General features: G+C 39.5%; 1 protein-coding gene across 2 annotated transcripts; it reads left to right on the top strand.

Moving 5' to 3' along the window:
- Positions 1 to 36486: 36486 nt before the first annotated feature.
- LOC121341492 (toll interacting protein) lies at positions 36487 to 61694 on the top strand. 2 transcript variants are annotated; one of them, XM_041415016.1, is made up of 7 exons: positions 36487 to 36736; positions 43432 to 43581; positions 45519 to 45701; positions 46751 to 46903; positions 48811 to 48901; positions 52620 to 52640; positions 58226 to 61694. In XM_041415016.1, the coding sequence occupies exons 1-7, from the start codon at positions 36704 to 36706 to the stop codon at positions 58438 to 58440; spliced, it is 846 nt and encodes a 281-aa protein (XP_041270950.1). In that variant the 5' UTR covers positions 36487 to 36703; the 3' UTR covers positions 58441 to 61694. The 2 variants fall into 2 exon arrangements, with proteins under 2 accessions (XP_041270950.1, XP_041270951.1); XM_041415017.1 differs by lacking the exon at positions 52620 to 52640 and having other exon boundaries at positions 36581 to 36736.
- Positions 61695 to 62064: the final 370 nt, after the last annotated feature.

Below are 62064 nucleotides of genomic sequence, written 5' to 3'. Positions count from 1 at the left end.
CCCCCCGCCCCAAAAAACAAAAACCAAAAACCTCCAATATCATTTTGGTCTTGTTTAGTTATGTTATTTTGACTCCATTGGAATATTCTTCTGCATAGCCTATTGCAACAATTTCAACCTTTTGTCCTAAACTCTTTTTGAAAAAATGCTTGGACATTTCTTGGATACTGAATAATCAAATGTTTTGGGTTTTGGGGTTTTTTTAAAAATTTTATTTATTTGTTCATATGGAGCCAAATCTCATTTATCTGTACCCCTTTGATCTGAAACTCAGTCCTTTGAATCTAGGTTATGTCCCCCTGGTGTGAATTACTTATACAATAACTCCCTCAATTATTTGAAGCCCTGTTTATCCAAATGTTTTGATGTTCCAAAAGTATTTTGAAAAAACAGGACTCTGCTGTCATTGGATATATCAGATATCTTTGGGGATGCATATGGGATGATTTCCCCTGACCTTATTCTGTATAATCTTGTGCTTAAATGAACAAGCAGTGTAAACTTAAGTGTATAGCTGGCATATTGGCATAATCTTCGGTTTTTGTACTCTTTTCTCCATTATTTTTCGTTTGTTATTCTCATTTAAGGACTTAATTTCTCTCAGGAAGGACTCAACACTGATCCCAGCAAAAATTTTTGCTCAAGTATGCAGTGAACAAAAATGAAATTATTTTGAATTTTGCTGTTTTATCATACTTCTGGGGAAAAAAAAAAAAAAAAAAAAAAAAAAAAAAAAAAAAAAAAAAAGCAGAGCAAAGGATTGGCTGTTTTTTTTGGGTTTTTTTGGTTTTTTTGTTTTTTTTTTTTTTGTTTTTTACCCACTCCCATTGACACTAGCTTCTGTCTAAGGAAAGTCTTTATGATCATTTGGTTTTTTAGATGCTTGTCATTGCCTTTCTTCTTATTCCCATAAAAACCTTCAGGGTCAAGATGGATCATGAGATGATGAAAAAAGCTACAGGAAAAAACAAGTCCATGAGGAAGTTTTGTTTTAATGTTTTTCCCTTGTTCAGTTGAATATATGTGTGAAGTTAGTACTGAAAAAAAGGAAGTGTAAGGCTTCCAAGAAAAGTCACCAATAAAGTTATGTAATTAGCATGGAATAATAAATCAATAGTCTTCTTGTGATAAGAAGAATTTAAGCTAGGAGTTTGTCTCCAACTAGAATAACCTAGTAGCTAATGGTTATGATAAGGACATAATAAAGAGGACAAAAATATTCAGCATTTGCAATGTCAGGATCCATTATCACATCCTGAATTGTGTGTTCTATCCACATATGTATGGACACATGATACCCCTTTGATAAGGGTGTAGGGATTTAGATATTTTGAGAATTAACCTCATTGTATAGATGTTTCATAAGAAACTCACCCAGGTGTTTGAGGGACATTTAGTCATCAATAATGCTGACAAATTGATAATATTTTTATTGAGGATAATTATATCAATTCGCAACATCTCCAAACAGATGTTAACAGTCTAAAATTGAAAATTTTTGTCCTTTGCATTAGGTATCTACTGCCTTTGTAAGAAGCCAAGGAAGACTGCAAGAAATGAAAGGACTGGATTTCATTAAGTGGGTGGTGTTTTGAATTCTTAGAACACACTCAGAGTTCAGACACTTTTCTTACTGTAGCAAGTGTTGGGGAACTTAATTAGTTAACATCAGTTGCTGGAAGGCAGTGCTTCCACACAGACTCCCACTGTGGCAGCTCCTAAAAACTGGTCTATATTGCTCAGCAAAACTATACCATGACAGTAGTTAGGCAGACTCTGGAGATTTTGCTGTTGTTGCCATTATTACTCTTGTTAATAATAATTTAGCTAGTATTATTAAGATTCTTGGTGTTCTACATATTCTAGTACATAATTTTTAATACTCACCCAGACAAAATGAACTGCTAGCTTATTATCTACATATCATCATTGTTTCAAGCAGAATTAAGGTAAAGGCTTGTAAAATGTTTAATAACCAAATAGATAACTGCTTTCACAGTATCATTTCCTCTGGACCGTGGACTCTCTTTATTCCTTTGGAAATATTACTGTCATTTTCTCAAGCCTGATGCTGTCATTACCTGTGCCTCACAGAATTTTTAAACTATTAAGAAACAAAAAGCTATTTCCAGCTTAATACAGCAATGTGAAAACCTCTGTATGAAGTGGTTTTTATTAATACACTGAGCTTTGTGTTTCCTAATAATATGAATATGCAGGCACATTCACATTCACTAAGTGGAGCTGTGACCAGGTCTTGACAGAAATCAAACTTGAAAGCAATCAGACACTTTAGCATGGGGATGGGTCTGTGGTAACTGACCTGTCTTGTGGTACAAGAGACCAAAAGAATGTCTGTCTCCAGTTGTCAGAGCAAGTCTCCACCTACCCTAATACTGTACCTCCAGTGGTGCCTGTGAGTACAAACGTAAGGAAGAAAAAGTCCAAGGCAAGTGTATGTGATTCTTGCCTGCAGTACTCTCTCAGGATCCAATTGTTTTCAGCTCAGGGACTTTCTGAACCAGATGTTGTTTCTGTGTGTGCCTCAACAGATTTTTTTTTCCCCCTGTGAGCTTGTTTTTGTCTTCCCTTAAAATCCTGACACCATGACAGATGGCCAGATATCTCTTCAGATTATGAGCATGCTTCTCAGAAGAGAGTGAATCCTTGAGACAAGTAACGTCCATTGATCAATGCTCAAGACCCCAAAAAGGAAATAAAGAAAATTATGTGTGAGACACAATTCTTGAAATCCTGCAGCTGTAGGGAGCAATTCCAGCTGCTCAAGAAGCCCAGAAATAGTAGAGCTGAGAGTTCAGAGCAGTTGGTGTTTAAGATGTAGAAAACAGGTATGTGAAAACAGAAACACAATTTCTGCCTGTGCTTCTGGAATTCTTAGAACAATTCCATCCATTCAGTTTTTGCCACAAAATGCGTGTGCACCCTGATCAGTGACTGATGATCTTTATGGTGATATCATACAGAAGTGACTGTAAAGTACATATTAGCTGCTATCATGGATGTTTTATGGGCACTTTAACAACGTGCACTGAAGTTGTAGGATGTCAAATACACTGAACAAAGCAAATTCTGTAGATTTTACCACACGTGGTTCGGTGAAATATTCAGTCAACATCCTAGAATATTCCTATATTTCTCTGCTGTGTTATCAAGTAGGTTAAAAAGTATTGATCAGGATGAACAAGGAAAAATATGAATTGTCTAGACCACAGAGTCAGTCTGCCCAGTAGCTGGCAGCCAGGTCACAAATCTCACAGTTCCTGGCACCTGCTCACCCAAGCCAGTGAGTCTGACCCCCCCACTCCCCACTTCCTCCCTTTGTGCTCTTTTTGGTAGAGATTCGGGGGTGCTCTCACACCTGGGGCTGGCCCCTGGAGACGCCCTCACCCCACTTGCTCCCAGATCACTTCCCTACTCACCATCTGGTTTGGCTTGATCAGTGCAAGGGATCACACCCACTCACACACCCACACTTGATCAGTCACTGCCCCACAGACACACAGGCCCTCCAGCCTGGGCTCTGCCTCCAGCTCCTGGGTTCACACCCCCATGCACATGTGTGCACAGACACCCCCCACCCAGCAAAGAATTAGAACATAATTCAGTAAGAACACAGGTCAGACTGCACTGATCAGGCACAGAGCATAACCAGACAGGTATTATGACTAGCCAAGTGTGGTAACTCACCTTATTACTTGCTTACCCCTCTATTTTCTGACTCCTGTCCCTCCCCAAGTCACCTAACCTATCCCCTTTCCCCACATTTGGCTCCACCCATAAACATCCCATAATTAGTCCTCTTCAATATGGAACTGCTTTTCCCTTACATCCCATAACATGTCCCACTCCTCAGCAGTGACCCTTAGGTCTGAAAGCTGACTGGAGAGTGCTTGGTTTGTGCTCCTGCCTCCCTTGTGCCCCTGTGCTCATCCAGATGTGCTGATGGCCCCTGGCCTGGGTGTAGGGCAGCAGGGTCTTATTCAGGCACCTCACTCCTCTTATTGGCTCTCTGATCTCCTCCATGGGATTTTGTTACATGAAATTTTGTATGTTATGCTGTTGGATAACTTGTCTCCTAACTACATGAGGCACTTGGTTTCTTGGTTGCAATAGCCTGCCATTCCTTCTGCAGGGAGAATTACAGGCATGACCCTCAGACAGGAATGGTCATCTGGATTTCTGCTGTGTCCCTTGGAAGATAAGGCATACCTGGCATTTGACACACAGTGGGAAATAACAAAGTTCACAGATTTAGCCCCCACTGGGAATTTAAGAAGAGGACATCCTGCCCTAAGTTCTCAAAAATGCTGGAAGGAAAACTTATAGACAGGCCAGCAATGATGGGAATGGCGAAACGGTAAAAGATCCCTCACTCCATAAAAATACACTATCCCAGCTTATTTGGTAAAAGATGAGCAAAGAGATTGATGAGGTGAAAAAGGAGGACTTTGTTCTTTGCATTCACATCAGTCTCACAGAAAACAAAAGGCATTACTTGAAAACAATCAAAAAGAGTGCCAAGATAAGCAGTAGGCAAATAGAACAATGGAGCCAGGAACCTGAGGCCACTATGCACCAGTGAACAGAACTGATCCATTCATCAAATTGCTACATATAACAGTGGCAAGTGCAAAAGATAAGCTTTTAAGGAAGATAGATCACATGAGGTTGTTGCTAACTTAGGACAGGAGTTGGAATGAAGGCTGCAAGGCAGGTGTAGGTTAGCAACAGCCAACATTCCTGACAGCACAACCAAGGATAAAGCACTAGGAAGGGTTTTATCTGATGAAAGAAAGTGAAGAAGGGAAGAACAATTTAAGGGGTCAAAGAATATTGTTCATCAAAAGAAAAGGAACTACAGGATTTTTTCCTGTGCCAGTTGCACAGGCAAGAAGGCAGAGGCTGTTCTGAAGATTTGCATTATGAGGTCTCAGAATTGCTGAAAATGGTTGCTTTTACTGGGCAAAATTCTGATTTTATATCACAAAGTAAAATCAACATAATTTCCCTTAAAATGTATTTCTTAACTGCACCAATAATTTGTTCATGGAAAAAAAATGCCTCAAAACCAAACCAAACCAAAACAAAAAACCAATAAACCAACCAGTGGCAAACCCCCCCCCCCCCCCACCAAACAACACCAAAACCAACAAAAAACCCCCAACAAAAGTAACAAAAGTCATATACTGAAATAGTAATACGGCCCTGATTTTCTTCAGAGCCTTTCACGTGGGCCAAAACACATGCAGACTGGAAGGACTGGGTACTGTATGCAACAGTTATTAGATATTAGAAAATGTTAGTAGATACTAGAACAATATTTAGACAATTGTGCTGTGCTAAAGCTGCTGAAAGTGCAATTCCTATTCATCAAAAACTGAACAAAACAGCTCCATAGTCCATGAGGTATTTGACAGGGCAGTCCAGAACATAGAGGCTGAAGCACTTTCCCTGCCTCCCCAAAGAGCAGAGAATTGTAGGAGCGTATTTCAGACTCTCTGAAGACTCCATTTTAATGACTCTTCCTTTTAAAGAAAAAGTAAAGGCTATTCTGAAGTTTCCACAGAACCATTCAAGCGCCAGAAGGTCACAGTTCCTAACTCCATAGGTGATGCAGCTTTTCAGAGAAAATGCCTGTCTGTTGGGAAAGCCTCTAGCAAAATAAAACAATATGCAGATGAAAGTTACGAGGATGGCCGAAAGGTGAGCAGCAAAGAGCTTTTTAAATCCCCTCCTGCTGGCAATGGAAAAAGTTGAAACAAATTCCAGCATTGTAGTGATGAAATTATTCAGCTGGAACAGGGAGAAAGTGTTACAAACTGGTTGAATAAACAAACTTTGGAAAATAGGGTGCTGTCCTGCTGTTTGGGTTTTGCTTTTGATTGACTGCATGGACTGGGGAAATCACTCTGACTGCGAGCTGCCAGACCAGCTCATGCCAGAGTTTATGTATCACAGATATTTGCCACATCACTGGCAGAGACATAGTTACAAAAAAGGGCAAATTCTCAACCTCCTAAACATAGGTCTTAGTAAGATTAACTAAAAGCGGGCAGTCCAAAGTTGACGTGTCTAAGATCCCATTATTGCCCTGAGCTTCCTTTTCTTTGTCTCAATTCTCTTTAGAAAATATTTCCACCTCATCTGCTTTTAGGATCACTTGGTGATCCTTGAGGAGGATTCTTGAAATATCAGAGATTCTTTAAAAAGTTGTATCAGAAATGAATTCTTTGCACATTAGTGTTTTTTTTCCACCTGCCTAGAAATGAGAAAAACAAATACTCCAACAACAGGATTGAAGGATTGTCTTTTTTGGATGTGTGAATGAATGTTTGCACTGACCTTTTCACCAGTTATGCTGAAAAGCTAGGACACAACTTCTCTGAGGAATGGTCTGTGAACCCCTTGGGAGCAGCACACATTAGCATGAGTAACTCCTTCAGTTTTTCCCTACCAAGGCAAAAGTTATTCCCTGAGAAAAGCAGTGAATCAGATCACCTGCTCTTGTTTTTCGCTGTGGTTTGTAGGTCACATACACTTAAGGATAGATTGTGGCCTCTAGGCATGGGGTTGCCTGAATACAGTACAGCACCTTCTATAAGAGGAGAGTCACAGAAGGCTTTTCTTTTTTCCTCTGCCTCTTCCACCATGATATTTTTCCATCTTTCCTCTATGTCATCCTGTTTTTGAGTGTCCAGAGTTTAAGGAAATGCTAAGAAAATGTCCTCAGTAGATATCACATTGTTTCTTTGAGGGCCTTACAAGAGCAAAATTCCAAATGCCATCTTTACTCTTTATACTCCTAAATGTAAGAAAATGTCGATCTAGTGATTCATTATTAAAATGTCAGATAAAAGCCTATGGAATTTCCACAGTTTGTCATCATCTGGGCAACTATTCTTTTTTTTTCCTTGGAATGGCAAAACAGTAAAATTCAAAATGAAAAATTATATTGTGGAGAAATCCTGAAATATTACTTGCTGGATCTACAATGTTTGTTATAGCAAGGTAGAGGGCTTCTCTCATTACAGGAATTGCATGACACATGTTGATAAAGGAAAAAAGAATTTTGTCTTCAATGTATGCCCTCATGGGCTTATGCACATGGATCCCATTAATGCTGATGATGATTACATGGATGCACTGATGAGCCAGTAGACCTCTGGCCAAGTTAAAAGTGTTAAAAAAGTGTTAAAAGTCTGCAGGAAAAGAGTAACAAAACAATAATGTCTGTATAATGTCTTTTCCCCCAATTTTCCATAAGATATTTTTAAATACTCAGCAGTAGTTTTGTGCTTTTTTACTGATGTGAATTTTCAAACCTTGAGTTATTTCATTAGAAAATACCACCAGTATTTAAAATGTCAGACTCAAACTGCATTTCCCAGTGTGAATGCTGAATACCAGTGCCTGAAGGAAAGTTTTATGGCATCGATTAACTACAACCGTTTGTAGAACTGACAAAGAGCTGTGTAAAAGGTTTATTCTGACTTTTAGATGTGAGTATTGTGCATCATTTTTATAACATGCAAGCCAACAATGATGTACTTTGTTCCTGCAGGTCAGAACAACTTCGCCCCAAGAGATAAATCACAGAAACTGACATTAGCAATCCCAGAACTTGCAAGGCAGAAGACAAGAGAAGCCATGGAAGAGACACTTCATTGTGTTTTCAATTGATCTCACTTGCTATTAAGAAAAACAAAATATACCTAAAATGAAGAACACACAACTCACATGGAAAAAATACTTGTGAAACAGGCCTGACCTGGAATAATAGAAGTAGGCAAAATACGTGTAATGGATTTAGATGGGAACAGTGACATGTTTCTCTGAGAAGTCCAAAGAACAGACCCTGAGCAAGTATAAGTAGAATGTTAAAAAATGTACCAAGTACCAAACATGAGTGGTAGTGAAATCAAAACCTAGCCTTAATGCTGTTTCCATTCTGGTAGACAATTTTACAAGAGAGAACACATTTTTTCGAAGGGGAATATGCTGCACATATGTTGTTCATGTCAGCATTTACGGATTATTAGATTTCATGTTGCAATTTCATGTAGCAGTCCAAACCCGGGTAAAACCTGTCTCTTACGAAGTGCTTGTCATACATAAGAATGTGACAATTTCTCTCCCAGAGATGACTCTCCCCAGGTAACCAAGACAGACATATGGTACAGAGAGATAAAATAATTTACTCAGCATCATTTGAGAGGTCTACAATTAAAGAGGGTTAAAAACAGTTAACAGAAACAGATTTTGGAATCCCAATTCAACAGCCACTATACAGCTTTTTTTTGTCTCTATTTCTTGCCAAAAGCCATGGAATCTTTGGACACTCAAAAGTAAAAAAACCCCAAACCCTCAACCGAAATTCTTTATTCTAATGTTTAGCTACTTAAGATATGTCATGAGATCTGATTATTGCTGATGTGAAATCAAACTGTCTCAAAGGAGACAAGCAGAAAGACTTTGCTTGAAAGACAGAGTCATGAAGAGTTGAAAACCAAAAGGGTCAAGATACGTCCCACTATAGCAAAAATTGTGCTATCGGTGACACAAGTGGAAGACGCTTGTTACTCCTGGGTGTCCTGGACAGAGCTCAAAGTGGAATAACAGCAATAGGGACATGCAGAGTAACACAAATGAGAATAAGATATATAAAGACAGGAGAACATTTAGGTTTATGGACAAATTGTACTGAATCCTACTGTTTGAGAGGTCCTTCTGCAAAATATACTTGTTTATAAGTGGCAGACTTCTGGCTAGTTTTTTTCACAGTAAGTCAGCTCTGTGTCAGCCTAAGTCAGATGTTTGAGTACTAAGATCAGTCTAAAAACTTTCAACCTCACCTGTAATGATTTGGATAATTACAAGTCAAAACTGTCTTGCCCTGTCAGGCAGAAGTCATGCTGGTAGTTCTGCCAGCATTAGTGACACTGCAATGCATTTAAGCTATTCCCAGCAACCCATACAACTGTGGCAGATAATGTAGCATGTAACCTTTGTGTTCTCTATTGTCCAAGGCAAAACAAATATGCACATGACTGGTTTCAAACATGGGATCTCATAGGTGGCTCTCCTAGCTGGCCAATAATGCTAGATCTGAGCTCTTGGCAGGAGTGAACGATTGTCTGTACAGTGACAGCTGTATGGAGGGCACAACGCACTTCCACTGGTGAGGTCTGTCACCTCCTTCCCGTACACGAGTTTCCCTTCTTGTCGTGGGCACCTTTTCCAGCCTCCCATTCAGGAGGCACCGAGTGCAAATGTGCATCAGTTGCCCTCTCGTGGGCAACGCGGCAAAGTTAAAATCCCTCCACTGAGAACCCCCTGGGGCAGGGCATCCTCGTGTCAGGGGGCAGGCAGGTGTCACAGCTAATACTGCCGAGATCCATCCTAAAAATGCATTCCTGTAAACATAGGAATAGATCCATTACACTCATGTGGGTTCCCCTAACTGGAAGGGGTGGGTTGGGTGCTATAGAGCTACAGGTAATAAGAGCTCTAATGCTAAACCAGGTCACAGATGATGTACTTTGCTTACATCCGTGGCTCCTCGGAGAATGGAGCACCTGTGAATGGCATTTTCAAAATTCTTCTTGGTCTTCACTGTTGGCTGCTTAGGTGTTTGCACAGCAGATCCCTATGGAAGTAGCTAATGATAAATCACTGTCAATCACTTTTCAGCATAGGCAGCAGTCATTTTCTACTATCAGGTCTAATTCCTGTAAGTATTAATATAATATATAGCATGTCATGAATACTGTAAGGGTTTGGAAATAGAAAAAGAGAAGTTCAGAACTTCAGCTAGTGTAAATTACTATCAGTACCATGGACCTCATGGATTGCAAAATTTGAAGTGAAATCTTATTAAGCTTTCTGCATCTTTTCCCTCAAAGAAATTCCCCTCTCCAATGAACTTTTGGTTTTCTATTTAAACAAAGCTGCCAGTAAATTGACACACTCTTTTTTTTTTTTTTTTTTTTTTAAATTTTGAAATATTTAAATAACACATTTAAGCCTCCTTTGAACATGAATTGGTTAATCATGTGAAAACACAGTACAAAAGACTTGAACAGAGCTTTCTTGACTGGACTAATGCCAAAGCTATAAACCAATATCTTGGTGCTGAAAGCTATAAACAGCTACGTGAGTGGCTTAGGATTGCACCTTAAGAACAATTTGTATGCATTCTTCTGCATAATTGTACATCTGGTGGCAATAGAAAACATGGTGCATAAATAGGCACAGGCAGGGTTACATGAAATAAATTCAGGTAATCACTGTCCTTTTCTGTGTTGAAGGTTTTGTGGTTCTCTCTAAGACCCAGACTATGCTAGTTATTGTACTAACACAGCTTTCTAGGGCAGACAAGGAGTCAAAAGCCACTTACAAATTGGCTTTCCTACTTTGGGGAGGAATGGATAAAGACCATGTGACAGAATATCACCTGTGGGCTCTCTTACTTCCCTTCAACTTCTATTATATGCAAGTACCAAGACTTTAGCTTTCTCTGTCACTGTCACCACGGAGACCATGGCTCTCTCAGCTGTACGATGCAGCCTTGCACCCACCTTTGTGAAACCGAGGGGGAAGTATCCCTTTCAGCCTGTCCAAGACATGTTTGGCAGCACGAGACAAAGAACCAAAGTAAGAAATAATTACTGAAAAACGATTGGAGGAAAATTATTTTTATACTGAGGTATCCATTTTTAGTAGTAGCAAAAGAAATCTCTGTAGCATACACCTCATGAGTTCCTATTGCTGACAAAGGTATTTTTTTTTCACAGAAATACAGAAGCACCATTTTCTGAGGAACCTGGATTGCTCTGGAATGAAAATGTTCTGCTTACAAGTCAGAAAGACATTTCATGGTGATTCCTGGAATGCAGAAGTCAAAATGCAGGATGAAGACATAGAGAAGGATCTTTTTTTAAAACAAGACACATTGTGGTGTTGCATTGAGGTGTTTGTTTCTTTTGTTACTTTTGTTTTCCCAAACCAAACTCTATTTTGGATAATAAAAATTAAAGTGATACTGCATTACAGAAGATGTTATCTGCTACTCTTAGATCTGATAAAGCTTTTAGCTCAGGACAGAGAGGGGTGCAATTAGCATACGGTGAAGAGTTTGATGTTTGAGCTGTAGGTGGTGGTGTTGCTTTGTGGGAGATTAAGTTCAGTGAGGATGGACTACTTGAAAGGACACAAGTAGAGGTAAATTGGGGTAGCTAACAAATCAGTTGCCTGACAGTAGTCAACATTCCTTCATCCTCAGTTGCTCACACAAGACTTTTTAGAAATATGAATAAGCATAGAAGTCTTACATTTTGCCATGATTTAGGAACAGAGGTAGAATAGCAATGCAAGCAGTAGTGCACAGATGCCAGACAAATAATGGGAGAGGTTATCTTTATCAATACAGTGCTTTCTGAAAACTGGTTTTGTCATTTTGCCTTTTTTTTTAACGTGAACTCATTCTTGAAGTATGTGTTGTATTAGATTTCAAAGTATATTTCACAGTAGCCTTGATTTTGGTTTCAGTAAACATTTGTGCCATTTGTCTTGCAGGCAGACTCTAACACCCAATAGTAATAATTGACTTGAGTAAGTTTTGCATATACAGGAATCCCATTGATTTAGTGTTTGTATACAAATCAGGGAAATAATCTGTACACCTCTATGAACCAATGCATCCATTGTTCCCATTTACAGGAATTTTAACTTACATTGTGGATTAGAACTTTTCTATGAAAACATCTGTCTCAATTCATTTGTAACATGTTCTGAGTTCCAGCTCTGTCTTCCCTCTGGTTTCCTCCAGGCCTCTGTTTTTCCTGCATGAAGAAAAATGATACTTTCAGCTCCAGTCTGTAAACTGGTACCAAAGTGACTTCCTTATAGAGAGTCAACTGTACAAAATAGTGGACACACAGGGATATTGTAAATGCTCCTGTAGCAAAGCTCTCGTATTCCACCATCCCTTGTGGACAGAGCTGTTGCCAACAAATCAGTGATGACTGAAGGAATAGCCCCACTTCCCTGCAGCTGTGTGCTGCTTTTGGCTGGGGTAAAGTTAATTTTCTTCAGAGTGGCTGGTATGGAGCTGTGTTTTGACTTTGTGCTGAAAACCATGCAGATAATGTAGAGAAGATTTTGTTGTTGCTGAGCAGGGTTGCACAGAGCCAAGGCCTTTTCTGCTTCTCATGCTATCACATTAGCAGGGGAGCTGGGGGTGCATGGGAAGTTTGGGAGGAGATGCAGCCAGGATAGCTCATCCCAGCTGATAAAATGAATATTCCACACCATATGATATCATGCTCAGCATATGAAAGGGGTGGACAAGGAAGAAGGGGGGACTTTTGGAGTTGAGGTGTTTGCCTTCCCAAGTAATGGCTACGCATGATGGGGCCCTGCTCTCCTGGAGATGGCTGAACACCTGCTGAGCATGGGTAGCAGTGAATTAATTCCTTGCTTTACTTTGCTTGTGTGTGCTGCTTTTTCTTTCACTATCACACTGCCTTTATCTCAACCCACAAATTTTGCAGCTTTTACCCTTCCACTTCTGTCCCTGATCCCTGGGGAGTGAGTGAATGGCTGCTTGGGGCTTGGTTGCTGGCTGGGGTTAAACCACAACAAGCTGTCAATAATATGTTACGTTATTAAATGTACCATAACCAAATATGTCAATATATGGTTATCCATGAGTTCACGTTACGCATAAAAACCTCTCCAAAACCCCAAATAATGAAAGTGCTATTTGGGACCCCCAACATGTGAACAAAACACTTTTTCTACAGCATCTGAGATTTGGCAAGGGGCTGGTGTCTCCCTGCTGTGGCCACTGAGGCACTGTCCATCTCTCTGCTCCACACAGCAGCTTAGACACAAGGGCATGAGCTTTCCAAAGATTTACAACTGGAGGATGCACCATGGACAGAGAGAAGACAAGGAAGAGAATATATAAATCAAACTAGAGCCCCTGGGTCTTTCTAGAAAGAATATTATCTTCATCGTGTTTTTGTCTAAAGGCACCTTAAGGAGCAACTGCCAAGAAGGGCAAAATTAGACAAAATTTTTCAGGATGAGAAAGTGCTCAAGATCCAGGGAATCACAGGCACAAGTTCAGTCACACATGTAAGTGTAAGCTAAGGATTGAGTAGTCAGAGTGCTTACCTAGAGCAATTTCCAGACACAAACACTATTTAGATGTCCCTCTTGGGACATTCAATTCAGACACAGCATGTAACTTAGGTTTTTCCTGCTTTGCTGTGCTCTGAGGAAGCCTGCATTCCTCCCAAATCTTCTGGGGATATAGAAAAAGGAATATGAGGATATTGGGATGAGGAGCTGTCAGTCTCTTAGGCTGTGGTTTTGGTTTTCTTCCCTAGTGACAGAGCTTTTGTGTCCTCCTGGCAGACACTATTCAGCTTAATCATCATTTAAACTGCCAGTTCATTACTCTCCTGAGTCTTCATGCCAGCTAACAGTTTTAGAGTTGCTTTTCCCTGATCAGACTAAGACATTCAGACCCCTATTTAATTTTTCTCTGCTTGATCTCCACAAATGCTGACACATGCTAACTTGACTCAAGCTTGCCACTAGCCTAAATAATTATAACAATTGCTAACCTCTTGAATGTCTTTGAAGAGGGGATTTATGGTAGTTTTTTTGCTATCTGAAAAGTTGGCTGTATCTATGTTGTCAGGAAGGTCATTCGTGTCAAAATCAAATGTGTCACAGATGACAGACCTCTGGTAGGACACTGGTTTTAATTAATTTAACTTAATCTACTTAATGGATTTACTTGTAAGTTATCAGAAAATTCACTCACAGCTTATATGCTGTAAGTTTGGGGATGATCCATGGAGCATTTACGTACTACATAGAAGCTGTGTCCTTAATTTGTTTATTTAAAAATCAATTTTTTGGAATTGTATTCAGCCATGGGCTTGCTGTTTATCATATGAATAACACTAGCTTCATCACTAAGGTTAAAAGGCCAGACAGCTTTAAAATTGAGAAGTTTCTGAGTTTAAGCTGCTGTAATGCAATACAATCTCATGCCAGAATTTTTTTTTCAGGTGACCACACCGCTTTCAGTGAAAAAGGGATGAATATTAGCCAGCAATAAAAATAATTTCAGTATCATTGCTCTTTACTTAGCAGATCTTGCTTATTTTCTAAATATGGATCAAATCCTTAAAAAGAGATGATTTTTAATTTCCCTGTGGGTTTTCCCATGGCAGTCATTGCTGTAGTATGCCAGTACTTCACACTTTTTTTTCCCCCACAACAGTCTTGTTAATTTAATTATTTTTGTTCACATTTTCCAGATGGAAATTGAGACAGAGTGATTGAGTGCAAATTGTTTCTTCACTTTGTGTTGGGCATTATAAATGAAAATAGTTCTCACTGATGATAATTTTAGCTGCAAATTCTTAGCTCGTCTGATCAGATACTTAAGGCGTAGGAAGCAATTAATGAATGCATGTAAAATATCTGGCTTCTTCTCTTGCAGCATGTTTTCTGAAGACTGCCACAGTGGCAAGGAACAAATATAGTTTCCCAGGGTATCAATGATTACCTTAAGCATGAGCCCATCCTGTCCTGCTCTGAACTCCCTCAGCTCCTTTGCTAGTCACCTATCAGCCTTGGCAATGAGGGGGAGAATATCATGTGAAACTAAGAAACAGACATGAAATTCAAACTGGCATATACAAAGAGAATGGGAAAATTGGCCCAGAGGGATTACTTATTAAAATTTTAAAAACAGACTCCTTAAGTCCCCAGTCACTTCATATACAATCTAAAAGAAAATCTACCTAGGTCTATCTAGGAAAGATCTAACTAAAATAAACATAAACTTAACCTAATTAAAAAAACCCCAAAAGCAAATACTGTAACAGTGGAGGGGTGGACATTGCTTGTTTTCTACCTTCCCTGTGAATTCACCAAAAAACCGAATTTATGAAGAAAGGAGCTGTGGCAAAAGTAACTGGGCATAAAAAACATGGGACTGTGTGTACTTCTCTGAATGGTCATGGTTTACATCAAAATCAAATGTTGTTTATATTCAAGTGGGATGAGTCTTACTTTTATGATTTTTATGATTTTTAATATGACTGTCTTTGTATTAACTTGTTTAATGAAATAAAGCTCTAGAGATCTTTGCAGCGCTCCATCTTCTGACAAAACTCCTTGAATTGACAGGTGAATATGTTCAACTGTGTAATGGACAATTTACTTCTGGCTTTAAGTAACTTTTTTGTCTTCAATTTTTAAAAATCAGAAGTATATTACATGCCAAACATCATATGCAAGACAACATTTGGAGGTGCAAATAGTCATAACAAAGGGCTCTTTAAATGAAATTAATAGAAAATATTGAAAACTCATGTAAAGCATTCAAGATTTTTCTATTTTTTTTTGCATGGAGATCATAGTTTTGTGACTTTGCTTTATGAAAATATTATTATTCTATACAGAAGTTAGCATTTAACTAGCCTGGATATCTTGCAAGTGCTTTTGCTATGGCTGTTCCTTTTAATAGGTCTCTAGAGCCACTGAATCTAAATAGGAATTTTTCAGGTGACAGTGCTTTGCATCATTACTTTGAGATCATTACTCAGTCTCTAGCCCCAAAAGCACTAAGTACAGAGGAGTAATTAAATGGATATATGTTCATAAAAGTCCCTGTGCAGAGGGGACTCATATCCTGCTCTTCACTCCTACTCTCTGAACTGCAAATACATGAAATTCATAGTAAAATTGCACAAACCCGATTCCTTTCACTTTTACCAAATACATATTTCATCCCAAGTATCTCCTGCCCTTAACCCATCCCTGTGAAAAGCATTCTGACTGTGACCCTTTTGATTTGTAGTCAGAGAACTCCCACTGAAGTGTTTCCAGAAATCTCAGCCAGGACAGTTTCAAAGGAATCAAGAGGCAGTCCCTGTGGTAACTATGTCCCATAAATTTAGGGATTTACAGGTTGATCCTAGCATTTTAAACTCCATTTAGAAACCTAGTAGCAGCTGCTACAGACCCAGAAATATTGGTGAAATAGTAATTTTGTCACAATGCTGCTTTGAAAATTGGTCATAGAATTGTTCCTCAGCTTGAGTTTCCCAGGGGCATTGAGATAAAGTGCAGTGCAGCCAAGTAATCCTGAAGTGATAGGAGTAGGGATTACTCTGGCAAGGATTACCTCTGGAGGAGAAGTCACTCTCCTCACCAGATACAGATGAGTCTGTTGATAATAAATCTGACTGAGCAAAGCTTTAGCATCTTTCTGTTTTATCTAAGCAGCAGAATTCAGCTGAGATCTTTCCAAGCTAATGAGGCCATCATAGAGGACACTTTTGTGATGGCTGTACAGCACTAGAGAATGGAGCCCAGTCTTTAGCTGCAGTAAATCAGCTCAGTTATCTCCTCACTAAATTGGCAAGTACTGTCATTCCCAAAGCCTCCAATAGCTTCAGCAATCAAGCTGCCATCCCTAACTTTATATGTCTGCTTCAGGACAAAATAAAAATACTCATCTTAATGCCTAGAAATCCCCTGTCCTCACCCTATTCATTATTACAATGTCTTGAAATTCAGACAGAATTTCTTAAGTAACTGAAAAATAATCTCCAGATATTAAGAGATCTGCAGCAAAAACAATAAGCAAGTGATCCCTGGAGTAGGGACTTTGTATCTTCTTTTGCTTATACAAGACCACAGCAGTTTCACAGAAGCTATGGCAGTAGAAGAATCAAATGACAAGAGCACAAAGCCCTACAATTATTGCTAATTACATCTTTTAAAATGAGGATTTTCCAATGTAAAAGGGAAATTTGAAGTGGATGGGAAGGCTTGCATGAGTTTTCTCACAAAAGGCTTCTTCATGTTAGCTGTTGATCTGCTTCTGCATCAGTTTTTGTGTGGTTTTTCTTTTTTATGCCTTAGTTACTTATTCTTATCTCATAAGGAGAAAAGATTTTTTTTTTTTGTGGCAGGGCTTTTTACTAGACATTTCTAAAAACTAGAAATGTTGGGCACATATTTGTAAATCTGCATAGCAGACATGGACTTTTCTTCCCTATAGATTGAGAATGTTTTTACCTTTGTAAGTTTCATCAAGTGCTTAATGCACAGCTCCAGAGATATCTGCATTATCGCTATAGACAGACAATTGGTTTCCCCTTTCTTGGCAGTCACCCAGCATTGTTGTGCTGGGCTGAGCAGGTTTGCCCAGGATTTGCCCAGGCCAGAGATTAGATCACATTTAAGTGGCACTGCAATTTTAACTTTTCCTTCTCTTCCCCTTCTCACCTTCCAGGTTTGCTTCCTATACGGTCTTCTGCTTCCAAAGTCTGCTATTTTCTTGCTTCTGTTTTAAGCAGCCCAGCTAAAAGCATCCTCCTTTCCATAACCTGTTTCTTTTCTAAATGGACAGGTATTTTTTCCCCTCTGGATCTTTTCCAGTCTTCATTGTCTGTCTGTCATGGGATTCAGTCAGTCTGCCTGACAAATCCTCTCTCACTCTGCTCCCAAACCCCTGGCTTTTGATCCAGTGTTCAGCCATTTCACCTCTGGGCTTGCAGTCCTGTAACTTGGAAGATATAGCAATAAAGCAAGCACAAGTAAGACTAATCTCTGAAATAGACTGGGTAATTCTCCTTCCTATTCTCCCCCAAGGCAAACACATTGACATTTTGAGTTAAGTTAAATTCTGGCTATATAAAAAGAAACTGAAGCTTACCTATAAAGTTTCTAATGGCTAATGCTGAGAGTCTCTCAGAGGGCAAAAACTGGGGCAGAACTTGCTGCAATAAAAAGTAAATTTCTCTGGGTAATGGCAGGGAAATCACTCTTGCTCTGTGAAAGCAAATCTTACTGTGTTTAGACATTCTGAGGAAATCTATTAATTCTGGGCCTGACCCATCTAACATTAATGTAAATCAGAAAGAAACCCCTTGAAATCAGAAGAGTTACAAAAATGCATTAAAAAATCTTTAATTATTATTAAGGCCAGAAGCACTGTTATGAAAATAGGGACGAAGCCTCTTCCTCTCCACAAAACTGACATTTCTAAGCTTGCTAACAGGAGGAGCAATGTGATCTACATCAGAGCACAGAAATAAGAGTTGGGAGGCCTTGACTCTATTCCTGGCTCTGACAGTAACATATTAGGTGACAATGAGCAGATCATTTCACTTTTGTAAGCCAACACTTTCTCTCTCACCCTTGGTCTTGTACAGCTGTAAATTCTTTGGTCTTAACAGCACCTTCAAAATATTGTCATAATGTAACCAACTGACCCTTACAAAGACTAATTCTAAAAGAAAATTAAATAGGAATGGTATACACTGAAGTTACTTAAGAATCATGGAACACACATATCAAGGTATTGTTTATTAGCACTGGGATTACCTAACTCCAGAGCATTGAGGCTGTTTTATTATTCAGACTCATTCGTTATCAACAGTCACAATGTTTTCTTAAGATGGCAAGAAATCAGTCTATCTAACTTGCAATTAGGGATAAAAAAAAAAAAAGCTTGACAAAAAGATTTGACCTTAATTTAAAAAATTAACACTCTGACAAAAAGCAAATGAAGTGCATTTTCAGTTTAATTAAAATACCACAATTGCAATGTAAATAATTGTGTTTTATTAATCATCGGCATTCAAGCTTGAGACTGGAGCAGTACTAATGATAATTAAGTTGCTGGTGCTGAGTATAGTGCCTTAATAATTACATAGTAGTTAATATAGAATGCTAACTAAAACTGGGAAGTTCTGCATAGCAATTAAGTTATCTAAGGCTGCTAATTAGTTTTGTTAATTTAGAATTACTTCAGTTTCCTGTGTAAACTGGGCTTGTTAAACTTGAAGTCGCCATTGTCACTTCTGTCATATGCAACAGAACTGGTGCTCTCTCTCTCTTGCCATTGAAGTTTACACAAGAATGTTTCACATCATCAAAGTGGTTTCTTAGGGAGAGAGATTGTACAGAATCTAATACTGTATTTTTAGTTATTTTTCTGGCACATGCAGATAGCATGTTTATAGCACAGGATGCTTAATCATTACAAGGACCCTTCTAATTATTAATGTCAAGGCAGAGTCTACTTTTTTAAGTTGTTCTTAGTACTCCTTCTTTTACAGCCAGAAAAAACAAGGTTATTTTAAGGGATATGAAGAGAATGAGAACAAGAAACTGCTTCATGCATAGACCAGAGACAGAGTGAAAAAGTCATAGGGAATTCCTGCTTCCAGTCATAATATTGAGGACTGTTCTTTAAGATGTGGGCTCCTGAGTCAGGATTTGAGCTCTAAAGCAGACGTTGCAAAGAGCTTGAGTGCACAAGGTCTCAAAGGTAAAAAGCAATTGAGAAAATACCTTGCAAGGGAAAGTGAACTGGCCCCACTTGTCTATTTAAAATTCTTCAGAAATACAGAAATCAAACAGAGGAAGATTAATGAGTACTTCCCCTGCATTTGCAAGGAATAGCTGTCAGAAAAAGGAAGGCAGAGGTTCAATCTTTCCAACACACCTTGAGTGGCTGGGAGTCAGTAACCCAATGTCCCTATTTCCTTTTGCTACCATTTGACAGGGTGGTTGTCACCTGGTTTCAGAACAGGGTTGCAGATAGTCATAAGATCTCCTCTTTCCTTCTCTTCCTAATTCTAAATAACCCACCTCCCCCAATTATCTATCTATCTATCTATCTATCTATCTATCTATCTATCTATCTACTTATCTATCTATCTATAGATATATATACATGTATTAAGATTCATTTGCACTCAATCACCTAAATGCCTTTATGCATCATGGCCTAATTTCTGAGCACCAGACAATCTCCTCTTTGTTTCTTAGAGAAGTAAGCTGCTCTGCCCCTTTCATGGAGTGGCTTACATACTATAGTGCCCCATACTGTTCATGAACAGAGAAGTTGTGGGTGGTGTGGTTGTTTGAGCCTGTCCTGGGCATAGTGATCACAAAATGAGGGAATTTGTGATTGCCAGAGAAGTAAGGAGTGGCATCATCAGAACTGCAGCTTTGGACTTCTGGAGGGCAGACTTTGTCCTGTTTAGGACCTACTTAAGAGTCCCTTGGGAGACTGAAGGGCAAAGGAGTGAGGAAGACTGAACAATCTTCAAGAAGAAAATTCTAAAGACACAGGAGCAGGCTGTTTGCATGTGCCCAAAGATGAGCTGGGCTGGAACATGGGAAAGAAAAAGTGTATCAACTTTGTAGGAACTCAGGAGGACTACAAGGATATTGTGAGGTTATATAGGGAAAAAATTAGAAGTCCAGAGCCCAACTAGAACTTAATTTGACAAGTAGAGTAAATGACAACAAAAATGTTTTTATAAATACATTAACAACAAAAGGGCAGCTAAGAAGAATCTCTATCCTTTATTGAATGCAGGGAGAAACACATTGACAAAGGATAAGGAAAAGGCCTAAGTACTTAATGCTACCTTTGCCTCAGTTTTTAATAATAAGACCAGCTGTTCTTGGAGTATCTAGTGCCCTGAGCTGGAAGACAGGGAACAGAATGAAGACCCAATAATCCAAGTGGAAATGGTCAGTGACTTGCTAGACCATTCAGACACACACACACCTGTTGTACTGAGGGAGCTGGTAGAAGTGCTCACCAATCCACTTTCAATCATTTTGTCAGCTGTCCTGGCTAACTGGGGAGGTCCCAGTTGACTGCAGGTTAGCAAGTGTGATGCCCATCTACAAAAGGGGCCAGAAGAAGGATCCACAGAACTACAGGCCTGTCAGCCTAACCTTGGTGCCAGGGAAGGTCAGAGATTTTCCCCTGTACTTGGCACTGCTGAGGTGGCATCTCAGGACCTGTGTCCAATGCTGGGCTCCTCACTTCAGGAAAGTCATTGAGGTGCTGGAGCATGTCTGCAGAAGGACAACAGAGCATAAGGAGACAGGGTCTGGAGCACAAGTCCTGTGAGGAGAGGCTGAGGGAGCTGAGGCTGTTTAACCAGGAGAAAAGGAGGCTCAGGGAGGACCTTATTGCTCTCTACTGCCTGAAAGGGGATTGCAGTGAGGTTGGTCCCAAGTGATAGGAAGCAACTGGTAGCAAGTGATAGGACAAGAGAAACTGTCCTCAGGTTGTACTAGGGAAGGTTCAGATTGGACATCAGGAAAAATTTCTTCACTGGAAGGGTGATCAGGCATTGGAACAGGCTGCCCAACACAGTGGTGGAGTCACCATCCCTGTAGGTATGTAAAAGGTGTGTACATGTGGAGTGTAGGGACACAGTTTAGTGGTGAACTTGACAGTGTTAGGATTACATGTGAACTTGATGATTTCAAGAGTCTTCTCCAACCCAAATGATTCTATGATTTTGTTCCTTCATGTCTTTGAGAAACAATCTGATGGTGGTTAACATGAAGTTGCAGGGAATGTGACTTAATTTTCTCATTTCTATTGGCAGAGTGAAGGTTACAAATAAAGATTTTATGTTAATGCAGTGGCAGCATCAAGAGCTTTAAACCATGATCTTATGTTTTCTAATGCATGTTCATCTCTTACATTGACTGCTTCCTTATACTGTTTTTCATCCAGAGGGTGTTTGGGCACTAGAACAGGCTCCCGAGGGAAGTGGTCACAGCACCCGCCTCACTGAGTTCAAGAACAGTGTGGACAATGCTCTCAGGCACGTGGTGTGACTCTTGGGGTGTCCTGAGCAGGGCCAGGAGTTGAACTCAATGATCCTGATGGATCCCTTCCAACTCAGCATATTCTATGATTCTATGAACTTTGTAGTCCTCATAGGAAGTCATCAGAGCTACAAAATAATATTTTTTATTTTCCTCAAGATGCTACTTGAGTGGAGAACTGACACTTCATTCTGCCATTATTTTCCTAGACTCATTTCTAACCTTGTTTTTCATGGAAGCAAAATTGTTTTTCAAGAAGCAAATACAATTCAGAGAAGCAGACTTCTGTTTTCAGTGGACAACTTTTCACAGTTATCCACAGTTCCAAAGGCATTGAGACTATCACTCAAGCTGCTCAGAAATTTTTAATACCCCAGTGTCATGGAACACACAGTTATCAAGACAGACTGAAAAACACACATATGCTATCCCAGAGAAAAATCACTCCCTGCATGCAGCCAGTAACATCCCTCACAGTACCACAAAGCATTTTGTAAACACAAGCTAATTACATTGCCCAGGGATGGTTATCTCAACCATAAATTCACAAACAAGAAAACCAAGACCCAGAAGGTTTAAGTAACTTGGTTACCAAGAAATTTGTGGTTAAAGACATTGGCTCTAAAAATCTTTACCAGGTAAAGACTTATGCTCTAATTACCATGCTCTAATTAGTGGGCTGTGCTTCTGCAGGGATTCCCCCTTGAAGCACTATTGCTTTACAGCCGCTCTCCTGGCTATCTGCTGCAGACCATTCATCTCCAGTCCAAATTTGGTTATTTTCATTGACTGTGGCAGTGTCAACAGCAGCAGTTCATCTCTTTGTTCTGCATGTGCAAGCAGGAAGCGCTCTTTTAGGGAACTGTCACACGTGACTTTGCTAGCTGCATGTGTACCACCATAGACAGAAGCATTTCTGTCCAGGAAATTTTGAGGGGTCCAGGCTGCCACTGCATGGGAGCTTTGTCTAGAAAGTTGGAAGTCAAAATACTCCAAGGCCTGAACTGTCTCCTACACATGAGCCATTTCCAAATGCTTTTTATATAGCACAGGGTAAGAGCAGTTCAGCTGGTGTGCAGTAAGGTTGTGCATAGCTTATCTCAGTATCTTCAGCCCAAATGTCTCAGTGCAGCATATGTTGGGCCATTCTGAGATTTTGGGCTCTTGTCTGAAGACAGGTCAGCCTGCATCTGCTTCCCCTTCAAATCTTTCCAAAGTATAGACATCTGGACTTTTTCAAAGAAAATTGGAAGGCAATTTGGCATGCAGCTCCAAATGTTTCTCAAAATCTTCCCCATGAACCCTTAGCAGTACAGACCCTTGTGCTTCTGCTGTTCCACATGCGCTGAAGTAAGTGAAATTACCCCACTGTAAGACAGAAGCAAGGGCAGGAAATTACCCCATGAGAGGCCCTTCTGGATAGCAATGGTGAGAATGAAGCTGTTAATCATTATACTGTGTGGTGATGAGACTCTGCTGCCAGGCTAATAAATACTCTGATCCGGCATGGTATGGATGCACATCCAGCTGTGTTCTTGTCTGCAGAGGCAGCAGAGGGATTTCAAGGTCTGCAGTGGGTCTGCTGGAGACTGAGGAATTGTTAACAGTGTTAGCAATTTGAATAGTTAAATTGATGAGGGGCTTGGGGAAAATGTCAGTAAATTAGAAATCGTTAGAGACATTTGAGAAGCATTAAGGTTGAGAATTTTGTTGAAGGACATGTTTATTATAGAAATGATTGAACCCTATTAGAAATGAAAAAACATTTTGTAATATCACTTGACTGAAAGAACAAGGGCACAGAAATGCCTGTAAGTACACACACACATTCAATCTCAATGGCAAGCTGGTAAAAAAGCAAAGTTTCAGGCAAACAAAATGAGAGGAAGAATTTTAACAGAGTGGGCTGTTGAAAGAGAAGCTTTTAACTGCTTCTGATTTCTTGGGTCAAGTATGGAATATGATAAAAGGGAAAGCAGAACAACAAGATTTTCTGTTTGATTCTCTCTCCTGCTGTATTGTGAATGGAAGTGGAGAAGCACTGAAAAAGGGGATAGGAAAGAAAGGGGTCTGAAGAGACAAGAGAAAAAAAGGCTTCTCAAGGCTCTCCACTTTAGTGTGTGAAAAGTTTTAAATACTGTAAAACTAATTATTTTAGGAGAAATGCATAGCTGTATTGTCTAAATGTGCAGACAAAATATATTTTTTTATTGTAATCAGCAGAAATCATCCATCTCTACAATGTTTTGTACCTCTTGATTAGCACAAAGTTAATTTGGTGCTTATCAGTCCAAAGCAAGGGGAGCATGAAATTAAGTTGAGGCCAAATTTTCATTTCCTTCCTTTGACAACTTCCTTTTGATATAAACAATCATTCTCTTGAATAAAGAATGCATTTAAAATACATGATAACTTTCTGATTTCTGCTGTTATAGAGTATTTCCATGTTATTCAACATGGCATTTTTCTTTGCTGCCTTTTATTTATCCCCTCTCCAAACCTCCTGAATACATCCTTAAATATACCAGGTCCAGTTTAGCTGTGGTATAACTCTGTCTTTCCAACTTCCTTTCAAATACAAAATTAGAATTTTGGACCTATTTTCTAGTAATACCAATAGATTAAATGATGTCGAATGTAAATGTTTCTTCTTCAGTTTTATGACAAACCACAGCAGTCCAATGAGCACCTTCTTTCAGTTTTGAAGGCTGAACTTTTTCTCCTCACGCTGTAATATTTCCCCATTATTTTCTACAAGAGTTTGTCTTTCTCTCCTGCATCAATATACAGCCTCACAGGCAGAGAAGCTGCACTTCTGAAACTGCCACATGGAGTCCTCAAGAGGCAGCCTGAAGCCACTGAGGGTGGAAACTCATCAGCAGGATTTTCCAGTGTTTATCACTCTCCTTGGTCTCTCTTGGTTTTATGCAGCTGGTGGAGTGCTGCTGCAGTGAAGGTCAGCTATGATGAGCGAACCCTGGATGGGTTAAAAGCTGGACCATTTCATGTCTCCTAACAAGGTTTCCCTTCTCTAGAAATTCATGGCACATTCATAAATCTCCTTCCTTCTTCCCCTACCCTTTCTGCTTCTCAAAGAAATATGGTTTAAAGGGATATTGTTCAGAGTTATTTCACTAGAAGTGAATCACTCCACACACAGAGCTGCAGCACGTCCCTGTCTTATTGAAACAATAAAGACTTTGCACACTGAAAATGATGCTAACAAGCTCCAGCTGTGCAATGCAAAATATACCACAACCTTTCCTGCTCCTGTTGCCTTTTCTCCCTGTTTTTCCTACAATATTAGTGGACGCTTCCATTCAAGAGACATTTAAAAAGGGTATTTTTTGAGGCCATTTGGAATTGCCATTCTTGATACACTTGATATCCCTACTGAAATCTAATTTTCAGTATGGGGCTTTGTAATTTCATGCTAGAACAGCAGAAAATGGAAGAATAACTCATCCAGAAGGAGAGGATTATGTAACAGTAGTGAAGGAGAATCAGCAGAGACAGGGAAGATCCTTTGGAAAGTTGCTGGTTCTGCAGTGCCATCCACCTGCTAATTGGTTTCAAAAGGTGGGGAGACACACTGCCAAAAAGCAGAAGAAAAAACAGGGGGAAAAAAAGCAGCTTTGTATTAATACAGCTCACCTACATTCATCCAGACAAAAAGGTATACATTGCAACTGAATAAAATCCTCCTCTACTACCCAGGCTCCATTGAAGGTCTGCCTTTGCTTCTATGAACAAGGTATGTCCTCCAGACACTGAGAATGAGAACCCACATTTGGTGTGAGATGTGCTCAGCCTGTTACAAGTCACACCAAACTGAAGCCGGAATTTGAGTGCTGGGAGAGTCACGACACACCACAATGAGGATTTGGTGTGGGAGTGTGCTGGTCTAATGGAAGCTGTGGACTCTGCCCCAGAAAGGACACTGATTAGTAAAGCAAAAGAACTGCCGACAGACACACTGAAGAAACTCTAAAGATTGATGAGCTGGACTTGGAAACCTTAATTTATTATTCCAACACATGGATGCTCTAAAGGTGCCAGAGATCACCACTGGAGAATAGGGTAGACAACCTTACACAGCCTGCTCTGTTTGTCTTGTTGTAGTATGTGATGATGGGACTAGTGTGAGAATAGCAATGATAGTGCTATATACAGCTATTATACATTAGGGTTACATTACTTCATTAGAAATTATTAGCTGAGAGTTAAACAGTGCACAAAAATATATCACTTTCAAAAGAGTTAAGTATTTAATACAGAGTGATGAAAAGCACCATGATAGGATTCTGGGCTGCTTCTTACCTTGAAAATACCCACAGTGGTGCCATGGAAGAAATACACTGCCAACCTGGGGTACAAAACCACAGACTCAGGCTGGAGAAAAACCAAGGACAAAAATTGCCATGCATAGCTGCAGGAGATGGATGGGAGAGCCAAGGAGAGAGTGCTAGAGGAGCTCTCCTGCAAGAACACCCCACTAGGTCTTTGTTCACTCTACCATTTTTTTTAATGCAGTATGAATTCTCCTTGCTGCTGCTAATGTTTTGGGGATTGCTGTTTTATCGATCTATGCACCATGATTTTCACGTTTGTCTCCTAAATGGCTACTGTTATCTAAGAATCTCATGTACAATTCAGCTGGAATTGCTCTAACATGCAGAATGCTATGTCATCTAAAAATGGGGTCACTTCACTGCTGGTAACAGCTCTCCGAATATTCATGCAGTAAACATACCAAAAGCATCAGTCCTACCTGGTGCCTTTCACCACTCCATTAAACACTTTCCTATTCTGAAAAATGCTACACTTCTGTGCACTGTTTAACTCTCAACTGATTTCTAAAGAAGTAGTTTTACCCCATAGCTCTTAATTTTCTTAAAACACCTTCTGATAATTTTTTCCACAACATCTTGCAAGCAACAGCCATCCAGTAGGAGCAGGCAGTTTGGAACCATGGAACAGTGACATCCATACTATGTCACACTTGGACAGGGTGGAGGCTATCAGAGCACAGCAGTGTTCTGCCACCTTGACCATGCTTTCTTCCTCTAATATAAAAACCTTTCTGGTTAATAAATTGTCTTTCAAAAATGAAAACTTATAAAATAAAAGATGGCACCTCAGATAAACAGTAGTAGAACTGGATATTGGAAATTGGAACTCACTGAAAGAAAGTGAAGATTTGAAGGCTGAGTTTGGGTGACTGCAGGCCAGTGCAAACTGAGGATATCAGTAGAAGACCTACACAGAGAAGTGGATGATGCCAGGGACACACTGAAAAACAAAGAAAACAAGTCAAACAATTAGAACTGCAGAGTAAAAATCTGGATTAAATCAATGAACAGCTGAAGGCAGAGATCATGGAAATCTCCTGCCATATATTTCCATGCTAAGAAAATAAAATGTAGCAAAAGATCAATATATTAGAAGCAAGAAATAGGTTTGAAAATTTGAGACATTTAGAATGCTTGCAAATGACACTGGGATTGAAAGTGTATGAGCAAGAAAAACTCAGAGCCTGCCAGTTAAGGAACATATTAGAAGAACTTTACAAGCTCAGGGAAGTTCAGAGGAGTTGGATTCTGCAAGTGAAAGGACAACTATAAGACTTAGCTGAGAAAGATGCAATTTTGGCAGTAGTGATAAGAACATATCCTGGGCATTTGGCCCCTTATTGCATAAGCACGCTGTAGCCAAGCTTCCAGAGATTCTCTCTTTGGTTAAAACACAAAGTGTCTTCCATTACATTTGGAATATCTCAAAGGTTCTGCTGATAGTAACAGTTTGCTTTGGACTTTCCAGTTACTATTTTATCAGTAACAATATTCCACTACGTTTAGTGGCAATATATTTGATATACTTGTGCAAATCCTTATCCATACTTTGGATTTAAAATCGACTACTACCATTTTAGGAATAAAGCCTTTGCAGAGTTGTCTACATTTAGTAATTTTCCCTTGCACAAATTCTGACTATGAGAGAGTTAAATTTTTTAACATAGCTTGTGTGATGTTACATTTTAGATTTTCAGTTAAAACAGGGATGTTTTCATTATCACTAAGCAGTGCTTACACAGTGTCAAGACCTTTTCTGCTTCTCACACTTCCTCACCAGCGACAAGGTTGGGGATGCACAAGAAATTTGGAAGGGGCACAGCTGGATAGCTGACGCTAAGCGATGCAAGGGATATCTCACACCTCATGAGGCCATGCTCAGCAATAAAACTGGGAGTGAGGGATGGAGGCTGGCATGAACTGCCATTTCTCAGGGCTGGGCATCAGTCGGCGGTGAGCAAGTGTTTTCTTCTGCATCACTTTTTTTACTTTGTTTTGTTTATCGTGGGTTTTTTGCCCCCTCTCTTTGTTGTCTGTACTTCTTTCCCCCATCCCCTTAAAAAAAAAAATAAAAATTAAATGCCCTTTATCTCAAGGCACAAGTTTTCCCAATTCTACCCTTCTGATTCTACCCTTACTAGGGTAGAAAAGAACAAGCAGCTGTGTGTTGCTCAGCTGCCTAGCAGGGTGAAATTACACCATCCCTTTTGTGCATTAAAACATGAATTCATGTAGGCTGGTTTTAGAAATCAAGTCAACTTTAGGTTCTGAGCATAGGTTTGGGGTTTTTTTCAATTAGATTGTTATGTGTGAATATATTTTATAGTAGATAGCTACATGTAGTAAAAACCCAAAAGAGAACTCACTGCTTCAGGCAAAAGAGGCAAAAAAAATGCAGTTGGTGCTAATCTGACTGAAAGTGGGCAATGTACAGTGCTTCATCCAGAATCCTGGAATCCAATTCCCTACTAGATTGTCAGCTTCTACGTTTTTCCACTTACAGATCACACTGCAGATTGCAGAGTATATATTTTCTCCAGACTTTGAGAAAGAGCATGGAGGAACTTAAAGATGTGGGACAGTATGTTAGTTTAGGCTGGTCAATAAGGGCTTTCATTAGTGAATATTTATTCAGGCAGTGCACATTTCCATTTGGCTAAAAGCTTTTGTTTGTGCATCTAGAGACAATAGCCAGTAGAACTTTTTAAACACAAATAAATAAATACATGTCATTTCTGTGGATGAGACATTAAATCCTAAAGACCAGTGTAGCAGCTGGCCAACTGGCAATCATGCTGAACCTTTGAGTTATTCCTGACATTTATGCACAAAGCAGGTAGACAATGCTTGCCAGGCAGAAGCTGGCAAACAAACAGTTCACAGAACAAATATGATAGAGGGTGAAAAAAATTCTGAGATGGTGAAGGGAAAGTTGTGATTCCAGTCATCATTTTCACTGTAGCTCGTAGCAGTGGCAGGGGAGAAAAATTCTGGAGATGAAAATCCTAGAACAACCCCTTAATCTCTTCCGTGCCTGTCCTGTGTGACAAGCCACCCTTTGAAATCAGAAGAGATACAGTTTAGATGAGGGAAGTTTGAGCATAAAAGATTGGGCAACACTCAGAGGTAAGATGAAGTCAGAACAAAGAATTTAAGATGGTTAAATGTGACTCAGAGGAGCTAAATTTTCTTTCTGCATCCTTCCTCCTTTTCCTCTGGCAAGTCACTTATCTCCCCATATCCTGGTTCCCCAACTGTATAATGAGGCAGTAATATTAAATGGCATGTTTATTGTCATAGTTGAGAGCATTTTTTTTGTTTGTTTGCATTAAACTAGTAAAATATTACAGAACTGGAGGAGGAAATGATAAGGTAAATGTTGAAAGAACAAAGTGGAGGGAGCAAAAAGAAGTTGTGGCCAAGGCTGAGGGTAGAAATCTCTTACACTGGATCGACAGTATCAGTCAGAACAGTTTACATGCACATAAAAATGGTTTAATCAGAGAAAATGCCTGGTACAATTAGAACCCAATCTAAATAGACTTTAAGTACTATTGTTATCAGGTAATAGGAATACTGAGACACGAACTGCCTTTAGAGAGGCATTTGTGCCAAGGTAGTCTGAACTGTACTACCAGGTACTCATTGACAATCACACCTGTGCAACACCACACTCATGGTACCTAATTCTTGTTGCCTGGCGCCACAGGGAAAGCTACAAGAAAAACAAAGGTTCGGTAGGGTCAAAGTTAAAAAGGAAAAATGATCACAAAGCAGGGGTTCCAGAAATATGCCCTGAGAAGAGTCACAGAAGATTACTCTGCAGTGGGGTAGATGGGTTTGTTACCCTCATTTTTCAACAGATCTTCCCAACTAGCTTCATCTGCTGTCCTGTATCCATAATACACATGAAACCTGAGGGTGTCTTACATAAAATTTCAGAGGCTTCTGTAGGAGCCAAGAGAAGTATTAGGGCTTGAAAATGTACTATACAGCATGAAATTGTTACTTCAGATAATGTGTAAATGTTTGGTGAATTCTGCTGGGAAAGAAAACAAATCTTTCTCCGATTTTGATAAACTATTTCAAATGCAGTACTTATAGGTCAGAGTAAAATAAGTATTTTTTCTGGTAAATCATGGATAAAGAACAAGAATGAAGAAAAATCACATATGCAGCACTTTCTACGTATGCAGTTCTTTCTACAATTGGCAGTCTTTATGAATGATGTATAAAGGCTATGATGTTTCTGTCTTCCCTATCTTTATTTTAGGAAAAAAAACTAAAGGAAAGGAAATTATGTGCTTGGTTATCACATAAAAAAAGCAAAGTTGTATTTTTAATTCACGCATTTTTTGTGTTCTGAATATAGCTGTAGGGCTGGATTCCTGCAGGGGAAATGTCTATAATTACAGTCAGGTGGCACCACCTTCGTGTTGAAGGAACCAATATGTGCCAGGAAGTGCTACACGATGCTATAAGCAGCAGAAGGGAAGCCAAGCAAAAACTGACTTGAAACAGGTACGTGAGCATATGTGTGACACTGATCTGTTATATCTGTGTGCCCTACAAACTTTTGCCTTCTTTACAGTTTATTAGAACTTTGGTTAAAGCCACACTTAGAGCAGCAATTCATTGCATATGCAGTATGCATACTACATGTTGCAGTAAGTGCTGAAGAACTTGACCAAAAGGACCTTTTGTCCTAAACGCTGTCCATGGCCACAGATGACTCTGCCCTTGAGCATGCACAATTGTGACACTCAACAGGTGCATTAGTGTTCCTTGTTTGGGAGGGGAGAGGTAGCTTGGAGAGATCAAACCATTTACTGAGATCACAGAACCTACAGAAACTGAACTTAGATCTTCAGCAACTCTAAGAAGATGCCTATTTCTCTTGTGTTTAAAGCAATTAGCTTTAAACAAAAAGACAAATACCTCATTAGAAGTCTCCCTTGCAGAGAAAAATTAATTTAATCTTCAGTCACATACTTACATGACTGAACACTAAGGTGACACTTTATATGGTGATGCCTAATAATCAGTGAACAGAAGAAGAAGTTGGGAAATGCTTGAAATATTTAGCTACTGATGTCGACTCGTCCAGTCCTGATGTTTGAGAATGCTCAAGCTGACTCAGTATCTAATTGCTTTACCTCAGCACTCTCTCTAGTACCATAACTTTGAAGTTGTTGGAAAGAAACAAGGTAAAAAGCTGCTGAATGTGCTGCATTTTCAGAGGTGCTGCACTCCTGCAGCTGCTATTGACTTCCCTGAGCCTGAGCTAAGGCAGCTCTGCAGAGAGGCAAAACTGCTGCTCCTCCCTGGACAGAGCTCCAGACCCTCTTTGTACATCTGTGCTGACTTCAGAGCAGGCTGAGGATCTGACCATACAGAAAACAGAGCCAGCATATATAAAAACCTTACTGCAGGCACCGAGAGTATTTCTGTGCAACTTGCCCAGTCCCCCACAACCTGTCATGTTCAGCAAGAAAAACTCTGAAGGAAAGATAGAAATAGTAAGTTCGACTATTGAATTATTTGAAAATAATCTTTTCCAAAGGGAATATAGGCTACAGACTTTTAAGAAGATGGGACTTTAGGGCTGGGAAATGTTTCTATCATGTCAATGTGGTAACGAAGTTAGTTCTGCATTGTTTGGAAAACAGCAGATTTCCTTGCAAAGTTTGTGATTAAACATCTAACAGAAAATAATGATTTCCTTGCAGGCAGTTGAGCACCAAATATAAAAACATAGGGCAAGAGCCAAGCAGGAAAAGAACCTCCTAAATATCACTACTAAAAGTCACTGTTATTGCAGAGTCCTCATAATATTCACTGTTAATTATAAAAACTAGTATCCATAAAACTGAAATACCCACTAGGAGAAAGCATGCCATTTAACATGCAGAAATCTTTTTACATACAGAAAATTGGTGCCTCTTCTGTAAAAAATATCAGTTGGAAAGAGGAGAAAAAGTCTTCTTATGATTGTAGATTGCTCCCCTCCTCTGAAGCAGCTGGTGTCTGAAATTGTTTTCAAAGAACCTTCTCCTCACCTCTGTGCTGAATGAACCTACGGAAAAACCTAGCACAAACCTGATTTGAAATGAAATAACTCCCATTTTGGAATGAACTGTATGATGAAGATGTAGTTATAAAATAAATAATGATTCAGCTCTAACTTTCAATTTTGTCCTTATTAAGTTGCTCAACCAGGTGTTGAAGCCAATAGAATTTGCTTTTCCTCTGCTGGAAAGCTATTTTGAGTGCAGCGTGACTGAAGAATAGCCACTTATTAGCTGCCCGGCAGTGCTCTCGGCTTTGCTGCTAGAATCCCCCACAATTGCTCCAACAACGCGTTTGCCAATACTCATCTGGCTCAATCAGCAGCCCTAACACTGGAGTATGAAATCCTGCAGTGCTTGTCAGGGTGGTAAGCTGCCTGCTGTTTAACAGCTCTGCTTCCTGGTGCTGTGTCGGGAGGGAGGCAGTGCTGATTTTGATCTTCAGTCTGTATTTGTTTCTCTCTTCAATTTATTCTCTTCAAGTCTCAGTGCAGGATAGATCCTGCACTATCCTGACTGAAATCCCTGGCTAATGTTGTTGTGTGCTGCTCCAGTGTTGCCGTGTTTCATGCTGGAGGTATCTTTCCTCCATGATGGGGGATGCAATTCTTCTGCATCCCAACTGCACTGTGAGGATTAATTAAAGTTTGCAATGCACTGTGAGTACCTTGTATACCATTGAAGTGGAAATTATTGTTTGTTACAGCCAGTCCAAACACCATCTGGGATTTCCATGTTCCTGTTTCAGCTCAGTTGTACATTACCAAGCTTGATCTGGCACCATGAACAAAAGATTAGCATTGCATTCTCGAGTTCTGTGTTCGGTGCTGTGTCCAGACCCCATGTAAGTCAGCATACATCCCAAAAAACTGTGCTCAGCACACCAGGACTCCAAGGGACTTTCTGTAGCTGTTAACCTGAGACATCCCTTTCCTTTTTCTGCACTTGCAGTCCGATATAGGTTGGATCCACAAAGCAGTGGATCCCTTTGGCCTTCTCCACTGCCACCCCTGCTCACAATTAACTTCAAGACAGTTTGGCAGGACTGTGTATGAAATGATGGTGGAATTGGGCTCTGCATTGCACAAAAGATGTTTTTTCCCATGCAATAGAAGTGTCCCTTTGTGTGGCATCTGAAGTCCTATAGGGACATGGCAAACAAGGGCTGATACTGCCCAAGATCCAAGGCAGTAGTGGAAGTGATGCAGACCATCCCACAGTATTCTTGTATGTTCATAATACCTACAAAACTTAACCCAAAAGCTGCCTTACCAGTTCACTGTGAGATCTCTGCAGGGTAGGTGAATATCTCTGAAATGGACAAATCTCAACTTTGATTTATTACTCTGCTTTTACGCACCAGCTTTTGCACAGCTAAGAGTATGTTTTAAAACGTTCTTGTGACTTCACTGCGTTTGTAAATCACAATAAGCCAATGGGGTTAAATGACTGCAGAAACTCCCCCAGTATCAAGCTAGATACTTAAAATGGCATAAATTGTAACCACTCAACTCACTTGTGAGCTTTCCCTGAGGAAGAGAGGAAGTAACGAAGAGTTTGAAGTCTACTTCCGAACTGAAGGGTTCCAATAGGTACCTTACCCAAAACACTGGGAGGCCTGACCTTCTGAAGAGTGCACTATTTTCACAGAGGTACAACTGTAGTTCTCTCACCACAGTAATTGCTGCCATTTACATGTCTGAAGTGCAATCTGACAGGTTTCAGACTCAGACCCCAATGCTGAGTGCTAAATAAACACATAATGAAAGTTGGACATTATCCACCCGAGCTTTGTGTTCCCTCACTTTCCCCATAGCATCAGACTCTCCTCAGCCTTTGAAGTGTCCCTTCTGGGTTTCTGAACAAGCTCAGAATTAATTTGGCAGGAATTCTGCTGCAACTGTTCCTCAGTGAGGGCAGCATCATGTGCGTTACTCTTCTCCTCTGCCACCTTGAGACAGTGGTTTCTGATTTTATGAAGAAAAGCTTAGGTGCTATCTACACTTTCACATCCATGAGCCAGCCTAGGGAGAAATGTCTATTTGATAACTTCCAAGCAATCCCACTATGTGAATGTGTATTTGTTTGCCTCCACACATCTACAACCAGCTGTCTGGTTTTAATCAATTTTTACCTAATGTCTTCGGAGATACTAAGCTATTAAAAATTCATAAAAAGAAGCAAATGGGCCTATCACAAATCTGAAGAGTAGATGAAGAACTGGGAACAATAGAGAAGAGACTCGAAATGAGAATGAAAGAATGATACAGGAGAAACTGATATCTAAATGTTTATTACAAGATAAACGCAATTTATTGTCATTGCATCTTCTCTGATTACCTTTCAACCTTTTCTTAACGATGCCCATATGTTGCAAATAAGAGGGTTTTATGACTTTTTGTTCTCTCACCTTTCCCACGGCTTACATTCCCCTGTAATTACCACGCCGGCAGCCTGTGTTTGCCCGCCTGCCGGCGGTGGTCGCGGGGGATCCGCCCCGCCCGCAGCCCGCCTGTCGCTCCGGAGATGTCCGCCAGGTGGCGGTGCCGCTTCCCGGCCACCGATCCAAGGAGCGGGGGAAGCTTGCTTAACAAGTTCTTCAAAAAATTCTTAAAATGGTGAATAAAGGTAAGTTATTAGATTCTATGCGGGTTTCCTGAGAATAATAATAAAACAGGAAAATAATAAATGAAGTCAGAACGTGGCAGCAGCGTCAGGAAGGGACAAAGCTCAATTTAGTCACTGTGTATCTCTGGATGGGGAAAACAAATCTCAAGAATTTCTGAGTTAATATTTTTTTTTCTGTTGATTCAAATTTCATAGAAGCAAAAATGTCTTCTGTCTGATCTCTTTGAAATTATTGTGACTAGATGAGGTCTTGGAATGAAATCCATGGTGAGTAAAACTGTAACTGCTCATGACTCACCCAAAACTAATTTCGTAGCTTGTGGGGTTATAGGTGTAAGAATACCAATGAAGCTTGTTAGCACTCTTTTGCTTCCATCCTGCCCTCATGATGTCAAGACTGTAATGTTGTAATAATGTCAAGACTTTGTACTGGCAGAGGAAGACTTGGGGGTGATGGTTGAAGACAAACTGAACATGAGCCAGCAGTGTGTGCAAAGCCAACCGTGTCCTGGGACACATCAAAAGGAATGTGACCAGCAGGGCGGGGAATTGACTCTCAGCCTTTACTCCACTCTTGTGAAACCCCACCTGGAGTACTGCACATACCTCTAGTGTCCCCAGTGTAGGAAGGACATGGAACTGTTGGAGCAAGTCAAAAGAAGGGTCATGAAAGTACAAGGGGACTGAAGCACCTGCCCTAGAAAGACATCTTGAGAAAGTGGAGGCTGCTCAGCCAGGGGAGAAAATGTTGTGAGGAGACCTAACAGCACAACATCCTGGTATCTGAAGGGGGCCTGCAGGGAAGCTGGAGAGGTATTCCTTGTAAGGAGCCGTAGTGACGGGACAAGGAGTAACGGGTACAAATTGGAAGAGTGGAAATTTACCCTAGATATCAGTAGAGAAATCCTTTACCGTAGGGATGGTGAGGCACTGGCACAGGTTGCCCAGCGAAGCTCTGGATGCCCCATCCCGGGCAGTGCTCAAGGCCAGGCTGGATGGAGCTCTGAGGAACCTGGGATAGTGGAAGGTGTCCGTGCTTGCCAGGAGGGTTGGAACTGGATGATCTTTAAGGCTCATTTCAACCCCACAACATTCTAGGATTCTATGAAGTAAAAAAGATGACGCTGTTCTCACTGCAAGAAAATGTTAGTGGAGAGTGGAGGGGGAAAAAAAAAAAAGGCACTGGTGCTATATTTGGAGCATTCCTAATTGCACTGTTCTATTTCCAGCTGCCAAAATCCACGCTAGAATTTTAATTAAGGGCTAAAATTGTACAGCAGATCCTGACAACAGGAAACAGCCCTAACAACGGGAAACAGTTATGTTATTTAAATAGGCTTTGAAATAATCAGATTTTATCTCCCGAAGCAGCACTTGGATGAATATTAAAGCTGCTTTTGTTCTGCCGGAAAGGGCTGCGCTTGATCAGCAAGCTCTGGGAAGCCACTGGAGCCAGGCCAGGCAGTGAGTCGTTCCCCGTCCCACACGGCCCCCACAGCTCGCAGTGGGGCTGAGGAGCTGCCCGCGGCCCCGCACACCCGGCACTGCCGGCGGGGCGCCCCGGCCGGGCGGGAGCGGCGCCCCTGGCACAAGATGGCGGCCTGAGGCGCCGCGCCCGCCCCGCCTCCGCCGCAGCGCCGCTGCTCCCCCTACCGGCCGCGGCACCCCCGCAGCGTCGCGCTCCGCTGCGGCGGCCGCAGCGCGGGACAGCGCACGCGCAGCACGGCTCCCCGCCCCTCCCGGTGCGTGCGGAGGCGCATGCGCAAGGGGGCGCCGCTGCGCTGCCCCGGAGGCGGAGCCGGGCGCGTCAGGTGACGCGGGGCTCGCGCTGAGTGACGGGCGGCGGGAGCGGGGCCGGGGTTTGGGAGCGGCGTCGGCGGCCTGGCGGGGCGGGAGGAGGAGGAGGAGGAAGGGTCTCGGCCGCGGCCCCGGCGAGGCGCCATGGCGACCACCGTCACCACCCAGCGGGGCCCGGTGAGTGCTGCGGGAGCGGCGCAGCCGCGGGGCCCGCTCAGGGGTATCTCCTGTTACCGCTCGCCGCGCTGGGCGGGCGAGGCCCGGCTTGGAGACCCCGATGGGCCCGCCCGGCCTCTGCCGGCGCCGCTGCGGGCAGGAGGCTCCGTGTCTCTCGCCCTGCCCCAGCTCCGGCCGCGCCGGAGGGGGGAGAGGAAAAGCCCTCTCATCTTCTGCAGGCTGCTGGGATGCGGGGGAGGGAAGTCTGCCGTGTCTCCCGGTTCCCCGCCTGCGAAGAGGCTTTGGGAAAGGGGAGGGGAAAGTCCCTCCTAACTGCGCGGAGTCCTTGCGGCGGCTCTCCTGCCCGTTCTTTGTCCAAAGGCCTTTCCAAGGAGGGAAATGCTTACACTGAGCCGGAGCTAAACGGCTTTCCCTTGGAAGCAGAGCGCGGCTCGCTGCTCGGCGGGGCACGGTCGGGCCGCTGTCCCTGGAGCTGCCGCCTGAAAGCCGGGACGGCGCATCCAGTGTGGGATGTAGGCGTGCGTGTTGGACGGGAGCTGAGCCGTCGTAAAACCAATTTACCAGCCTTCTGGGAGGTGGTGCTGACAGTTTATTGGGAATATGTTAGTGTCTGGTTTTGCCCAGGGATAATCATACCTCACACCGGGATGTTCTACATATGGGGTGTTACAACATCAGCTTTTCGACAGATGTGCTGTTCCTGTCTGAAAGGATCTGGTGGTCATTGACAGTATGATACTGCTTATGGTGAAATGAGGGGTTTCTGAAAAGCAGTAACTTTACACTGTTGTATTTTATTTTGTAGAAACAGCTACTTTTTTAAAAAAAATTATGCAGCCTTGTAGAAAGAACAGTGAGGTGAATTACTGCTAATCTTGAAAAACTGCACTGCTGTCACTTCTCTTATGACAGTAATATGATAGGGCGTCAGTTTCATTCTTTAGAGTGCCTTATTTGTTTTATTTATCATAACTGCCGGGTCTTTCTTGAATGTTACTCTTCTAGATGTCTTGTTCTAGAATTTCCCAGGTACTCCTGTATAATCTACTGGGAATCTTTTGTTTCCTAAACTTGACTGGCAAAAGGCATATGATAATTTATCTCATGCAGCTTTGGCCTTCTGGGCTTCAGGTTTTGGTTTTTTTTTGTTTTTTTTTTTTTTAATGTGTTGCTGACATTGTTGTACACGCTTTCTTCCTTACCCACTTTAGAGATTTGAATGTTTTCAAATGAATTAATAAATTATGCAATATTAAGCAGGCATTCACGGCTGGGGGTGTTGATATGGTACATTCCAGCCTTTCTTGATTCTTTTCAGAGGGGAAGATAAAATTCTACTAGTTTCTATATACAACTGCATTTCAAATGAATAGCCACTAAATGGTGCTAAAGGATTGGGAACCACTTTTTTCTTTACTGCCGGAGAGAACAGTTCAGTCTTTCTGTTTGAACAAGCAAGAAAATATTCAAGGTTGTTTCATGTGGGTAAGAAACTAAAGTGGGCTGTTGCCAGTCTTATTGCTGCACTTTCTAATTTGTGACACTGCTTACTTGGAGTATAATTAAAATTTCTTATTGCTGTTTAGTTTTTTAGATGAGACAATTCATTCTGTCTGTTACTTCAGATACTCTGCTAGAATACAGATGTCTCTGATCCTTTCCAGGATGTTATGGAATTAGCTTGTTTTCACTTTTGTAATCTTGTATGAACAAAACACCTTTTTAAATCTAAACTAGCTGAATATGTAAGGACTGCTAAGTGATACCTTTTACAAGTTGGAGTATTAATAAACAATTTGACCAGGCTTTAGATTAAGACTGAGCACCCAAAACTTTATATTTGTGATTCCTTATCTAGCCAGTCATATCCAAAATTACTCTTCATGGTTATTCTCCACGATTATCCACCATTCTGGCAAATACATCAGGTCTCTCCAAATTTGATTAAATACCAACCTGGGGCTGCACAGACTTCTGCTCCTAATTTCTCTGATGGTCACTGCTCTTGATGAATAGTGACTCTGAGTTTTTTTTCTTGAGACTTCAAAACTTTTGCAGGCTCTTGTTAAAAGTCTCTTTCCAGCTGTCTTGTAGACTCCTTCAGGGACTGGAAGGTGCTCTGTGATCTCCCCAGTGGAGCCTTTGCTTCTCCAGGCATGGACACAAACATCATATGGACAGTCATCCTGTCTTTTATTTTTAACTCATGCTTGTATACCATAGTTCCTGCCATACTTTGCAGGTATTTTTTACCCCCTCTTTCTTTCCATATGAAATCTGCCCCATTTCAGTTTAATTGTGGTCTCCTTTCTCTTTGTGTTGCATCTCAGAAGACAGCCTGGGTCTGTTTTCTCAATGACCTCTTCACAGATAGTAGAAAGCTGCTACAAGGTGCATCCTAACTTTCTTCTGTTCTAAACAAATCCTCAGCCTGGCCTCACAAGTGCTCCAGCCCTTTTTATGGGCCTTCTTATGGATCTTTGCTGGTCTCCCTGAAGTTCATAGTTTTTCATGTTCTGCTGGGCTGGCCCCAAACGGTCACAGTGTTCCAGGTGTGGTCCAGCAATTGTTTCCTTTCCTCAGCTTGCTGTCTGGGTTCTTGTTGATCCAGTGCAGTTTTCTGTTAGGATTCATTGCTGGAAGTGTCCTCTGCTCATCCAGGTTTTGCTTGCTCTGCACCTCTGTAGAGGTACAGGTAGTCCTGACAGTTGTTCTCCTGTCTGTACCGGTGCCACGGATTTTCCTGGTCAAAGTACAGGTCTTTGCCCTTGTTGAATTACATGTGATTCCTATCAGTGAATTCTTCATCTCTCTAGTTGGTCCTGTCCTCAAGTATGCCAGTCATTTCTCCCAAAATTTAGTGTCATCCTCAAAACTGATAAGGATGCCTTTTGTCTTCACGTTTTGTTGCTGATGAAAAATATTAGACACATAAGTTAGTTTCTGTACAGACCTCTTGAACTGCTTCAGTTTTAACCAGCCTCCAGTGTCATTATCATTAACCACTGAACTTCAGCTTCTGAGCTCAGTGCTTCAGTCAGCTTTTCATCCATCCAGTAGTCCATCCATTCACATTGTAATGATCCTGCTTTGATACCTTCTGTGCTTTCCTTAGTCATATATTCTTGTTTTGGAGAAGGCAGATGGCTCATCAGCTTTTTATTCTTTTATAGCCTGCCTTTACCAAAGCTTTTCCTAATCCATGTTTGGCTTGTTTCCCTTCATGTGTCAAGGAATGTCTTCCAGAAGCACTTGCTCCATGAATTTCTCAGTGACTGAGGTGAAGCTGACCTGTCTGTGCTTCCGCAGGTAATCCTTCTTGCCCTTTGGAATGCTGGGTATGAGATTTGTTTTCTCCTGATATAGGGGAGTTCATGTAATCTCCATGGCCTTTCAAAGATGTTAAAGAGCAGCCTTGAACAAATATCAGCTCTTTCAGGATGTCTGGATGCTTCCTATCTCATACCAATTTTTAATTCAGTGTACAAAGCATAGAATAATAGTTCAAAATTCTGTCATTCACTTTTTCTTTCTTAAAAACAATAAAACCATTTAAAGGAGAATGGTCAGAAATTTTTGAATAGCTAGGTGTTTAAAGCTCTTTGATGTTTTGAACGCGTTTCATGTTAGACTTCCGTGGTAATTGCTAGTGTGGAAACCTTAATTATGGTTCCCTGAGTGTATTGTGTCTGGGGAAATGTTTCTGTAACACGAGGCATTTGTGACTGTGTTTGGCTCTGTGTTAGTTTCCCTCCCTTACACAGGTGCCAGTACTTGCACAATCCATGAGTTGAAGGTTCTGACAATTTAGCTCCCATTCCCTTTATCTCCAACCCTTGTTTCTTCTGATCAGGCTTTTACACTGACCCATTTTACAACTCTCTGGCACCATTTCTTGTTGCATAAGAAGTGGGAAGGTGAGACTGAGACAGCCCCATCCTCAGTTACATCAAATAGCTGTAGAATATCACACCATGTTCAGTTTGAAGAAGTTGAGATGCAGTTTTTATACCTGCAGCATTCTACTGTGAAGATCCACAAAACTACCTCTTTGGTGATTGTGGCAGATGGGAGGGGCAATGTTATTCTGTTTCTAGATAATCCATGTTTTTAAGATGCAATGCTGTCAATAAAGTTTATTGGAAAGTGATTATAAGGCAGGCTTATTTTTAATTTGCCTTCTGAATTGTAGTCCCATCCCTGTCCTGTTGCTAAATGGAAATAATTTTTTGTTCTGCAGCTAGTGACAGAACACGCTTGCATTTCACATTCTTTCTGAAGTGCCATTAGAGGGAAGTGCTTTTGTTTCAAAGTGGTTGTGGAGTAGGATCAGTGACACAAACTTGTCATATATGTTTTCCTTGCTTTTGAAATAAAAACTGTGGTTGAATTCTGGTTACGTAACTTTGTATTTTTAATTCAGGTTGGGAGGCAGCAATTATGTACCTGCTTTTAAATGCTTTGAGGAAGATGTAAATTGACCTGTTTTCTTTACAGATAAGAAGATTGCATGATACTGATTTGTCTCCATCAATATGGTGTCAGCTGATAATTAGTGTAAGAACACACTGAGTAATGTATTTCCTTCAATGAGCATCTGTGAACCAAATCTTAGTCAGAAATGAATATATGAGTGTGTGCATCTCCTCTTCCCCACTCTTCCCTTTTGGAGGGGTTTACCACTCAGATCTTTTGCTAACTTAGTTAACACTAGATGGTCTTAGTTTCTATGTATGTCAGCTCTGCAGTTCTAGGATAAGAGTGTGGCTTTGTGTGAGGTAACTGAATAACCTAGAATCAGCCTAGCTGCGGTAAGAAAACGTCAGTCTCCTTCATGGGCTTTTTCCCTTTGGACTTCAGTACAGAGACCAGTCTGTTTATTTTATTTTAGAACAGATACTGGTTAATTTTTATGAAACAGAATTTCAAAAGTGAAAGCTATTATTAGACTTCTGTTGTGAATGACTTCAGCTTTCTGATATCCAGGTGAAGATGGAAAAAGAGGCTATCCTGTTTTCTGGGAGTTTGACAGAAGGAGCTTGCATAACATGGAAATGGGATTTCAGTATTTCAGCCATCATTTCTGACTGTGGGAAGTGTTTATGATGTCTATTCCTAGAGGTGCTGATAGTACCAGATTGGAAACTTCCTAAGGACCAGGGCTGGAGGGGGACCTCCTGTGTTGTAAATTCCATTTTCTTTCTAATTCTGGGGCCATTTCAGATCTTGCCTAAATAGATTATGTTTTATTTTAAAGTGATATGTATTCCAGTGAGAAGGCTGTTATAACACCATGTCTCATTGCCAGCCAAACTTAAATAAACTTCCTTTTATTATTGACTTCTAGCCCGTTTTTTCTTTACGCTTCTTAAAATTTCAGCTGCTTAGGTTTTTAATTATAAAATTTTAAGGTGCTTGTAAGGAAAACTGATTCCTTTTTACTCTGCTTCCCAACAGCCCAGCAGCAGGCATTCAGTGCTTCCTCCTGAACTTTTCACATAAACTTCCTTTCTGGCAGTGTCTCCTACTGTTGCCAGGATCCTGAGGCTCTCAGATAATCATACGAAATAGTCGTACATGTGATTTGGCAAGAGCTGCAATTTCTGTCTCCAAGATGCAATGTTGACATGCAAATGCTGTGTAATCTTGAAAAGCTGTGTCCTCAAGGCCTGTTTGCTTCTTAAATTACGTTCTGTAGACATGCATCTGCCAGATACATGATTGAGTAATCTTGTTTAGGATTGCAACATGAGAAATTGTGTTGTCTTTTGTCTTCATCAGGTAGACAGTTCTGTATTAAATATGTCATCCACTCTATAGACAGCAGAAATGAATGCAACTTAATTATAAATTTTCTATGACACTTTTTTCCCTTTTAAAATTTTATTACAGACCTTTGTTATTTTAAAATGAAAATCTCTCTACGCGTATTTGAATTCATAATGTTCACTGAGCGTTTAAAACCTAGAAACAACCTGAGTTGTTGAATTAACAAGTGATGGGTAGAAACTTTCCTTTATACTGTAAAGGTAACAGAAAATCCATGGGGAGTGCTGATTCATATTGACTCATGTAACAAAAGTTCCCTACTACTACTTTTTCTCCTGACTCATTGTCATGATAGACTAGATTTTTAATTCCCACGTTGTTTTGAATGGGGTGCAGTTTTGTCACCAAGGTTAGTTGCATTCTGGCTGTGTTTAACACTAGAAAAGCATTAGGACATCTTTATTATGTTGCAGGATTTGGTCCATAGGAAATCTTGTTTTACAGTCTGTCTTGAAGGTGACTGTGGAAGTGACCTTTCAGATGAAAGCATTGTGCTGTGTCTTGGAATGGGAACAATTGGACACAACGTGGGTGATGAAAGAACTGGATGCCATCAGATATCATATATGAATGCGTTGTAAAACTCAGCGGATGTGGCGTTTGTATGGACTACTTAAATGTTTAGATGCAGAGCAGCTTTGGCTCTCTGTCCTACTTTTTTTCAGAGGCTTATGTTGTAAATTATTGTTTCTGAAAAGGAGAGCATTTGCTACATGAGTTGGCGGTTTTGTCATTTAATTAGTTCTTTGTTCATGCTGTCAAAACAAGACTAAATTCTCCTTAATTTGTTACACTTTGACTTATATTCATCTCTTTCCTATTATAAAAGTTTAAAGTCTTCTTTTTTTTCCTCTTTCTTTTTTAAGGTATTTGTTGGTGAGCTTCCTCAAGATTTTCTTCGCATTACCCCAACCCAGCAGCAACAGCAAATCCAGCTGGATGCCCAGGCAGCTCAGCAGCTACAGTATGGAGGAGCAATGGGTACAGTAGGAAGACTCAGTATTACTGTAGTACAGGTATAAATCATGCCATCCTTGTACAATTAAGTAATTTTAAATAATTAATGCAATTTTTTAAATTGGTGGATACAAAAAGATTTTGTGTTGGAATTTGAGTTACTAAGTTACATGTAAATGGGTAGTAATTCTTAAAGGTTTTGATGCTTCATTTTTCTGTACATCAGCATTTTGTCCAGTTTAATGTTGCATCGCCTGATGCAGCGATTTCCTGTAAACCTTGCTATTATAGCACATAATTAAATAAACTCATGAGGATTTTTGCAGTGAACTGGTTTCTCTGAAAACTTCTGTTCAGATGCTTCCTGTAGTTCCTGTACTTAATATTGGAAGACGTTAGTAATTTTGAGGATATTATGGGGAATTGCAGTTCCCTTATGTATTGTTCCACATCCTTCTCCTCAAAACTGTTCTCCAACTAGTTGGTACAAAGTCTTATTGTCATATATATTGTTTTTCCTTTTTTGAACTTTGAGATTCCTGTCTGTACACTTCTCTTAGCCTATCAAGGTCCTTCTGAATGGCAGTACAACAGGCAAGAGATACTCTTCTCTGTTTGTCTAGGAATTTATGCAGGAATCCTATGGAATCTTGGCTGCATATTGAGACATGTTGCATTCTGGATACAAGGTTTGCCGTGATACAGTTAATCTGTAGAAGATGAAAATCTGGTTGAAGCATACTGTATTTAAATGTGTTGATAAAGTATATCAAACATCATGCCTTAATTCTGTTACTAATAAACTGATGGAAGATCAGAAAACATTTCTGGGGGAGTAATTTGCTGCTTTTTTTTCCCTTGCAGATATTTAGGGGTGGTGGTGAGTTTGTCTAAGCACAGCTGATTATTGCCTTTTTTTTGATGAAGGTTTGATAAACTCTCTAATCCCACAAATCGGGAGTATAGATAGTGCTCAGTTTGGATGCCAGCTTTCTTCTTTTAAGTCCACATTTACAATAAACAGTTTGAGACCTTTCTCACCAGCTCTAATGTATGAATTGATGAACCAGCATGTTTCCTGAAGGAGAAAAGGGCTTTTCAAGCCTGAAGTGATGAATGTTACACAGTGCATAGCCTCAACTCTTGCGAGTTCTGTAAATATCTTCTAGGTGGGAGATGCCCTGGGGCACCATGTTTTGTCACTTGTCTTACTATAAAAAGAACTGTTTAGTATAGGTCAAAGAAACAGCACGTGCAAAAAGCCTAACTTCTGCTTGAGCATAGCTGTGCAGCAGTACTCAGTGCCGTGTTCAGGACTGTCATCACCTTGTTTTGTTCTGGTCTTGTGATGTTACAGCAAAAGAATGTTGGATCTCTTCTGATTCTATACAGCATCTGTTTTTATTGGGATGTTAGGCCTTAAGTTGTCCACTGAATTAACTACTGTTAAATGTACATGCTAAAATAAGTGTGTAATCACTTTGAAATGTATGATCTACTATGACTAGTTTACCTCAATTGAACTGCTTTTGCAGGTTGTGCTTTTCAATTTTGTGATATTCTTGAAGGTGCTGGATTTCTGTAATGCATCCTTCAGAAGAACTTAAGTGAAAGAGGACAGGCTACCTATGACATTACACTTGTGATTGTATGTTGGAGATCAGATACCCAGGGAAAAATTGAACTTTTCACTTGTAATCACGTATTTTGTGGTTTGGTATGAAGTAATTTATTTTAGCTACTGTGAAGATGTGCATTTTCTACAATAAATAGGCTAAAAAGGTGTTCTTTTTTCAAGGTCTCCCAGACACTTAATGCTGTTACTGGTTTATGTTTTAATTTGAATGCTGTTTTTGTTTTTTTAACTCTTTTCTCTCTGTCACAGAATTTAATCTATTCCTTTGTTCAATATTTGGTTCTTACTGTGAACTAATAATAATTAACTTCTCAAGTTAATGCCAGTATTATACACTTCCTGGGCTTCTTTTCTTTTCAGGCCAAACTGGCAAAGAATTACGGCATGACACGCATGGATCCGTATTGCCGAATACGGCTGGGATACGCTGTATATGAAACTCCAACGGCACATAATGGAGCCAAGAACCCCCGCTGGAACAAAGTTATTCAATGCACTGTTCCCCCGGGTGTGGACTCCTTTTATCTAGAGATATTTGATGAGGTCAGAACTGCTATATAATTTTTCTACCCCTCCCCATCTCCAGTTTGGATGGAGGTTTAGGTGAAACCTTCCTTGCAAAAAAGGAATGAGTTAGCACAGACTTTTTCTCTGGGAGATAATAAAAATTTTTCAGAATTCCAAAAGCAGCAATTCCCAAGTCTTTCCTCTTCCCCAAGAGTGTCAGAACTGTTACTTTTCTTTGGTAGCTGATAAAGGGGTATTAGCAGGCTTGCCTGCAAAGCAAGGGAAGAAAAAGATGTTTCAGTGCTATTTAAGCTCCTCTTGGCTATCAGAATGCCCTGCAGCTTTGTGTCCTTCACTGTACCTATTAAAAATAGCCTGTTGTACAATGCTGTTTTACTTGGAAATTCTTTGGTGCTATTCTAACCTAGGAAGAGCTTGAAAGCTTTCCCAAGCTTGGAATTCCTGAGAATAAAACTATCAACTGCAGAGTGTGTGTAGTCACTAGGATTTATTAAGAGAAACTAAGAGGCTACAGCTAAGGCTAAAGTCATGGTTTGCCTGGCTTTTTGCTGCCTCTCTCATTGTGTGTAGTAAAGCATGACTGCAGCAGCTGTGTGGTCATTACACAAGTGAGGTTTTTGGATGCTGCTTTGGGGGCTTGGCTGATCAGTTCAAGTGTCTGTTCATTGCTGCTACTGGGAGGCAGATCAGTACTTCTGTCTGCTGGAGTTCACAGGCTATCATGGTAAACAGAAGATGCTCACGTAGTGGCCTCTGATGTGATGTCATGAGATTCACACAGGCTATGATGATGTTAGGATGCTGTATTTCTAGAGTGTTCTGCTTCAGGTCTTCAGTTTCTTGCTATTAAATATCTGCAATCAATCTATAATCCCACTTAAAGTGTCCTTCAGCCTTGTTGAAAAGGAGATGGCCAAATATTTATTGGCACTTCAGTAATTTCAAAGGGAATAAAATTAACAAGGTTAATAGCATAAAATGGAAGTGTTAGTCAAGGATAATTTTAAGTTTGGGATTTCTTTCAGGGGAATTAATTTGGTAATATTTTTCAAATTATATTTCAGAGAGCCTTTTCAATGGATGACCGCATTGCTTGGACACACATTACAATTCCTGAGTCTCTGAAACAAGGAAATGTGGAGGATGAATGGTATAGCTTGAGTGGAAGGCAAGGTGATGACAAGGAAGGAATGATTAATCTGGTTATGTCATACACGGTAAGCCAAGTTTGGGGTGGGAAGGGAGAGAAGCTTCTTAAGTAGTGGGAGGGAGATAGTTTAGACTGAAGTAGATCTGTTGTACCATACTGGTGTTTGTGTGTTTTGGCATTTAAAATAGTTACACCTAACCCTGGGAGTTAGCAGTCCAAAATATTCGTAAAGACTAAATACTTTGTGGTAAGGTGGCAAATGGGTATTTGTCTTGTTTTGCAATTACCAAAATTCAGCTTATTCCTGTTATTGAGGAGTACACTGAGAGCAGGTAGCTGGGTGTGCAGCTGCAGTGAGAGCTGCCGGTTGTGCCCTGGCTGGGGGACATGGTGGGAGCCCCAGGCAAGGGACCATGACGTGGTGCTGATGCTTTGCACCACAAAGGGCACAGGGACCTGTGGCACTGGCCAGGGGACTGGACCCTGGGACACAGCAGGAGCTGGTGAGTCAGCAGGGAGACCCCAGACTGTCTGGGTGCACAGACTGTGAGACTGTAAAACCCAGGGATTCCTTTCTAGGGGTCCTTCCCTAGAGGCAGCAGCTTGAGCTGTTTCTGTGTTACTGCACCATGATTAAATTATTTTAAGGATCCAGATGTCAGAGACACTATGGTGGGAAACCCAGGGCTGAGCTGGTAAGGAAACCCTGTATGATTGTGAGTGTGAGGTGTGCAGGGAGCCAAGAGGGACACCTGTGGGGTCACTGGAGCCACCCACTGCAAAGGGGCCTTGGTGTCAGCAGTTACAGACTGCAGTGGGTGCCAGAGTGGCTCCTGGATGGTCAGACAGGAAAGTTTCTGTAGCATTGTGCTACTACACATATAAAAAAGAAATCCTCACCTAAATGGTACATTCTTATTTCTAGTTTAATAATAATAATAATTTTTTTTAAACTTCATGGAATCTAACAATAACTTTCTCCCCAAAATCTTAAAAAATTCATGTCAGTTTAAAAGCAGAATAATGGAAATCCTTCTCCATCTTAGGTGTTTATTGGGTAGTTGGAATGCTCTTTGAGATTACATTGGTTGTCACTTCCTTTCTCGTACATTTGGTGCTACTGGTCATGAACTGCAGACCTCCGCTGGTTTGTTCAGCAGCTTCTGGGGTGTTCTCATCTGTCACCTTTGTTTCAAGTACCTGTTGGATAACATCTAGCACATGCAGCCCTGAATGCTTCCTACTGCACTTGTCTGTCATCAGAAGTTCCAAGCTGCTTTTCGGCGCACAGCTGGGAACAGATATTCCCTGCTGTTTGAATTCACATTCTGCCCCAGATCTGAACAGTTGTTTCATTACCCCGGGGAGAAAAGAGTTTGTAATTAACCCTGAAAACTATCTCTCTGTTAATGTACTGTTCATAATATTAAATATTTTTCAAGGATCAAACTGAACTGAAATATAACTAGAGTTATTGTGGTAGTAAAAGGGAATGGAGTTAATTTGATATTTTGTTTAAAGGACTGTTTTACCTCAAAAATAGTTTATTTAAATTAAAATTTGCTTCAAGGAGCAGTGTACTGCTTTTAGAAGTAAATAAGAATAAAAATCAGATTTTGTCTAATATTTATGATGAATATGTTGTATATTCATTTCACAAGACTAAGGTATGAAAGCTGATTAAATCTGTATTTTAAAATAATGCATTTTGATAATAACATTTCATCACTCTTTTGAAAGGCGAGTTTGACATGATGTGTGTTTATTGATTCGTGGGCAAATTAATTGCCGTTTGAAAGATGGTAGTTAGTTAGCTTGCCAGAGATTTGCTTAATATAGATTAGCACTCAGCATGGTCATATTGTACTGTAGAACGTGGATTTGCAATGTGATGACTTGTTTGCAAACACTTTTAATTGCTGGCATTTTTTGGCTACTTCCTGAGCTGTTCTAATCTGTGATTTTTCTGTCAAGTCTTTGCCAGCTGCCATGATGATGCAGCCCCAGCCAGTGGTCCTGATGCCCACTGTATATCAGCAAGGAGTTGGATACGTGCCTATAACAGGTATGTTTTCTCTACTTGAAGACTGAGCCTTCCAGATGAAGGGTGTTGCAGAAATAAATACCAAATTACTCCCGTTTTTTCAGAATGTTAAGGAAGCTATAAATGATTTTTCTTTAACCACTTTTCCCATTATATGTTTTTAGGAGAAGAGGGAACAAATTAAGTACAGGTCTGCCTTCAGTCTTGTACCCTGTTTAATAGAGCTGCATGAGTTTGATTAAATGGATTAAAATATCTGTCAAGTTGTGAAGGCTTCTCTTTTTGAGTATTTATTTTATACTTCAATCAGGTCTCTGAATAGTTGTCTAGTAGGCTGCACTTTGTTGTGCTTACTTAAATGGTGGCAATCCATGTCTGAAGCTGTTGTTTGCACTTGAGAAAGTGCCTCAGATGAATTGTGCTGTTGGAGCTGCAGCTTCTGTAGCCCACAACAGGATTAATTTTTCTGTGGTCTTTGAAGATGCTTTCTTGGAAGGGAACTCACTACACAGCATATGAAGTATTCACAGCTCAGTGAATGAAAAATGTTATGGAGCTCTGAGATAGCTATTTTTGATGTATTTACATAACTACAGCAGGTATTGTCAGTGCTTTTGGTTGATTCAATGAGAATTTTGGAGTTGTTGAAAAAGATGTGTTAACTTATGTTTTGTAATTTTTCTGTCAAAAATGAGAAGTTTAAAGTATGTAGATAAGTTTGAATTTGTCCTACTTAGGGAACTGATTAGTTCAGTTGAGTTTGTGTTTCACTTACAGCTCTTAAAACCCCCACTTATTCTGTGGCTGACTATTCAGTAGTATGTGTACTTTCCAGGGAAAGTAAGAGATAAATTCACATATTTTTAACTTATTTGCCTGCAAGTTTATGAATTAATGATAATGTGTGTGGGACATAATTAAAGTGCTGAGGGATGACACAACAGATACATACATTTTATTTTTCTTCCGTAAGACTAGGAGATGATTGAACTTAAAATTCCCTTCACTGTAAAAACAAACCTCATCAACAGAAGGCTGGGTATGTTTAGGAATCATACCTCCTGTTTCATTTTTACAGAGTTAAGTTAGAGCAAAATAGGGAAAAGTTGGGCTGCATACTTTATTCCCTGATGTAAACATGCAGTTTGCTTCATTTTAGGTGGTTTTTTCTGTAGCTTAATTGTCAGGTTTTAAGTCTTGCCAGTGAAGTGCTTTGAACTGGAATGCACGTTCCAAAGTGTGGTTCTGTTGTGGTAACCCAGACCTTCTGTAGTGAACTTCAAACACAGTCATCTTGTTTAGAGTTAAAAGATCTGATAGAAAGTGCTAACAAATTTCTTGAATAGATCAAAATCTTCTTGTGCCAGAGTATAAACAGAAGAAATGCAGCAGAGACTAGTTTCCTGTATAATTGAAATTAGATGTAGAACTGAACAGATAAAACTTACTGAATACCTTCAAACTTGCTATTCAAGTACTGGACGTTCAAATCATGATGTTCTGTAAATTATTTATCATGAGAATATTTTCTATTTGGACAAGTGAAGAAATAACTAATAATTTGCAAGTGATAGTAATGTCTTACCTTTTAGCAGCTAAGATTTTGGGGTCTCTGGTGGAGCATTGCCCTTCTACCAAGATCCAGCATGTTAGTTTTAATTGCTGCTATAATGCTATTCTGTATTCAAAATTCTTGCTGCATCTGTGACTTATTTTTAAAGCATTGCAAGTTCCAACCCTGGATTTGAACTGCTCTTTTGTTCTGGGAAAGCTTGAGTGTATTTCCTTGACTTCATAAATGCCAGACTTTTTACAAGCCTCCTCTGACATACATTTGGTATTTTTTACTCTCTTTAAATATTACTGTGCTTTGTGTTTGCTGTTCTAGAATTTCTGTGGATACCATCAAAATTTGCCAAAGCACTGTGAGTTCTAAAGCTTTGACTTACATACTAATCAATGACCCACTCATAATAATTAGATGGATGTTTAGGTTTGGAGTTGGAAAGTGACTTGGCTGCATAATGCTTTTGTTGTTTCATACATTTAATGACTTAATAAAGGTAATTTCAAATTTTAAAAGGAAACAATAATGCATCTTAGAAGACACCTTGGGGTTTTTTGAAATACTTTCTGTGTATTAAACTAGATGCTCCTTCTGAATTCTGTAAACTCTTTCAGATAGGTGCATGGAAGATGCTGGCCTTCCTTGGGCAACTGAACTGTTTGTGTCTTCTGGGTCCACTCTGTTTGCACATTTTCTATGTAACTGTACAGTGTTTGCTCTCTTCCTTTTGAGACTGCTTCCAGAAGGGTAGTGGACATCAGTATGTTTCTGCTTTGCATATTTGTAGTTCAGGTTTTTTACCTGAGCAGCTAAATTAATGTCAATAAACAAGTTCTGCTTTTCCTTCTGGAGAGTGGAAGAGCATCATTGAATAGTTTATGATATTTGAGATGAAGGGGATTCTGCTGTAGAAGACTGTCAGAATCAAAGCCTTATTTATGATGGAAATGGAGTGGGTGGACTAAAATTCTTATCCAGACAGTTTTAACAGTTGTTAACTGTCCAAAATAACTGTGCTTTAAAGAGAGATGATTAAGTCAAATTTAGGTGTGTCACAAAGGCCAAGCTGTTTTTCTGTAATAGAAAACTTCTGTTCAAAACTAACTTTCTAATTAACTAGACTTCTGATTAATGCTGAAGCAGCTGATTACTTTTACACTCTGTCATACAAGCTGAGGTAAACAGTAGAAACAAGCAGGTAGTCACTGTGGTAAGCAGATGACCACAAATAATGCTCGTTTCCTCACATGTGGTGGTAGATGGAGCTCTGTTAAGAACATAGTATATTCTTTCACTATAGTAATTAATTGCAAAATTTTTTTAAATGGAAAGCTTCTGAAAACAGCACAAACTGTTGCTTAGAAACTATAGCTGCCATAGGTGGTGTATCTGTGGATTGGGTATGCAAAAATTTGAACTTGTGAACCCTGTTGTTGTTACAGAAGTTGAGTTTATCTACCACCTCTTCCCATTTAATTTTCTAAAGATTACTTAATTTAAACAGTTGATTATTTTGATATACTGGTACTTGAGGTGTCTTCTTTTAGTGAACAGTACCAGAGACAGCGAGCTAAAAAATATTATTTCAATAAGCAAGCTGTATTTCTTATTAGCTAAATATTCATGGGATGAATAGGAAACTTGCTTTTACTTATTTTATAAACTCCCATGTTAAAAATACTTTAAAAACCTGTGTGTCTCTGAGTCCTTGTCAGAGTCAGGAATATCACTTTTCATTGAGGCATGGTTGTGTTTGTATGTGCATTGTTCCTTTAGGTGTCCTTATGGAGGATCATGGGTTAGCTTGTGATGTTACTGGTGTTTGTTCAGAAAACTATGGATGTATGTTGTCCTTTGTGGTCTGTAAAATATAATCCTTGCTGCAAACACCTGGTGGTTTACTAATTTTGGTAGCATTTCCCCTGATTGTTACTGCTGCAGAAACAAGACATTTAGGAAACTTACACAGGGTGCTGAAGCAAATTAGCTGAGAGATACTATTAGCATTTAGTTTTTTAGTGTTAGGTAGCTTAGGTTTTACCCAACTGCCTCATTTTATCCAACTTTCACCTTTGGAAGGTAAATAATTAATATCCTTTTAAAAATAGATTAATATTTCTTTCCCATGTCTTATTCCTTTCCCCTTGTCCCTTCATTGTCACCTGTCTTTAGGGCTTGAGTACTTTGCTCTGGGTAAGTTTCCAAGCTCTTTTCTCACTCCCATCCTCATTGACTCAAGAGTCTTTGCATGAACTCACCTAAACAGCTTTGTTACAGCAGGCTGTACAACAAGGTATTGCCACTTGGTTGTCACGAGTAGAACAATTTAATGCCTCTTCTGCAAATTATTAAAGCCTCTCTAACCTGTTGGGAAGTCTTTAAAGGCATCTGCTCAGCTTTGACTATAATGGTTAAACTGATTGCTGATGACAATGTTAATAGATATAATGTGATGTTACGATATTCTTCTGAAGCTGTTGCATGTCAGCGTGCTGTACTAGGTGATAGGATTGGTTTTCTAGAAGAGAAACACAATTCTTGCAGTTGTTTGGCTACTGCACCATTAGTGGAAAAGCAGTAATGTCACGACTTTTGGTAAACTTGAAAGCAAAAAACTGAGTTTTGCAGTGACACTGAGAAGACAACCTGCTAATTGTCTTAAGTCTTAATTTCATTAATGAATCTTTAAATAAGCTTTCCTTTTAAGAAGTGACACTTTTTTCATCAGTGCATATTTTTCATGCATTTCTGTATTACATCCATGTCAAGTTAAGTACCTGACTAGAACCTCTAAAGGCAAATCACGTTACAAGAAATCAATTTTCCTTCATTTTAGACTTCCTTTACTGTGATACTTTGGTTTTGAATTGTGCAAAGTTGCTGTGACACCTCTATCTCTGATAAAAGCATTGGTCTTCAATCAAATACATTCAGAAAATTTTAGAATGACTTCTTGTGAGATATGATATAATTTCTTGATGCCCTGAATTTCAGAAAGATGCTGTAGATAAAACTGTTGCGGTTGTCACAACATATTTAGTCTATTCAGAGCAGTGAAATTTTAGCATTTTCTGTTGTTTCATACACTTAATTTTTCCAGTACTTTGCAAAGAAGGAACATTTTAAAAAATGAGATGGTATGCATATTTTAGTATTTAGTATTTTAGTGAGATTTTTCCTAGAGCAAATATCATTAAGACCTATTTTGTTTTTTTGAAAAGAGTTACAATTTCTTCATTTAAATGAAAGAATTCATGCTGAGAAGGTTCCTGAGTTTACTCTGAAAGAGTCTGTGGATGGGACAGAATGATAATGAGTTAAGAAATTAAATATAGGGCACTTGACTGAAAAAGAAAATAAAATTACAAGTGTGTAATGCCTTGTGTGCAGCTGGAAAAAGCTTACCCTGTTAATTCTGCTTTGATGCTTTCATTGCTGCTTGTAGCACCTGACTTGCTATTGTTTCATGTATTGGAATGTCACTGCTTATGCCAGCATGTTTGCCATTGCCATTTCACTGAATTGGAAAACAATGCTCCATTCTTCTGATTTATAACATGTACCTAATATCTGGGAGTAACACAGGAGTTCACAGTTCCACTGGTAGTGGATTCTTACATTGTTTAGTTCCAGTTTTCACCTGTCAGTGATAGGAAGTTTTTTAGCTTAAAGAAGCTTTTTACTGAAAATTGATAATTTGGAAGCTTATTATAACTTTCTCTAATGACTGCATATATGTATCTGTTTGCTAAATTTCAGTGCATAGTTCTTTAAATTTATGCTTAAGTTTTACTTTCTGTTTTGTAAATCAGAAATTATGGATGCTTTTAGCCTGAGTGCGGAAAACCCCAAAGTACTCTTAAATTGGTATTTGTATAGCTTGAATGTTGAGTTTAATTAAAAGTAAGCATTTATCATGGAGGTATTTATTAAAAATCTGTGATACTAACTCCATTTGTGTGCAGTCTTGTTGTAGACAGCATAAGCTAAAATTATAAGCTGAGAAAATGGGTTTTGAAAATTCTTGGTGAGAACCAATATGGACAAGAAATTTCTTGTGTCTTAAATTGATTATTTATATTGGAATTGCTTTTTGAGTACTGCCTGTCCAGATGTCTGACTTCATGATTACCTATTTTTGATGAAAGCAGTAAGGAAAACTCTGTTCTAGTCTTGATTTTATTTTGGCACTGATAAGATACTGAAACAGTATTGGTAAGCTGTAGGATGCTGTGGTACTTGAGAAAAGAGCCTAATGTTTAATTTGGATTAATACTTTAAACTGACCTCCTGTATTAATAGTTCATACACTGTTTAGGCTGAATGTTGGATAATATTAGGGTGTTGATGACTTAGTAAAAAATCTTGGGAAGTTTGTTAGAAGTAAAACATAACTTCTGTTGCTCAATTCTTTCAGGTGTTTTGCAACTTTATTTTTTTGAGGCCACTCATCTTCTTATGCCCCTTTTAAGTGCCTACATTGTTTGTAGGCAGCATGAGGAATGAGTTGAGGTTTGTTGAAGCTCTGGAAGAGGCAATGCAAAATGATGCTGTGCAATTGAGTGAAGTGTATTTGCAGTGCTGGTGAGGACTGCACAGTGGTTTGCCTCCAGGGTGTCTGATGGGCTGTGTGTTGAAACACAAAGTGCCAGACAGAATTCTAGGGACCATGGTTCAAAGGTTATAAAAAGCTGTGGAGCCAGGGTTTATGGTGTGCAGACAAGGTGACAGATACCTGTAGTAGAGGTGTGATGCAGATGGCTGGGCAGGAATATGGTTCCAGTGTGCAGGTAACAAATTTATGAGATTATAACTCAGTATAAACCTTTTTGAGTAGATGCAGCCTGTCTGTTAGACTTAAAAGCTTCTAGGTTCCTTTTTTTTCTTCTAATAAAATGTAGGATGATTAAAAGGGGAATTTTAAAATCAAAATTGAAAAGCATAGATAAATAGGTGTTTACAAATCAGTAATGAATCCCTTCAGATAGGACAGGAGTCCAAGTTGAGGAAAGAAATAGAAAAGAGTGTATCAGGTGAAATCCTGGGTGCAGTGCTTGCAGTCCAACTATATTCATTCAGAGTACCTTGGTCAGCCAGAGTTGATGTTTAGCTCATCCAACCTTGAATGTAAGTTATAATGTAGCATTTTTATGCTGACAGAAAAAACAAGTCACTGGGATGCTAAAACATTTTTACACATTAAAGTGAGTATAGACATTTCTGACTGAATAGTTAGAGTGAAGAAAATCTTGAAAAGACAAGGTAAGTATTGAAACTGCTCTTTGCTCGTTTTTTGGATGTTAGGTCTGAGTACAAGTAGTATAATATAATTGCAATATTTTCAATCACATAGGTACTTCAGTCATGTTAAGAGAGATGAGGCTGCAAAGAGGCATTCTTGAAAATTATCTTGGTTATGCATACGCTTTGTTGTTACGATTTTTGAGCAGTTAGTCAGAATTCCGTTGAAGAGAAGCAGCTTCTGATCTACTGCTGGATAATATATGAAAGCTGGTTCTCAAAGAGATCTTATTTTGAAGATGTATAATGGTGATGATGCAAATAGTTCATCCTTTGTTTAACTTGCAGAGAAGTAATTAAGGTCATATATAGAAAGCAAACAGGCAAACTGAAAACTGTAAAGGAAGTTAGGTGTTCAAAGAAAATGTGCACTAAATTAAAAAAAAAAAACCAAAACCAACACTCAGAGAATCTTAAAAAGTGTGAAGCAATAAAGTATGTTTCTGACAAAAATTGGTAGATCTCCCATATATGGGAATGTGAAAGTGTTAAATTATATGTTAAATCTAAACTGCTTATGAGCTTGAGTAACAAAGCTTTTGAAGATCAAATGCGTAAAAGAAGCAGAAATTATTTATTTTAAAGAAGCAGAAAACCTAGAATCATGTATGTAATTATGTAATGATAAAGACATAAGTATGTAAGGCAGTTCATAAAAACCTAGCTGGAATGGGGGACCATAACAGGTGAAGGAAGTTTTGCTTTCTGAGGACTGGAGGATAGCAAAGTAAGGTTTAAGTTAAAAATATTTTTGAAGTAGCCATTTTCTCTATTGTGTAGAATGATTAAAACCCAGGAAGACTAGAATGAGCTGCTTTGAAGCAAACAGGTAAATAGGTGAACTTTAGGAGGAAATGGCATGGTTGTGTAGGAAAAGCCTGTATGTTAAAATTCGTAGGTGTTTGAGTATACAAGAAAGAACAGTGTGGTCTGTGTATATCACCTTCTCAGCTGCATTTGTAAAATGCTATTTTCTAAGCCTTCTTTCTATCATATGATATTCTGATACAATAAAGGTAATCTCGTGGTTTAATATCCATTTTAAAAAGTTGATGAACAAATAAAAATAGATGATTATTCATCTAATGAAAGGAGTTGAATCTGATGCACCTCTTTGGTGAGGTGCATCAGATAACTTAAAAAAGTGAGAGGACTAAGACAATTTGTCAAAACAAGAACCCTTAGTTTTCTAAGCCACTCTGACTGCCACAGGTTGCAGAAGGATCTCATTGTAATAAAAGGGAAATAAAATTATTTATTAAATCTGGTGTTAAAGTATGTGTAAAGGATAATCTTAACTAATCCTAACTAATACTTCTTTGGTGACAATTTCTCAATTTTGTCAATACTGTACAGGAAGGTCTTCGAATTATTGTAGGCTACTTTATAAAAATATCAGGTGAATAGTCTTTGAAACAGTGCATAAAATGCTTGAAAGCAGATAGAGAACCGATACTAGAACTTTATTCTGTCTAGCTGCAGGTACTTCTCCTTGCCCTACCTTAGAAATTCTACAGGAGAACTGCAGAAGCTAGTACATAAATGAGTGAGACTAAGATCATCAAGGATCTGAAACTATAGAGAAGAAGTGAAATACACAATTTTCAGAAGTGATAACAAAAAAAATGTAGATATCTACTATTATCTGTTTTCAGTTTTATACTAAACAAAAGGTAGTGTTTTCAGCAATGGTCTTAGTGATAGATGTTCTTATGTGATGAAAAAGGGATTTTGTCTAGTTATTTCTTTTAACAGGAATAGGAATACTCATTTTCTAAAACTCTGTAAACTGCCAGTGCTTTATTTTACATGGATGTACAAGAAGTTAATGAAAAAGGACAGGTCAGATGAATTTTGTCCTCTGGAAGAGAGATGAACAAAGCAGTCTGTGCCCCTAGAGGTGTTGCTCTTTGGCCACGTAGTGACTTTGAAGGCTGGATGGAACTTAAGCCTTATTTCTGTGGTCCAGTCTTCTTTGCTTTCCTTTGAATTCGCTGAAGATTACATTCATTGTCTTTCTGAATATCAGCTGTGTATATTGCTAATATAAAACCATTTTTTCCATCACAACATACATAAATACACTGGGAACTAAAATAAAATACAACCACACCTTTCTGTGATGAGCTTAGTGTTTGATTAGTGAATTATGTGTGAACTGTTCAATGCAAGTTGTACCTGATTTTGAACAGTACCTGTTGCCATACTGTAGTTTATAACATCTGGAATATAACCTTGGGGTGAGAACCTGCTCCAGAAAAATAATACCAGTGTAGGTATAATCTCTACTATCTTCTTCCTCCTCTGGAGTGCATGTTAAAATAAATAAATGCTGAAGTTGGTGGGTTGGGACAAGTCATGAGCTGCTTTTGTCTTCAAAATCACTGGATTTTTTTTGTTGTGGGTTTGTTAATTTTTTATCCCCCCCCCACTCATGTATGTTTGGTGGCTTTCTTTCTTCTCTTTTTAACCTGTAGGGATGCCTGCAGTCTGTAATCCAGGCATGGTCCCGGTGGCAATACCACCTCCTGCGGTCAACCCTCAGCACCTGTGTAACGAAGAGGACCTGAAATCTATCCAGGACATGTTTCCCAACATGGACAGGGAAGTAATCCGCTCAGTGCTAGAAGCTCAGAGGGGGAACAAGGATGCAGCTATCAACTCCTTACTTCAGATGGCTGAAGAATCATAGATGCCCACTTCCTGTATAGTCCCTGTCCTCGATGCCACTTATTTTTACTTGCCAAGCCAGGGATTTAGCTAGAGGAAGAATTTCCCAGCAGCTTTCTGTTAGTGCATCGTGTGTGACAGATTGTACCCCTTTTCTCCTTGGACAGTTGGATCTTCTTCTCTTTCTTTCTCAGTCTGTACATACTCAGTTTAGCTTATCTCCTACCATAGAGCAGTGAAGCATCTTTACTATCAGCTGTGCCCTGTGTGGCTATATTCTGATGGGATTGGGAATAATGCTGCTTTGTTTCTTTCTCTCCCCCTTTTCATAAACTTGCTTTTACAAAGTAACTCTATGCAGTACAAGATTTACTAGTGTTTGTTAGATTGGGAAAAAAAAAACTTTCCATGGAAGGTTTGCTGTTTAAATACAGCTGATTTGTTAAAAGTATTTAGGTTTCAGCAAGCAGCCTATTTTCCCCCAGAAATTAAAGGAGCGACCCTTTCTTATCCTGTGGTGTTTAGTTATTACTAAATTCTAATATTCACACATTTTAGATGGAAGATTTTTAATTTAATAAGCTAAATTTCTTAGGTTGTACTGTTGGTATTTGTAATTGACATCTTCAATTCAATCTAGTCATTGGGCACTAAAGCAATATATTATCTGGTGTGCATTTGGGGCTTTGTCCTCCCACATAGTATTGTTATGTATCTGTAAAATCTTAGGAGGTAATTTTTAACTCATACAGTATGTATTGCTGTAGCAGAGAACAGGACTAAGCCCCAATGTACTCCTACAGTTAATTGCACTCTATTACTTCTGCATTCCCATGGCTATTTCAAAGGTTAAGTGCAGAAGTACAGATACTTATACCTGGAAAATGACTGAAGCAGTAAAAAATTATTTGAGATGTTGTCTTACATTAAAAAAAGCAGATATTTATGATCTGGTTATAAAGCTTCTTTCTTTATACCTATGTTTCAGCAAAGTTATTGCTTTACATTAGTGGGAAAATGATTGTATTTTTCCTGTGATAAGAAATAAGTACGAAAAGTAGCTTCAGGGTCTTAGAATGGCATTATGAATTGCTCAGTGACTTGTTGGACTACAGCTGCTGTAGTCAGTTTATTATTATTTGATGCAGATGGAAATAAAATTCTGTGTGAGAGACAATTTAACATATCTGAGTTACAGTCTGATCCTCAGAGGAGGTGTTTGTATTTATTGTTAGAGTAATTTTTTCAAGTAAGAGTTGATTTTGGAGCTGCAGAACCATACAGTTATGCACCAGTTACACCTGTTGGATGAAATTCTGTGGTGTCTGTTTTTGTAAAGTAATGCACTTTAAATAGTCTGCACCAATTTATTTTTCCAGTGATGTGCAATGTTGTTGTTTGTCTCTTTAATGTTTGATTTCAAATACTTTCTACAATAGCCATAGACCTTTATATTTTCAAGAGTTGAAATGAATGTATGCTTGAAATCTAGGCTCTTGAGTGATTCATGAGAACATTAAAGCCAGCTTTGGAATAGGGAATGACAACCCATATTGTCTTCTTCACCAAAATTTATTTTATGTTCTATGCTCTAAATATTTTCTTTATTATCTGATGGAAAGCAGATTTTATCCCCCCCAACCTACATTCAAGTAGCCTTTAGGTAGCACTGGCAGTAGAACATGAATATTTATTTTTTTAATCATTAAAAGTAATACTGAAACTTAAAATACACCACCAAAAATCATCTCAGTTTCTGACCTTTTAAAGCTGTCTTTTCATAATGTACAGTTTTAAGTTTTGTTATGAATCCCTTAACATCTTAAATTTCCCATTGAAAGCGTAAGTGTCATTGAACATCCTCCAGTTGGATTTTGAATAATAAAATTCAAGGCTATAGTTCTGTGTGCTGTAGTTGTAGAATTGCCATGCTTTTGTTTTCTAAAGTCAAATGGGTATTCTTCAATAAACTAGTCTTGCCCCTTCCCTACAATCATGGTAAATTTTGTGATTGATCAGGTGTAGAGGCATTTGGTCTTTATAAAAGCAGAGTGTTTTGTGACATCATGACCCAAAAGGATGAATGTTGGTGAGGATTTAATGCTTAGATACCTCCAGGAAGAGTCCTGTGCTCTTTTACATAGATAGTATGAATTGCTAGGGATGGAACAATTCAGGGAAAATGTACATATTAAATTTTTATATTAAAATGGTGGGATTCATAATACAGCTTTTCATAAAAGCAAGTGGTCATGGTTCAACTTAATGGCTGGTAAATTGTACTGCATCCTATTACAGCTCCATTTCAAGTGCAGAACAAAACCATCTTTCAGTCCTAACTGCCAGGAGGGGTAAGTGCAAAAGTTAAGCTAGCCAGGTTTATTCATAAACTGACTCTGGCCCTCTGAGGGAGACTCCTGTTCTTAGAGATATTTTTAGTGTGTATTTCTTTTTCTAGGCAAATGTTACGCAAAACAGGGTACAAATATGAGTTGAAAATAGGATATGTAGGAGCAGTGTGGCCAGTAGATGGATTTCATTATCTTAAACGATACTTAAATATTGTTCTGTGGATTTTTCGTCTTTATTTAATTAAGCATTAGAGATGAAACTCCGACATCACTATGTGCTACTTTCTCTTGTTAAAAAGAACAAAGTGATCAGCCTATTCAGCTTTTCAGCATACATATCCCTCCAGTTGAGCTGTTTGTTGTTAGGTTTGAATTGGAGAGAAACTCAAAAGACAGGAAGTGTTTACTTATTTTAGGGTCTGTGAAATTAAGGTATTGGAACTGAAAGTCTGGTTTTCTATTTAAAAGAAATCATCAGTCATGATTGTAGCTTTTGAGAAAATGCTAATGGGGTAATACTGTGTTTGATGCTGCTCCTCTGCTCAACAGCTTCCAGCAGCTTGGAGCTAAAGCCAGCTGTGTAAGACAGGCATCTGCTAAAAGTTAGTGCTCTCAGTATAGTTTGAGTCCTGCCAAGAGCCTCAACTTGCTAAAGGTAGGAACATTTTTTGTCTAGCTAGATCCTTGCAACTTCTCTACTGCTCTTTGCATCTGCTGATGGTACTGAATGGGTTTATTTCCCCCTTATAAACATTATTGCCTGTTTGGTTGATATGTAATACCCTACAGAGGATGTTGTGTTGCTGTAATTATTCTGAAGACATTGTTTCTCTGTATTGAGGTCCAGTGTCCAAATATGTTTCTTGCACTCTAAAGTACATTAACTTTTTCATTCTAATTTAATAAATGTACCATCTGAATGAAAGTGTATTATGTCTCTGTTGGAGAGCACCACAGTGTGAGTCTTTGACTGATCTAAAATTCAGGTATTGGTTACTGTCTTCTATTTAGTGTTGAACATTGGTTGGCAAATTACACTGCTTCTTAATGGGAACAGTAACAGTAAATGCTCAAAAGTACTTTGAGAATTCCTCTACAGGTAGGTAACTCTTTCTGACTCTTCTGGGGCTGCTTTCTCAAGGAAATATGGTGGTTTTGCAGGTCTGGAGGACAGAAGAAGGCAGTAGTGATGCTGCTACTGCTATTGTTTGAAGGGACAGCATTGGAAGCAGGGGAGGAGGGAGGAACAGCACATGGGTATGGAGGGAATGCTGCAGTGTGAAGGATTGAGGACT

This window comes from Onychostruthus taczanowskii, unplaced genomic scaffold, assembly GCF_017590055.1.
Source record: "Onychostruthus taczanowskii isolate IOZ18803 unplaced genomic scaffold, ASM1759005v1 scaffold49, whole genome shotgun sequence".
Classification (NCBI taxonomy): domain Eukaryota; kingdom Metazoa; phylum Chordata; class Aves; order Passeriformes; family Passeridae; genus Onychostruthus; species Onychostruthus taczanowskii.
The sequence above is the reverse complement of the archived record's forward strand: the minus strand, read 5'-3'. Positions and strand labels throughout refer to the sequence as shown.

Coding starts and splice junctions, on each gene's coding strand:
- LOC121341492 (XM_041415016.1), top strand. CDS start 36,704: ATGGCGACCACCGTCACCACCCAGCGGGGCCCG. Junction 36,737..43,431: donor TCACCACCCAGCGGGGCCCG/GTGAGTGCTGCG, acceptor TTCTTTTTTAAG/GTATTTGTTGGTGAGCTTCC. Junction 46,904..48,810: donor ATCTGGTTATGTCATACACG/GTAAGCCAAGTT, acceptor TTTTCTGTCAAG/TCTTTGCCAGCTGCCATGAT.